The sequence below is a fragment of the Aulostomus chinensis genome, chromosome 21, assembly GCF_037954235.1.
Source record: "Aulostomus chinensis isolate RoL2024-O1b breed Wild chromosome 21, RoL_Achi_v1.0, whole genome shotgun sequence".
NCBI classification, from domain to species: Eukaryota; Metazoa; Chordata; class Actinopteri; order Syngnathiformes; family Aulostomidae; genus Aulostomus; species Aulostomus chinensis.
In genome coordinates, this window is record NC_141340.1 from 10,429,771 (window position 1) to 10,501,607 (window position 71,837).

Sequence of the window (71,837 nt, forward strand, 5' to 3'; positions counted from 1 at the left end):
CTGGTGACATACCTTAGGAGGGAAGCTAGAAAATCAAAAACTACCGTTCTGCTTTGCATTCTAAAAGAAAAAAAAAAGGATATCGGGAGTTAAGGAGTGGATACTAAGTTGTGCATCTCTCATAAGAAGCTCGGGGGGACTGTTGAGAAGCAGTTATTCCCCATCAAACCTGCAAAAACCCACTGCTTCACTAACTCCCTGAGGTACTTTGGTGTTTTGGCTCTCGCAAGCGTGTCCACTGGGTTAGAGCAAATGTGAAATGACTCATCGGCAATGAGGTTTTAGCACAGATTGTCAGCTTTAATACGAGGGTATTATGACCCATATCAGATGAAATGTTCAAGGACCACTGATAACCCTGTCTGAGAAAAACCCGTTTCCCAGACTTGCCGCAGCATTTTAAAGTTTTTATTTCTTCTTCATATATTTGTTTTCTATCAAGATTTCCTGTCAAGGTCTCGCAGGTTTCAAACGACAACATTATTACACCTCACCTCAGATCTATATTGACAATGCTTAAAGGTGAGTGCGAGGCACGGTGGTGTGTGTGTGTGTGTGTGTGTGTGTGTGTGTGTGTGTGTGTGTGTGTGTGTGTGAGTTTGAATGGAGGATACACAAAGGAGTTATGATCACGTTACAAAAAGTCTTCACGAGTTAAGAAAAATGTGTAGCAGCACCATCACCACAACCACCACAGATTTACAGCAGGAAATCCAATACCAACATTAGTTTGATGAGGACATTCGAGTATTTCTAAAATATATTTTGTGGGATTATAATCTTGTGGAAGGGTTTAAAGTAGATGGTTCAATTTAGTTTTAAAATGATTGTAAGGGCAATTTAAACTGCAAAACCTTACGTGACAATAAAAGTAACAACACGAATTTGAAAAGAAACTTCAAAAAAGCAGAAAAATTTTAAAAAAAACTAGGCGTTTATAGAAATATTAACAAGTATATTTGTGGATACTGTAGGAAATAAAACTGTTACATAATTTTTTTGTTACAGATGTAACTGTAAAAACTGCTGTGGGTTCAGATATCCAAATAAAAATGACTCAAGACTGACAACTTTCTGGTGTACTTCCCGCCTGCAGGGAGTTTGAAACTAAACTACATTATCTGGAAAACAACAATGAACAAAACTCTGAAAAATACATTATATATAAAAAAAAAACAAAACAAATATAGCAGCATCCTCTAAATCACTGATACACAGTAAGCACAATTATATAAAAATAAATGCTTCAAAATGTGTCCCCCCATCATTAACAAATAGCAAAACATCACCCCATTACCAGAGCACCAGTAAAAATGTGCCATACAATAAGAGAGCTATTCATTCTTAAGTGCCATAATAAAGTTATATCATATATAATCATACACAGCTATTTATTAAAAAGGCAAGACGATGGCACACAAATGTAATACTATTGACAAACATGTACAAAACCCAGCAAACCATTCAGATATTTACATTTTATGGAAAGGGAAAAAAAAAAACCCATCCCGCTCAAGATGACAAGTCTGCACGGGTTGGTCCAGACAGCTCCTCATCACGTACGTGTCAAGTGTTTTTGTTGCTGAGTTTACGCTGTCATGGTGATGACCTTTAACCCCCATTGCGTGTTGTAGTGAAGGTAGAAATGTTTCAGTCATTGAAGTTTGACAACAGGGTTTGATTACCACCTATTCACCAGCCCGAGTGAGGCCGCCTTGTGGGTCACTCAAATCACAGCGAACACCCGGAACGCTTTCCCTCCGGGAGGATTTTGAAGACTACAAAAAAGAGGGAGAGAGAAAAGGAGTGTGTCAGATTTAGAGCATGTGCCTGGCTTCTTTCTTTTTTCTTTGTTTTTTTGACGAGAGACGTCACTGACAGACGCACATACACAGATACACTTCTGGTTTGCAGTGAAATGTCCGCATCTGACAGTCTGATGACAGATAGGACATAAACAGAAAGAGATAAAGCATCATTTTGTGTGTGTGTGTGTGTGTGTGGGGGGGGGGGGGACTTCATATGTTAATCCAACAAAGACAGACATGTTGTGGAGTTAGAGGAGACAGATAAATGATGGGAACAGACGTCATCGCCGCAATGAGATAAAGGTAGTGGCAAGAGAAAAGAAATTATTGTGTTCACAATTCTGCAGGCAAAATTGGTGTCATTTAATGTCTCAAATAACTGCAACAGACTACACAGTACGAGGGTCCCTTTTATCAGCCTGGTACTCACCTTTCACCTTGATACTGTTGAAGACTGGTGGTACAGCACGCATTCAACATGCTCTTTAGTGAGTTATTTTTCTTTTTTAGTCACTAAGGGCACATGAATTTTGTCCACCATTTTAATGATCAGTATTTAAAGGATAGTTGCTCTGAGCTACCAAAGTCGACATTAATAGCTTGGCTCAAAAGTTTAATTACATGCCAAATTTAAAGCACACTGACCAAAAAGGTTTTAATTAAAAATAGAATATTCTTCAATATCAGCAAAAGAAGTAATGAACATTATTATTTTGTCCTCTAATTCAAAATGTCAAAGCTAGTCCGGTCTTTTGAGGTATGTAAGAATATTTTACACTCTGGTGGGGATATATTTAAACTGGGTGAGTTCTTTATTGCCTGGGTTAAGCTTCTTAACATTCCAACAGCCTCCTTACAAACCAGAGATGTCTCTCATTTCTTTGGCCGTGTGAGCAAAAGTGGCAAAAAAGAAACAGCATTGTCAACACTTCAAAGCGCACGTGGATATATTTGTATGCAGACGATGCAGCGCTCTTTTTTACAAACCTTCTGCTTCAGGTTCTTTCTGGTAAATTCAGTGATGAGCAGTGGATTAAGTAGCCATATTTCAAATATTGTATCCATATCAGGCTGTACAAGGGTACTGCTTATACGAATAACACCCCCACCACACTCATTCACACACACACACACGCACACACACACACACACACCCACGCACACAAACTCCCCCAACTTCTGTGTATCTTCTGGCACATTTGCACAGGATAAGTAAAGCCTGTATTCAAATGGAATTTACTGACATTATCCCCCCCGGATATGATGACAAGGCTCTGCGTACCATTCGCCAATTTGCACTGACAGGCGAAATTCAAGATTGGAGAAAGCAGTAACAAGCTCTTGTTCCACAAAAGAAAAAAAAGGATCTGCCTTAGTGACCAAAGTAGCAGTTCAGCCACAAAGCAGATCTGGAGGAAATTGATCTCTGTAGATGTGGAACACGCAGCGCAGCGGGCAGCTGCACAGAGTGAGGCCTTGTTACCGGCCTATTTTTCATAAGACTAATATTACTGTATATCATTATCATGATCTCTGAAAAGCGTTACACCTAGCATTGAAATCTGTCTTGCATCAAGATATCTTGATATGATTTCACCTGATCACATTTCCACATGCTACTATCATGTAAGCTCTGATCACTCTGTCCAGTTCTCATTGCCATTTCCAACTGATTGCTGCCATGCTATTAGTCATTGCTTCATAAATGGCTGCCATATGCATTGTCAAGCTTTTTAATGTCTGCTTTTATCAGACCAACTTGAAATCAGGCACTTGATCTTCTCCTCACTCCATTTTGTCTCTTGAATAACATCCAAAATTGAAAAGAGGGCTGCTTCAGGCGCTAACTTTAGCTTTGTCAGCTAACTAGTTAAAGGCTGGTTTTGGAACACGATAACAAACTTCCACCACCATAGTTGGGTGTGGATTGAAGATACGGGGGCATTTCCACTTGTGTTCAAATGTAGTTTGGTTGATCGGGGCTCCAAATTACCAAAATGGGCTTGGTAATTTGCAATGGAATTTTGACTTTACAAGCTACAAAATAGGAGATTCATGCAGGTAAATCGTTACAAACTGTAAAAATAAACTCCTCGGTCAATACTAGCCCTGTGTGAATAGGGCAAATACTTAGAAGTTTTTGTTTTGGGGAATATAAATTTCCTACCTTTGACAACACAAGATAAAGGTCTAAATCAAATATCTTTGCATAATCTGATTCATACATCCATTTCTCTACTATTTCTATCTTCACTTGAGAAACGATGCTGGTAGGATCCTTTCAGTGTTGCCCTTTTAGGCTTCAAACCAAAACCCCCCACCCAGACCTACATAGAGATGCACTTATCCTCTCTAATTGCCAAGAAATTAATTATTTTGGACTAGCAGCATGCTAATCACCCTCCCATGTGCACGACATGAGAGATGTAATGAACTCGCGGCATCTTGAAAAGATTAGGCCCACTCGGGAACGCACAGTGGAGAAACTTTTCTCTACCTGAGAGCCGTTGGGTTCTCACTCCTCCTCTCGATGTTGCAGTATATGAAGCTCTTTACTCTGGCACCAGGATTTAAGACCTCCTTCAAAAGAACTTATCATGCACACATACTGGGCCTCCATTGACATTAACTGTATTCACACCATACTTTTATCCTGATATCGCCAGAAAACGTTGCTTATTTTCTAGTGATAGTGGGTTGATTCACCTTGCTGTTATGAGAACAATTAAGACTGATTCATTGAGATATAGACTTAACAAACCGTAGAAAAAAGTTGTAGCAGCAGCGCAACAAGATAAATAAGCCTGTTCTCCCAAGAATTTTGTTTTTTAGATAACATGATAAGTAACGCGTATCTTGAGATAACATTTTAAAAGTGATAAAGCACGTCTGCTCTCAGCGTCATTGTCTTTCAACGGAAACAAATTTTTTCTTCACTTTTTTTATTGCTGTCATCTTATAATGTAAGGTACTACTTCTTTATTGACTGCTGTTAAAACTGGAAATGTGGGTTTTCATTGTTAATCTTGTGCCTCAAAATTGAAACTTTGATTAAAAAAACGTTCCTTAAACATCACATGACATGTAATATTACATGTCATCTGAGGGAATGTTATGCACAGGGGTCAGTTTAGTTACTGGTAGATTTACTCCCTCTTACCTTTCAGAGGAAATGCCATTTTGATATGAGGCAATATAGTGTTTCCGCTTGTCTACTGGCATCACATCGATGTAACCGCCGGCGTTGTTCCTGATGACTCCAGCATGGACTGCTGCCCGGCATATACTGGACTTCTGCAGGAGCATGCAAGAAGAAAAGTGGATTTAGTTCTTTCTACCAGCACTTTGGCTTCAACCCTTCTGGATGTGTAATCCAATTAAATTCAAGACTTACATCGGAGTATATTCTGGTGCCAATCACTCTGGATATGTTCGGGTTCTCGTCTAGACAGTTTCTCGGGCAGTATAATCTAAAAACAAAGGAGCAGATGAACACAGGTGAGGACATTTACATAAAATCAAAGACTTTGTCAAATGAAGGAAAGATGCGGGGACGCACCTTGGGCAGTGTCTTGCAGGCCTTTGGTAAGGACACAGCTGTGCAACTGTGGTGTCACATGTGATAGCTTTGACTGCAAGACAACAGTGGGACATTGTCAACAAGCTAACGGTGATGTCACCTCAAATGAAAACGGGTGCATACTGTGGACGTACCTGCTACTCTGGAGACTGTGAAGGAATTGGCGCTCTGATACTTTCTGTGCAGGAGACACATTTTTAAAATGGAATCACACACCTTTTTTTTTATTATTTTGAAAATTCAAGAGCATCAGAAGGAAGTTTCATTGTCTCACCCTACACTCTGGACTCCATTCTTGTTAGATTTGATAAAAAAGTCCTGTCTCCCTTGTCTTGTCACATCCATCCATCCTCCGTCGTTATCTATGACGCCTGCATGTAAACCAGCCCTGCAAATGCTGGATTGCTGCAAAATCATGTCATTGACCTTTATTGGCAAGTTTTTTGCTGACAATGTCATCCACAAATTGCGGATCAATGAAAACAGTCGATCGAGAGAATTTGAATTTCTCAACCAATACTCACCATTTCATAGTACACTGTCCCAACTATCTTTCCTGTGGCATCAAGACATCCAGCTGGACACTCATATCTGCGGGTCCACATAGAAAATTAATGATTTCTCGTCATATTGTCTTTCTAGTCTGTATTTAATCTGAACCGTACCTGTTACACGGCGTTCCTTTACACTGATCTCGAAGTTTGGTGTCGCACGTCACAAGCTGAGCTGAAAAAAAAAGAACATAAAAGCTGCTTTTGAATGCTGGTACAGGAACCGACATGCATCATTCTGCTGGGACTCCGTTTTCAAAAGCCAGAGTTGAGTGACAGTGATTGTTGTGACGCTTGAAGAACTACAGAGAAGAATTCCTGCAGAAAGGTTCAGGGTGGTCAGCAATACTAGAGGAAGTGTCTCAGCTTTCAAGCGCAGGCCCCTTGCGCTGCCGAAAGGAAGCCATTTAAAAACCACAGCGAGCCCCGCTCACCCCTCTCTGTCGGCCAAAAGCAAACACACTCGAGGGATCATGCTAAAATAGACCTCCCCTCCCTGCTTGTGATATTAAGTACACTTTCGAAACTGTCAGGGTTAGTCAGGCAGATGACAGATAAAGGCTACAGAACATCAAGGCAATTTAAGATAAATTGCAAGAAAAACATTTCCGGTCAAAGCCTTTTTTTTTTTTTGCTTTAGGTCTTGTTATCCATTATTGCACCAAACAAGAAGCCATTCACAACTTCTTTGTTTTATGGAGGGGTTTTTTAGCCAATTTTGAATGAAACCTGTAGATCTTGTCTGATACCGCCTCCCAACCCTTAAACCAGATCATACAGCCCCCTCATTTAGAGAAGAAACTAGATCCAGAATAAACAGTAAAAGTGGCAGCTTACACATCTGCTGTGTGTTGACCACTTCATTCTTTTGCAGGTCCTCTGTGGGGGACTTGGTGGGGGCTGCTGCCGGGAGACTGGGAGTCTCTGGCTTAGAGACCCGAGGCCAGAGCTTCTGTGGAGTACGGGGGGCCTCCGGCTCAATGAAGTTGTTTTCTTCTGTTTCCTCTGGAGGAGGGCTGGAATTGTCATCTTCAAGTAAAGTCACAGAAACAAAGCATAATGAGCAAATATTTTCTCAGCTTTTCATCTTCTGTCCTTTTGGTTTTGCACACATGCTCACACGCACGCGCGCACGCACACACACACACACACACACACACACACACACACACACAAACCTTTGTAACAGAGGTTGTCCTTGCAGCCTCCTCCATAACTGGGAGGACACGCGGAGCAGGGGGCCCCATGTTTGTAAGGTGAGTAGCCCAACCAGTTTCCCCTGTTAAGGTCACATAACAACCATGTCTTATTGAACTCACAACACATACTACTCGATATATATTTTTTCATCTTTGAAAGAAAACACTAACTCTGGGAAATCCACCTATTTGTTATCCTTCCCAGAGCCAGACAAGAAGATAGATTCCCTTCTCTCATCTGTGCATGTGGCAGGTAGCTCACAGAGACCAGCTAGTTAGCTTAGCACAGTGAACGGCCGTGAGTGGGAAATGTTAGCATCATTTTTTGGAAAAAGTCATCAGCTGCCTCTCAAAAAAAAGAGGAGTTTTTGTCTTTATCGACATGACTGGGATTCTGCATGGTATTCGTTGTGAAATAACTAAGGTATGCGAACGCTTCCCATCCACTACCATCCATTGCGCTAAGCTAACTAGCTGGTCTGCGTGTGTCTCACCTCACTACTGCATCCACAGAGGAGAGAAGGGTATCTACGTATCTTCCTATCTGGCTCCGGGAGGATTGAAAATAAGTTTATTTCCCAAAAAATGTCCATGTTTTTTAAACTCTTATGAGGAAATACAATACAAGAGTATGTTTAAGATGTTAGTCATCTTTCAAATCAAAGAACGTCACAAATAAATGTTCTTACTTTGGTGAGTAGTTGCAGACAAGATACACAGCTTTGGCCCAAATCTGTCCCCACACGTTCATGTTGTAACACATGTTGATGGCACAACCGATCCGACTGCTGGTAGCCCACACAAGCTATAAAACACAGATTATCAACAACACAGCTGCAATATTTGTCATGAAGTCTTTGTCATCACCAAAAGACGATAGACCTGGCTACCTGTGTGTAATGCGTGCAAACCGGGCCGGAGCACCTGAAGGGGCAGTAGGGGTTACACTCCTGAGGATAAGGGAAGGAGTAATCTTTGACTTCATCATACCAGGCCTGCACATGGAAGGTGGGGGGCCGATACCTGGAGGAAGTGAGTCAGAATATGCTTAAGGGTGATGTTCCAAACAGCGTTCAGGTTGTGTCACTATTGTTGTGGGAAATACAATCTGCAGGTAAAATACATGACATGTGGGTGAATCACAACCCGGGTGTGTATGTATCATTTAATCATTTATGAAATACATCATTCAATGGAGCGCTGGGCTACTGACAGGCTGTGTTGCACGCAGCTGATGACTCAGTATGCCTCTTCGGCATGAGTGTCTTGAGACGCACCTCCAGCTCAGCTCTTCCTCTGCATGCTCTTACAACTCTTATCATTGTTGCCAACTCTCTTCCGGACCCCGCTGAGGTCTTTTAGCCCAGATCAGAGCCATGCAGCCAAATTAAACTTATTCTTCTAAAATTCTTTCCATTTTAATTAATGTACTGCTTAAATTTTTTGTTTTCATTTTAAAAGAGCGTCAGTAGTAATCTCTGTCCTTAATAATACACCTGAACACCATATTGCACAACCGTTTGAGTTTGGACAATAAGGTCAGCAACGCCTGGAATTTGTTCTCAATGTTGAATGAACCACTGGCTAATGGATAAATCCAGGCTGCTGGGTGTGACAAACCATGGAAGGACACGCCTGACTGATAAGGCCCAGGCAGGAAGCAAACATGGGTGTCTGCTTTCCAAAAGTCTCTGCCCAGCATTGGATTGTACAAGTCCACCTAATGAGGTGACTGGTGAGTGGATATTGAATTATTACTCACCTCCCCCAGTGGGCTCCCAGATTCTGTCCGATCTGTGGCAATAAGCCTGCAGGGCCGTGCTCCCACAGACAAGTCTCAGCCCACTCCTCAGCAGTACGCTCCAACGTTGTGTCCCATTCCTAAAATTAAAAAAAAAAAAAAAAAAATCAGTGATTTATAAGATTAGATTTGATGTCAATAAACTGTAAATTCACTGCTTTTATTGCAACTTAGATGTAATAAGATATGATCATCGAGCAGCTCGTGGGCAAGCGGAGACGTTCACCGCTGTACAGTTATTTTCTCAGCTGTTAACAATGTGATGCGGGGTGTTATCTGAACACCAGTGTTACTTATCGTGTGCCATGACAAATAGGAACGGCAAAAACGCAGTGGGCTGTAAAGACATTTTATTGCTGCTCAGCTGACTTGGCCCAGATGGGTTTACCCAATAAGATTCAGTGATATTCAAAAAATGCAAAAGCTGTTTTTTTGCCTTAAGTAATACCTTCCATATGTCTCTGGTGAGATGTTGGCGCAAGCCTATACGTCTCTCTCTGAATTGCCCTCTCAGTCAGGTTTGACTCTGGGGTGATACGAAAGGATCATATTCCTTTTCTGGGTTTTTTTGAGAATGCAAAAAGTGTCCTTCCTCTCTGCTGACCTATATTCCACCATAAAAAAAAAAATCAACCCAAAAAAACTAAAATAAGACCAGCTGGAAGTCTTCTGAAGAATACGACAGAGAAGGTTCATTTAATTGCACACCTTCACTTTCACCTTCGGTGTGGGATGTAACAAGTTTCTAAGACAATTAGTTTACAGTGTGTGTGTGTGTGTGTGTGTATGTGTGTGTGTGTGCGTGTGGGCGCACGCGCCTCCGCATGTGCACAAACACCAGGGGAGGTGTCAGAAGTTTTCACATTTCACACGCAGAAGTTTGAGCATACCCTCACTGAAATCTCATCCAATAACTAAAATAACTCTCAAACATCCACCACCACCTCCTCCATCGTCCGTCACCCACTCTCAGTCCCACCAGAAATGCACGCGTGCACACACACACACACACACACACACACACACACACACACACACACACACACACACACACACACACACCTAACAACAGGATGTCTGGCAGCCCTGCAAATTAACTCTAAACAGTTTCTTCGGCTCTTTCTGGGAATTCGGTTAGTTGTTGAGTGGATGCATTTGTTTAAATTAACGACAGCGGGGTTTTATTGGCTGACTCTATTGCGTGGTGTGGTCTGTTGAATTTGGAGACAATACCTTATAGAAATAAATCACATTAGAGCGGAAAAAAATAAATAAACAATAGGATGTGTAGAGTGTGCTTTTCTCCCTCTCTCTCATCAGTATCATTGTAACACCCTCGCAGATTGAAGCTTGTTTTCTCTCTTGCACACTGAGGCCAAACGATGACTGACAGGAGCAGGGCTATGACAGAAAAGATCGTTTGTTTACCAGATACCATATCTCGCTTGAAAAATGACCTCTGTCGTCAGTGGGCTACAAATCAATGTCAGTACCCCTGTTGCAATGCCTGGCTGTCCCCTTTTGTTTGGTTCTGTAATAGCTGATGACGCTGAAATAGACATATTGGAAATATGTAAGCCTGGTCATTAGAAGTAGGGCAATAATGCTGAAGGAAGCTGTTCTATGACATTTTCCCCTTCAGTGTTCTCAACAAGGGACCTTCATGTACAAAAAACAATCAATATTTACATTGGTAAGGAGACTGAAACATTGAATTGAGTTGCGGTAACTGCCATATAATCTGCAAACTGCAGCACATAGAACATTCTGTACTTAAGCAGGGTCAACACTTTGTTTTAGACCATTAATAAGTGGTTATGGATCTGAAAGCATTTAGCTGTGCCCACAACTAACAGCAGAGGCCAAAAATGGTGATGAGCGAGGAACATTGTGTATAGAAAAGATATGATTTGCGATGTTGTGGAGGCATATCTTAACGGAACATGACAACTTTTTGGAAAATGTGTATATTATTAATCATTTTTAAAGCCAGACAAGCAAATAGATACCCATCTCTCCTCTCTGTGAGAGCTAGAGTGCTCCAGAAACCTAAGCTAGCTGCTAGTTAGCTTACCTGCAATGAACACTAGCAGGGGTAGAAACCTGTCTCAAAAGACACCAAATCACTTTTTTTTCCAAAAATAATCTTTGCCTGTGTTAATAAAACAAGGGCTCTGCTTAACGTTAAAGCAAGCTGTTGAAGAGATGCTGTTATTTCAATTAGCTATAGCTAGCGGTCATCACAGCTAAGCTAACTAGCAGTTAACAAGGATATCTAAGTCACTAATGCTCACAGAGAGGAGAGAATGGCATCCATCTGATAAAGAATATACACATATTCCAAAAAGGTGTCATATATTAATAAAACAAGAGTTATGCTTAAGATTTGCTGTGCAAAAAATGTTGAAAATAGTTAATATGCTGAAATTTTAATCAGATATAGCTAGCGTCCATTCAAGCTAAGCTAACTTGCAGTCTGCTGTCCTCTGGGAGTCTGGAGCTTTGAAACGCATACAAAGTGGACAGAACGGTATCCATCAGTTTGTGCGACGACTAAAGAGGATGGACGATATGCATTTTTGTACCCAAAAATTGGTGTTTTCCTTATAATGATAGATAATCATGTTTATTTTTACAGAGCATCCATCCAGTTTAAGCTCTTGTTCCTGTAATGTGGAAAGGAAGAGCTCAAAACTGGTTAGTCAAGGTTGATAATATTCATTAAATCTGGTTAAGAGGAAACCAAGACCCCAGTCATGCACCTCTAGATCCTGACTAAACTTCTGCTGGGGCCTGTAAAGAAAAACACCTCCTCTGCTAAAGTCTTTCAGCGCTGTGCACACGACATTGTTTATTTCGCTTAACACTTCATTTGCAGCTGGGCCTTTTTTGTCCCCTGGTCATCTGGTTGCATTCCAAAGTGGTATGGGGGTACTTCCTTAGCAAGTTTGGGTTTCCAGGGCCATGAGCAATTGTGCATGCAGAGAAATACTGGAAAGCAGGTAAAAAGATTTCTGGGAAGGTTGAGGGGAAAAAAAAAAAAAACAACAGAAGAGGACTGGATGTGTGGGAGAAAAGTAGTAAAGAATATTATTTACTAAATATAAAAATTCCATTTTGCAAATTGGAGGCAATTTATCAACAAAAATAAGCTATAAGCTACCAAAATAGCAGCTCCTTGAGAAAAGATCAATAATGGTGGTAGGTGCTTGTCATCATGGCAGCAGCTCAAAATCTGCTGCTTGACACCGGCAGTAAGCAGCTTAAAAAGGAGGCCTTTCCAAGTCTGGCTGGCTCAGAATGATCAATAGGGAAAAGCAGCTGCAGCAGGATTCACAGCAGAGAAGCGACAGAAAGACAGTGTGTCTGTAGAGGGGAGGGAAGTCTGAGATTCTGATATTTGATATAGATGTCTGCACCAAGAGGCACTGGACTCCCATAAGCACACATCTTGTCCCTAGATCGTATGAAATGAAGAAGCAGCCCAACATTGAAGGGTATTAATTTACTGGATGTTGTTTGGTTTTGGTTTACTCTTTTTTCAAAGCTTTAAGTTATGTCATTCACACTATCTTGATTTTTCCCAACTTTAGATGGTGCAGCTGTGGCGTTGTCAGCACTATAAATGGGACCATATTTCATAGAATGAAAACCATGGTGCGTTAAATAAAGACTTGAATAAGCAATCGCGATATTAAAGGTAGCAGAAAAATCTCCACTGAGGTAATAAACCGAGTGGAGTCGTCCTGTATTTGCAACCAGCGGAGACGCCCCCTGCTGGCTATTAAAAAGAATGCAGGGTCAGCATAGGCTTCACCCTTCGCGGTCACCTCACTTCTCTTCTTTGCTGAGTTATTGGATAGAATATGACCTGCGCAGCTCCAGCCAAGTGTCCATTTTGGTGAGAATACAGTGACATCAGTGCTATTTTTGGATCATGTTGTCCTTGTTGCTTCACTGGACACTGGCTGTGAACCGGAGCTCTCTGAGGAGTCATTCAGAAGGACCTGCACTTTAAAAACACGTCCGCCGACCTGCCATAACTGGCATAAATGGCCCCAATCGTTAAACGTTCTTACGCAAATTTGTTCATAAACACATTAAGATATTTTAAACCCTCAATTTAGTCTCACAGGAGAGAAATAAAAGCCTGCTGTTAACAACACTTTGCCCTTGACATTGATCCGTTATACCTTATAATATTGAAGTATTTGCAAGTCTCAGCTTCAGCCACTCCGGAAGAAGCTTTCCAAACTATCGGGGGAAAAAACCACGAGGTGATGTCATCCATAAAACACACTGAATCGCGGGAAACGTTACATTATAAAGACTAATGTTCAGAATTCAGCGTCTTCCGTCTCTTTTTTCTTGGGTCCTCCCAACATTTTAGAAACGCAGCACTGACTGACATTTAACTTCGCTGCCTAAATATCAAGTCAGAGGCGTGTCAACATTACCATAATGGAGCTTCTAGGAAAACGAGTCTTAACTTTAATTATGGTTTCACTGGGCTCACATTATCCTGCAATTCATTAAAACGACAAACCAAACCAACCCCCCCCCCCAAAAAAAAACGACCCCCCAAAAAAAACGACCAAAAAGATGTCTATGGAGTCTTATTCATCTACCAAGCAGCAACATCGCCGCTCCCCCAGACCTGAGCCGCGAAGCCAAGTTAAACATCAAGACAGGTGGGGCTCTTTTTCTCCCAAGATGCAATCTGTTTGTCTTGCAGCGCTTCAAACGCTGACACTTCTCCGTTCATACCTGCGGGTCAACGTTTGAGTGAGAACCGCTGTCCCCATTGAAGCTTTGTACATCGCTACAGAGTGTGAATGCTTATCCAGGGGATTTTTTTTTTTTTTTTGGTGTGTGTGTGTGTGTGGGGGGGGGGGGTGCTGGATAATGACAGAATGGGAACGGAGCCACAGGGATAAGGGCAGGGGACAGATAGAGAGAGAGAGAGAGAGAGAGAGAGAGAGAGAGAGAGAGAGAGAGAGAGAGAGAGAGAGAGAGGAAACATGAAGGGGGAGGGCAGGAGGGAGGAGTGGGATTTGAATTGATGTTATCTTGGAGTCTTTGTGATGATTGCCACGGAGGGTCAGCCGGGTTATGGTTTAATACAATGGGAGACAATAACAGAGCTGACGGACAAACGTGCAAGCGCACGAGGACTCATGCACGAGCGTGTCGGAGAGCAGAGGAGCCCGCCTAGGAAGTCTTCCAGTGCAGTGAAGCTGTGAGGTTTCTGAGAGGTGACAACCCAGACGGAGGGAAACTCACAGTAATACGGAGCCTCCTGCAAAATTATACACAGAAATCCATAGAACCCGGCTTCTCAGTCCACGTCTGCAGAATTAACAGTCTTTCAGCGTCACTGGTCTTCTTCTTTCTGCGCCCTCTCTTTTTATTTTCATTCACTCCTCCCTCACACGCTCGATTATTCAACCCTCTCATCTGCGTTTCAATTATTTTCACACCTGATTCTGTCTCTCCAGCAAATCTCCTTCATCATCTTTTATTTTCTATTCCTTGCCACCCCCCCCCCCCCATCTTTCTCTTAACCTCTCGTCCTCTTGTTGCATGCTTCTCCATATTTCACCCCTGGGTGCCCCTGAAGGTATAAAAAAAAAACAAAAACAGCCAACTGTAACAAGAGACAGTAGAAAGGAGCAGCACACTGCTGGCTCAGCGTTTCTTCACCAGAGTGTGCCTCAACCGGAGGCCTGCCAAGCAGAATGGTGCTTTCACACACGTACACACACACACACACACACACACACACACACACACACACACAGAGTCCTCAATCCAACCTCTCAATTATACAATTACACAGTCCAGCAGTTGCCCCCAGCAGGAACTGTTTATTTGCCTTTACCGTAGAATAATACTGCCTTTTGTTCTGTAGCTCTTTGCGGCTGATGAAAGGATGATAAAAAGTCATTACCTCCTGCACGCCGTATTGATTTTTTTAAGCCTCCGAATGCTGTTGGTGGCAACACACTATAGCGGTCAAGCAACACATGTAGCACATTTGCAAAAGTTCCAGATGGTTGAGTGCGGAGCACTTGACTTTCTGAAGGTGTGCGGTTTGTGTGTGTTCAGTTGGGGGTGAAACAGCTGGTAAAACAAGCCTTGGTGGCGTGCTCTGATTCTAATTGCACAGTGAAAAGTGATCTGGCACAGTATGCACACACACAAACACACACACACACGCACGCACGCACACGCACGCACGCACGCACACAACGCACACGAGGGATAAAGTCAAACAAATCTCTACGCAGGAGTTTGAAAAAATAAAAGGCAGTAGTAATGTGATCATTGGCAAGTTGGTGGAATTCAACTCTGGCGAAACAGACGGCGTCACATGGGTGAGGACTAACGGGGGTTCATGTGTGAAGGTGCTTAGATCCTGGCATGCTGCTTGTAAGGGAGCCAAGTGGGACAAGTGCCAGCTGGTCTGGTGACTGGGTCGAAGTATATGGTGCACAAGTGTACCACAATGCTCGGGGAGTTCAGATTGAGGTCAAGTAAACTTCATGAATCACCTACCATGTACTCCATATTGGAGGCGGGGGGGTACACCTGGCCTCGGAGTTTGTTGTGAAGGTCCAGGATGAGCTGAGCGTCGCTGTCCGTGATGGCTCTCTTACCCCTCTGCTTTGCCTGCCACCATTCACCATCCTCATCCAGGTACTTGTCCAGGATCTGCTGCCAGCCCGTGGAGTTGGGGAGCATCACCATGGAGATGGCTGCGTGGAGGAGAAGCAGCAGCAGCAGGGACACGCCCCTCAGCAGGGATACACATCTCATCCTCATAGGAGCTGATGATCCTCTCAGGTACAGTGGAATGGAGCGAGCTGGCGAAAGTAAAGAATTCTGTATTAAATTTGATTCATAACTTGGGTCAATATTGAACTTGGTGAGGACAGTTGCTCAAGAACTGCTGGCTCCTGCTGTGGGGGGGGGGGGGGTGCTGGAAGGATGTGATCCTTAGTTAAAGATGTAAAGCTACCAGTTTAACTTCTTTGAAGTTTTTTTTTTTCTTGAGTAAAAGTGGGCGAAAGCTGCAGAGCTGCGTCTCAAATCTCTAATAATAATGCAGAGACTGAACTCGAGCGCACGTGGACTTTCAGTTGTGGGATGCATGCTGTGTTGATGACAGGAAGAAACTTACGGGGGAAAAAAATAGTAATTCATCTCTAAACGGAGTGATTTAATGTTCACACTTGATCTACCTTAAATGAGCTGGAGTGGAGCCCCGCTGTTTGGTATCCTGACAGAAAATCTGGCTGTGACGAAACTTGATCCGCCGCTGCAAGAGGATCCGTTTTCAAAAGTGATGACGGCTGACAAAAATAAAGACAGTCTTCAGTCTGGTTGAAAAAGTGGATCCTTGTCCTTTCGGGATTTTTGCACCAAAGCCCGCAACAGCATCGCTTACCAACATTTTATCCTCAAGTTGACTGAGCTCAAGAGCGCTGCCCCTGGCCACGCCCCTCCGGAGGTTGGAAACAGCCCACTCGATTATGCCAAGACCTCAAAGGGTCGTGCGTGCTCTACAGTGGGCTTTAATAGCAGAAATGTTCAGAAACTTCTCAAATGCACAGAAAGTCTTTATCCCACTGAAGAAAAACACACACTGCTGTGCTTCATATTCATTTTGACCTTATTGCACTTCCTGGATTTCAAGTAATCTTCCAAATACGCCCTCATAGGAGCCTTGTATTCTCATTTATTTATTGTAGCAGAAGCATCTCTTTGACTGTTTGGCTGCTTCCCAAACAGCCGCAGACTAACTTTCTTCACAACTGCATTAATGTAAACCAGATAATGCTCCCCGCAGCCCCCCCCAGTCCACCACCCCCACCCTCACCTCCATTCTCTGGTGCCTTAACAGTTCGCAGGTGACTCCTGGGGGGGGGGTTTAAAACATAAACCAACTCTCTGTTAATTCCAAACCCTGAACTAGTCGTCAGTGTTTCCCCTCCTGCTTCAACACAGTGTTAATTCCATAATGGAAAGAGGCAGATTTTGTCTTTTTTTTGGTCATCTGGTCCTTTTCAGTAGGAGCGTGTGGCACGTGGAAACAGTAGCTAATCACCGCTTCAGTGTGTGTTTATGTATATACATTGTGTGTGTGTGTGTGTGTGTGTGTGTGCCCCCTATAGCAGCTCCCCCAGGGGGTAAACTCAATCCTCTTGTGTTTTACCTGCTCCGTGTAATAAACTGAAACATTTGACGAACACGCTTCTTTCATTTCTTCCTTCTTTCTTCGCGCCTTTTTTTCCTTTCTTCATTATCCTAAAGATTACTATCAATAAATACTGTAAAATTTATACTTTGTAGCAAATTCAAGATACAAAACGACCGCCAGAAGCTGCAGGATGTGAGTTTGGGGGGAGAAAGGGCAGGGACCCACCACCCAGGTTCTGAGGTGGGGGGTCACAAGGGGGGGGGGGGGGGCACCGCAGCTGAAACAGCAACTGTCTTGCTTTACTCTCAGGACCCTGATGAAAATATTCATTCGTCTGTTATAGAATTCAAAGTAAGAGGTAGGAAGAGGGGGGGGGGGGTGATGCATGCCTTAGCGACATGAATATCCAGTAAAAGCAAGTTTTACAGATAAGCAGTGACGTTTATTGCACTCTGGTTGAGGGTGAGACCATGAGAGTGTCACATCATGTCACTGAGCTCCACTATGAAGATGAGTTTGCATGGGTAAAGGCGATATTTACCGACTGCCATGATTTACAGCGTGGTAATCGAGGTCAGGGCATCAGTAGCAGAGCAGTCATTCTCTGATTAATGTTTATGACAATGGCTGCTTGTAAATCTGCACTATTTGTGCCAATGCTCGAGCAACATAAATGATTTCATGCTTTTTTCTTTCTTTTTTTTCTTGTTTCTTTTCGTTACTTCTTGTGCTTCTCGGAATATTGCACACCTTCCTCTTGTACCGCATCTTGTACCTTGATGTTTTTTGGTTGGTTTTTTTTTTTTGTCTCGTACACAAATACACACAGTCATTGTTTAGCCACAGGTCCAGATGCATCGTTTTTGGTTCCTCTTCTATTCGGCATGCGGGGCCTCATTGCAATGGGTGAGGGGGGAAAAAAAAGGCAAAAAAACAAAAAACAACAACCCGTGAACTCTGCAGAATGCATCAGACATGCCAGAAGCTGCATCAACACAACAGTAGCCTCTGGACGCAACACTCTTGAAGAACACGTCTGTTGGCCCGTTTTATCTGGCACGTTACTCCCTAATGGTTCTGCTTGAGCCGGATTGAGGTCAGAGTGTTGGAATGGGGCTGGGGGGGGGGGGGGGGTGAACCAGAGCAAAGAGCATCAAGGTTATTTGGCAGATGTTCCTCACCACTGCCTCTGTGACATTATCAGCAGAAGAAGGTGAACTCAGATGTCAGGTTGTTCAGTTTAGCTGAGGCGCCTCTACCCCCTTGTGGTGGGAAGCTGCCGGTGCATTTGCAGGTGTTATTACAAGATGTTTTAATGCACCACGGGTTTAATCCGCAATCACTTCTAATTAATTCAGAAAAAGAAAAGCGAGAGAGCCAAACCTCAGCCAAGGCCAGCGGCCCGCTCGTCTCTCACATGCAAATCCACAAGTAAAACCGCACAGAAAATAAGTAAAAGACGTCTTACAGTTAATGGTCCAACAAGAGCATTCAGAGGTTGCGTGGTCACAAATATTACTATCAGATGTAAGAGTTAATCAGCAAGTGCTGGACTGTGCCAGCAGGGGCGGCTCTTAGCAACACACTGATAACTGGAACCAAATGCTTGAGGCAGAGTAACGTAGACACGTCCAAGTAGAACCAGCGTGGCTCCAGATAAAAGACGCTTCCAGGGTCTTGTTGTGTAAATGGGAACGTAACTGTGCACATCTCGACATCAATCCGACTCGGTTAGGATGCAGAACATGTTGGTGCGGAGTAAGAATTCAGAGAGATGGAGATTCAGGTTCGAAAAACAATAATAGAAAGGAATAGAAAGGATGCATTAGTGCAAGAGTGCACGTCAAAAGGAAACAGCAGGAAGAGAAAGTAGAGAGAAAGGAGAGTATTCTGGAAAAACAATCTGTCAACACATTTTATCTTTAACTTGATTCAATAAAATAGATACCGACTGCGATGCTTCAAAGTCGGCGTGTGTGTGTGTGTGAACTCTGAAAGTGTCAAATGATATCACAAATTCTTTGTAAATTTTACTGTGAACTGACACACTGAATTAATAAAAGTCAGAGCAAGATTCTTGTCATATGTCCTGAGAAATTAATAAAGATATTGTTTTATCAAATAAAAATAACATGTCTTATAATATCAAGTAAATTGGGGATTAAAAAAAAATCACTGGATCCAACCCAAAAATTCTATCAGTAGTTTTTGGCAGTATCTTGCTGACAAACGGGATGCTCATGTGTAGTATAGCTATGTGTGTGCGTGTGTGTGTGTGTGTGTGTGTATGTGTGTGTGTGTATTTCCTACCTTCCTTGTTCTATCAACATTCAGACAATAATACATGATCTTTGAAATATCTGTAATTTACCAATCTAGAATAATTAGAATTACATGATGAGATGAGCTGCCTCCATCTTGAAGTATTTATCAGAAGTAGACTGAATTCCAGATGTCATCCTCCTGGTTTGTCTGGATTTATTATCAGAGAAAATTTAACAAGTCACATGTTGTTCACTCGACCACCAGATGTCAGTCTCCTTCAGTTTAACTTAACTTGACATGCAAGCGTCTCTTGGTGGACTTTGAGTTGAGGGGTTGAAGAAAGAGCCAAACATTTCTCGTGATAACATCTGTCTTTTTTTCTTTTTTTTTTTTACGCACTCGAGGCGCTGATCCATCTCATGGCTTTTTTGATTTTTTTTTTTTTTTTAACAGTTACATCCTCACTGCTAAGCTTTCAGCAAACTGATAATGTTGGGGATTTATTACCGGGGAATTGCGGCCGGCCAAATATGTTTTTCGTTTTCTCCCAAATTTGTACGAAGCTACGAATTACAGCGCTCTACCAGAAACTCTATCGCGTTGTTTTGTCGTGTGTTTTTGCTTGTCTGAGCTGAATGTTTATTGTATTTCTGCTTGTGGTGCAAATAAGCCGGGACACTTCCCAGTGAAAGCCAAATGCAGTCGTGGGTTTACTCTAACACAATATCATCTTCAAATAGTTGGATAAAAAGACACACACACACACACACACACACACACACACACACACACACACAAAACTATCATAGGTTTTCTTTTGATTTGATGCGTGGATTGGTTTCACTTTCTCTTTGACCTACTGTATCATTATGAGGAGAATTACCATAACAGAACTCAGGTAATAAAGTGTGTAGACCGTGATTGTTGTTGTGTTTTGGGGTAATACAATACGTCATGAGAGAGTCTCAAAGCTCTAATGAACTTGTTGACCATGGGTAAGAGATTGAAGGAGGAAAGCCCATCTGATTATGCAGCACTTTCCCAGCGCTGTGCTTCTGAGCGGACATTGATTTTGGCTCAAATCTCACAGCTGCAGGACGTCGCTTCGTCTGAAGTCCGTGCTGGGCCCCTGCGAGGAGGCTAATGTGGCCCGATCCAAGACAAAGACTACAGTAGGATATGGAGGGTAAACACAGAACATGGGCCCATCTTTGCCTCAAGTTTGTGTTCTCAGATTTGAACCAAAAACAAAAAAGAAAAGGGGGGGTCAAAGTCTAGAATCTCTCAGGATGTCTGCAGACTTATTCTTATGGCTGTTGTGGTGAAGCGTAGAGCAGAGGCATGTTGGGCCCAAAACATATGATTAGTTTTAATGTCATGTATGAGGTGAGTATAGACTATACAGCTTCATGACGTGACACTTATATCCTTTGTCATATAATGGAATATCTACCCTGAAGTATGCCAGAAATGCTTTATTTATACCTTAGTAGACCATATGAGGAGCTTACTTTGCCAAGGAAAAGTCACTAGACGAGAAAAGTGACCGTAACATAAGCCATCCAGCTCCAACTGAGACGGTGTTGTGTTTCATTGTGGCCGATCACACGCCTGCTTGCGTGTCGCTTGCGCACGAACTGCATGTATATTCAACCTCAGAGAAACGATTTTTCCCTACATGTTCCGGTGACACATCCCGAATAAACAACTTCACGGAACCTAAAATAGACACCAGAGACCCGGGGATGATTTTGTATACAGTTTGTGATTTTTTTATTTATTTTTTTAACACCTTGTCTGAAATAAGGGCAATACACTTCAGAAGAAGATGGACTTTGTAAAAAAAGAAAAAAAAAGAAAAGAAAAAAAAAACGTGCCTAGCAGTTAACTCGGCTGCCCCGTGAGATTTATGGCTGCAAAAAAGGGTTTTAACATGTACATGCCAACATCTGAGGAGATTCCAAAACATGCATCAAATGGCTGACATTAGTCTCAGGGAAGCACATGTGTCAACAGAGAGATATGAAGACGTGCGCTGTGCTTGAGTTTTCAAGCTGTAATAAAGATGTGTGGTGTAAATGTAACGCAGGTGAACTGTACAGCTACACTGAGATAGTCCTCTATGCAGCGCTGCGTGCATTCTGTTCAGAATGGTTTTTTTAGACCGATTTCATAATCTAATACAATCAGAATTTTTTTGTGTGTTGGCTTAAAAAGCGCTCTGAATAAGACGCAGTATGTTGAAAATGTTCAAACTTATAAGTAACTCCCAAAGAAGGTATTGTTTCGCTGCTGTTTTGAATTACGCAAATAAAAACACTTCCAAAAAAAAAAAAAAAAAAAAAAGGGCTAAATTTCACCAAACTTTGGGTCTTAGCATGAGCCAAGGAAGAAACCATTAAATTTAGGGGCAGATCAATTTAATTTGGTGAAACGAAATTGAACGCTTTTTCTTATACTGAGCAAGAGCCCTCCTGTTTACTTGTTATTTACTCAGCCAAGAAAAGAAATGTCATCATGATACAGGATCTCTGTTTCCATCTCAGTTGATACTCTGTGAATATTACGTAAACCACAGAGACAAAGACAACATGAAGCCAGTTGTGATTATTTCACAGTGGAAACAAAGGACACCAACGAGTCACAGCAGTTCACGTTGAAAAAAACGTTTTAAAACTTTTACTCGTTTTTATTGTTTTTTTTTTTTTTTTTTACCGACAACAACTTAAAACGTTGGGATCGCAGGGACAGTGAAATTCTAATGGGACTCAACACCTTGGTACAATTACGGTTACTGACATGTGTTTAAACAACAGTAATTATCATTTGTCGCATAACCAACACAAAATAAAAACACAAATAAAATCAATCCTACTTTGGTCGCGCTTTTCCATGGTGACGTGTAATTTTAAGACATTGCATACCGCCACCAAAGAATGCTGAGTAAAGAGATTGCGATCATTTCATGTTCTATGACATAACAATTAATGGGAAGTACTTCAGGATAATGTTTGAATTCATTTGTCCGTCGAATAATTTGTGATCTAATCAAACGCTGAAGCACTTTAGCTTCCTTCAGTTTAACATGTTTAGAGAAAGAGAGAGAGAAAAAAGTGAGTATTGTTACGTCTGCAATCAATTGTACACTCTTTTTTTCTTCCTTCAAGTTGAGCTCTGTCTCTGCTAATAGCAACCCCACTCTCATGTCCTGAGGGTGCAATGTTGCTGTCCCACTGATTTTGGTTCGTTTCGAAGACAAAGTGAGGCTTGCACCGGGCACACGCTGCATTTCTGATGGTTGAGCTGCAAGGGGAGCAAAATAAACATAGTTGTTTTCCTTCCAACAGGGACAGAAGAAAAAAGAAAATTTAGAAAGAAGCCCTAGCCCAATATCCTCCTCGAGGCGTGGATGAGCCAAGTTTTCAGCCATTCAGTGTCAGGGAGGGCAAAGAGGTTGCGGAGTACAGTGACAATTAAGAAAAAGGAGAGGAGGGTTTTTGTTTTTTTTCTGCAGCTGCACAGCAAACATCAACAAACCTCCAAACCATTACCACACTCTCTCCACCTTTTTTCAAGATTGTACTCACTTAAACTGTTGTACGAGCTCTTTCCCAGCACGTCCTCCACATACACACACGTGTAAAACAGCAAACACTTTTGGAAATGCCAGCTGCCTCATTTGTGTTACAAACATGAGTCACATCTTTCCTCGCTGTAAGGTGACTCTGGTTTACCAGGCTGGGTTCTGGGTAGCAGCATTGGGTGATTACATCCGCCAGCACTCTCCACCCCTCTCCAATTTTTTGCACGCTGTCATGTTCAAAGTCCCCCTTTGCTACGTGAGAAGTGTGAGCTACCTCACTAACTGGTAGCAAGCTAAACACAGTTTTGATGAAGATTTAGATCAGTCAGGTCAGCTCGGGTTCTTTCAGTAACTCGTGACTTGTAGGGATAAACAACTAATAAGTACTTAGTAATCTCGCAAAGACATTTGTTTCCAATGTTGGAAGTGCACAGCGGCTGAATCCTAGGCTTGACGATGATGATAGCTTACAAATAAGCAAACCAAAGCTCTTTTTTGTTGTTGTTGTTTTTCTACTGTAGCGGAACGATAACGGGTGCAGCCAAAACCACCTTATGTCCATTTACAAACTCTCAAGCTGCTTTAATCCACATCTTCTTTATCCAACCTTTTGCTGGTTAATCTACAACGCTTGAAGAGCTAAAAACCAGACAAACTAATGACACTGCGATTTGGTGCTGCAGTGAAGGAACGCGAGCAAGTTGGGCAGACCAAATCCGCCAGTTGGTCGCGCTCGCTACATTGGCTGAAGAAATCATTAAGAATTGCAATGGGCGAAAAAAACAAAACAAAACCATCATAGTGAGGACAATAAATCTATTTGTGAATAGTTGAAAGACAAAATACCCTTTTTGGTTGAAGTGCAGCCTCGCATTCTTCTTATTGGTGTTGGATGGTTCCTTGCACATTAATAAACCTGCACCACCAACCTCCACCAATAATCTCTCACCCTGCTGTGGTCCCACTGAACTTTCCATCTACTTTCCAAATAAATGTTTCAGCTCCTTCACACTCATATTAGAAGGAAGCATTGCACTTTTAGATGAGCTAATAGATGTGTCATCAGTTGGTGTTGTCATTGGCTGATGCCATAAGTCTGTTGTTGAAGGGGATTTATTACTGAATGTGTCTGATTGTATTTCTTTCTCCCACACAAATGACTAAGCAGAGTCTGAATGATATATTCGACATCCTCTCATATCGTTAAACACATGTATTCCTGGAAACAGTAAAAAAGATCAAGAAACAACTGCTTGGGGACAGTGCTTTTACTTCTTGCAAACTGCCTGACCATCACCTATTTCCAGTATCATAAAGGTTTACGTTCAAGTATGGTTATATGGAAGGTGGAGAGAGTAAGATACCCAATATTCCTCTCAGGGACTGTTCCCTGTCACTGGTTAAGGCAAGTGGATGACATCTCACCTGCGTGGTCTGGCCCTCTTGGACTGATGTCGTAAGGCTCAACATGGACGAAGAGAGATCTCAGAGAATCTCACCACTATGTTATCAGACAGCAACTAATTAAATCCTCCTCCATTTTAAGTAAGTCATGGAGGGGAGGAGGTTTTTTCCCTCAACAATCCCTAGAGACCAATGTCCTTCTAAGTCAGCATTAGAAAGTCAGAACAAAATACTTGGTTGCAACCTTGACAATGGCATTGGTCCCCAAGCACTCACTGGATGAATCATTTTCATGTCATGATATCATTGGAATCAAAGTGTAATTGGCACATTCAAAGTCCTGGATGTAGGCAAACCACCCTCCTGGGGGTGCACGCTACATCATGGAGCTCTAAATGTGCCCAGATGGACTGAAGGGAAGAGCGGGGAGCACAAACAAAATTTGAGTACAACCCCAGCTGTGCCTTTATTAAAACCAGAAAAAGATACAGAGAGGATAACAATAACATTGTGACTACATATGGTGATGCGCTGAAGCATCGCAAGGACTGGCCATGAAGCCACTGGAGGCAAGCCTTGTATGTAAGGGGTATGAAGGCACCTTAGGTTAGGTTGTGTGAGAGATGTGTGAAGTTCCTGTGTGGGGAACCCGGGAATGGGCGAAGTAAGGTGAAAACATTCGTGAGGAATGTGTGTGTGAATGCAAGGGTGCTGTCACTGCTGTACCAACGAGCCAAGCTCTCTGGCTTTTTGTAGGTTTTGTACCTTGTAGACCTGGATGAAGACTGGGGTGGGATGAGGGCCGTGCAGCTTGCTACAAATGGCAAGTTCCTTCCATGTGTGTCCTTGCTGTTGCCATGACTGAATACTTCAGCTTTCGAGGTGGCAAGTCAACAAGGCCTTCAAGTCCTCTACCCGAAGACTCCAAACCAGCTGGGACGTCTTCCCTCCTTAACCTTGAATCTGTCCCTAGAACTGATGGATAAGAGTCAAATGTCAACAACAGATTGTCTAACTAATCATTTCATCCTGTTCCTCATCCTGCTGATGTGCCTTTTAAATCTCCACCAATCATCTGTTTGGCTCTGTGTCCAGGCACAGAATTTTTTCCCATGCATACTAATGTGTTCCTCGAAAACTCGCAGCTGGTTGATTCCAGGGAATCTGTTAGTCTGGTCTGCAACCATGATGATGATGATGATGATGATGATCATCATCATCATAAAGGAGGAAGGTTTTCCAACCTGCAGCAAACATTTCAGTCTGCATTTGTTTCGCTAACAAATAAAACATTATTGCTTTGTTTGTTCATTTGTTTGCTCCACAGTTGAGCGTTGATTTTGGCTCGGGATCATTCCCGGCACTCTCAGCTTGAGAAAAGAACATCTGCCCAAACCATCAGATCATTAATGGCTTTACATCCAAAGTTGACCCTCTTCTGTTTGTCTTTTCCTCAAGCATCAACTAGTGTCTCCATCACCGTCTACAGAAAGTCCTCCAGCTGTAAAACGGACGGAAAATGTCATATTTTTTCAGATCATCTCCGCCTGTCTGCTTGCCCAGTCTTTGATTTAGCCTCTGTGTCTTGAAGTAACACACGTTCTCCCTCTTTCTCCTTTGAGCATTCCATTCTGCTCCGTCTCTCTCTCCCTCTCTCTTTCTCTCTGGCGAGGTCAATGGTTTCATTGGACAAACTCAAACAAGAGAGTCCCCTGAAACCATGTCTGTTCATTAGCGTAGACATGAACAGGCAACGCCACAGTCAACCTCGCCTTATTAGCATTCATTTTATGTTTTCTCTTCCTTTTCTCAGTCTTTGATATACAGGATGTAGGACTTTGCAATGGCGATGTTAAAAAGAGAAAACACAGAATCAAAGAGTGAGACTGATGTTTTGGGCAAAAGCCCTAATCAATATCAGACATGAGGATGAGCTCAGATATCTCAGACAATAGACAATGATACGCGCGAGGCCAAAGGCAAACATGGGTGCAATTGTATTAAAATAAAAGAAAGACACAATCAAAAAAAGACCATTTATTAAAAATACAAAACACAACAGCAAAAGCGCAGTTCATTGCATAAATGGCTTGTTGATTTAAATACAGTCAGTGCGGAAAATGTCCTTTTTATATATATATTTCCCACCAAATTTTGTATCAAGAGTAACTTTTTTTGGGCTCGTATATGTTTAATGTTTGCCAGTATTGGATTATACTGTGAAACTGCTCCTATTTGAACAGGAATTCTGACACATTTTAAAAAGGTTGAGGCATTTGCCCATCAATATTGTGCTAGTGCTTAATTCTTAGAAATCTACTGATTTCCTTTTGATTATTTTTCAACATTATAAAAGTTGACATGCAAATGAACCGTACCATTTAATTGTTTCACTATATGTACAATCCTTTTACAAAAAAGTACAAAATGAATATCAATTAAATATTTCCCCATATAAAAATGAATAACTTATTGAATATGTGAAGTTTAAGGAGAGTCAAGATATAATGATTATCTACACATACAAAAAAACAATTTCCTATTGTTTTGGAAATTTACAAACAATTAAGGTGCACTTGAGTGCATAGCTCCAAAACCCATCAGTGATCATAATGAAATATGAACAATGGATTTGTTCAATTTATGAATAAGTTGGTATGAAATATACCAATATACAGTATAACAAATATATTTATGTAACAGATAGCTGGGTCAGATTTGTTGCTTGTGCTCTCTATAGAAGAGATAGCAGATGAAATATGGATGAAACCAATGAAATATCTAAAAAACCTGACATGCCAGTGATGACACACATGCTTAGCAGTGCAGATTTATGCTGAAAATGCACTTTGCTAAAGGAACACGCCAAGAGTTTGACAAGAAGACAAATACTTTTCTCTCTTTTGCGCATCAGTTAAGGACCTAGGGACAGGCTAACCGCTAGTTAGCTTAGTGCAATGAATTGTAGTGGGTAGGAAGTGCTGGCAAACCTCCATCAAAAGTCATGAGATAGGTCAGATTCAGGATCTTGATCTGTCCAAAAGTAATAATCCTCATCCTCTAGCACAAAGTCTGCTTTGATTAGTTTTAACAGTCGTTCTTCTAATCATCTGCGAATATTTATTTTCTAATCATCAGCAAATACTTTATTTTGTTTCGTAGCTTTTTTCTTTCTTTCAATAAAGACGTTCCAAATATGTGTCTGATGCTAAAACTTCAATGCTTGAATTGTTATTTTAATAACAAATATCATTGAGAGAAAAGTATATGCTACAGAGCCAAACCACCACATTATGCTAAGCTAGCTAGTAGCCACATGGTATGTGTGGGTCTCAGCTCACTAATGTACACACAGAGGAGAGAATGGTATCTATCGTCTTGTCTGGCCCTGGGGAGGATGGCAAAAAATTTCCCAAAAAACTGACATGTACCTTTAATTTGACAACAGAGGTTTTATCTATGCTAGCATCAGACCTTGAAATGGAGATTTCTCAGTTTGACTGATGTTTATTCCTCATTCTTATGATGTCATATATGTTCAGTTTACAGTAAGTGCACTTTGGTCAAACTTTTTACCAATTCATGACAGGACACAAAATCACAACAGCCTGAGCGTGTAGGCTACCTACAGAAGCTGCTATGCTAACTGCGCCCTTGTAGTTTTTCCCTCTGAGGTTAAATGCTTTGATCTTTCTATGACAACATTTCTACAAAGAGCAGAGCACACAACATGGAGGTGTGATGCCCGTAGCACCATAGTGAGCATGTGTGAGCAGCTATGATGGTGTTGTGGCCCTAATTGCCACATTGTCAATGGTAAACTATAGTAAGAAGTATTTAGCACCTCATGTGAGTTGTGTTTAAGGACCCATTCTACACATAAATTACATTTCATCAATTAAAAATAGTCATGGTAATTAAAAAAAATTAATTTACAGTTTATTTACAAATAATCAACGCTAAATTGTCTGCTGCCTTCAAATGTATGTTTGTGTCTTTAAATAAGCCATATATACAAAATAGTGTGGTCCACGACTGTTGTGCAAATCCTTACGGCATTAAAAATAATGTCTCTGTGGTACTGTAGGTTGTCAGCTTATGCAGGGGAGAAAACCTGTGTTTATTTGAACCAGTGCAGGTAGTTTGTCTTCAGAGCAGGGAAGCACATGTTGTTGCTGCAAGAGCCGCCATAGCTGGGGGGGCAGGCGGAGCAAGGAACGCCTACTTTGTAGGGAGCCTCTCCGATCCAGTTGCCCCTGGAAGATAGAGAAATGAAAGGTGTGAATGGCTCCGCAGTAACCAAAGGCCAACATGTATAAACAGTTTCAAAAACATTATTGTCAGGATAAATCTGTCATATCTAAGATGATGCTCATCAATGGGTTTTCCCAGAAGCTGCATTTACAGCTCCATGTGTGCTCCCCCCATGTGATTACAGCTAGAGTATCGACCTTGGCGTGAGAGATGTTTTAGATTTCAGCATGTTTAGCATCACATTGTGTAATAAAGTATTTAAATTGGAAAAAACCCCAGCAAAATTACAGGTTGACACCATCCAGATTCGAGATGTTAACACCAGCTGGAGTTGGGAGTCATTAACAGAGAAGCCTTCGGCAGTCAGTGACCTCAGCAGAGGAGAAGGCCGGGTCATGCTTGTTTCTCAGCACACGCCACATTTCCAATCCAAAATATAGGTCACCTGTTTCCTGAGAATGTTCCTCTCAAATACGCTCCGCTGGGATTAAAGTACCTACATTACAAGTCCATCACAAGTCCAATTTGGCTTTTGTTCATGGAATTTATTTGATTCTTTGGCTTTGGTGTTGCCGTACCTGTTCACAAGCTTGTATTGGGATTATCTGAACCTCGCAGCGACGTGTGTGGCATTTCACAACTCAGCAGAGTGGACCGAGTTGTGATTAAGCCCGGCGTCACCAGGTTAATAGGTTCATTTGAATTAACAGACCCCCTTAAATCTAACAAGGCTTAAAAATGGATCCATATACTTACTTGGGTGAGTAGTTGCAAACTAAATACGTCGCCCGCTTCCACACTGAACCCCATACGTTCATATTGTGGCACGTGTGAACAGCACAGCCCACTTTGTTTGACGTCGCCCACACCATCTGCAAAATAAAACGTAAAACGCTGTCAGTTCACACCAGGGTCACAGGAACTCAGTGGAATTGCTTAAATACACAGAGGTTATTGTCCATCCACCTGTGTATAATGGGTACACATGGGTCCGTAGCATCGGAGAGGGCATCGAGGGTTGCAGTCACGGGGGTAAGGAAAAGAATAATCTTTGACCTCATCATACCATGGTTTCACCAGCTGAAGAATGGATCGATACCTGATGACAGAGGAGATACTCAGTTAGCTACAACCTTTGACCTAACTGAGCCACACCCATATACCAATATATCAAATGTGTCTTATTCACAAATGATGATGTTATGCAAGTTGAATGTATTTAAAGCGATACGTCACAGAAAATTTAGTCCTTCAAGGACTCACGAATTGGTACCTTGAGCTCATGATATATTTTTGTTACTACTCTGAGTCCAGAATGCAGGAAGAGCCAGTCACGTATATTTAGCTCGAAGCTAATGTCGCCCCATGGCTGCCAACTACAAACAACAGCAAATTTGTCCCAAAACATATGTTTACCAACTCAAAGACTTGGTGTTCAGTGATAGAGTAAAGAACCAAAGACTTGGTGTCCAGTGATAGAGTAAAGAACACACAGACGTATGCAGGCAAATTAATTTGGTGAATGTGCTAGCTGGTCGAACTCGGCGCTAACATGAACAAACGAAAAACTCGAATAAATCAAGTGAGTGTACATTTGGCTTGCCGGGAGTACGTTTGGATAAAGAAGATGAGGATTATGCTGAAAAGTTTGTGAACACATATTTTTGGACAGTTTTGCTGTTAGCCATCAGTCGCTGTTAGCCATCAGTCGCTGTTAGCTATCAGTCGCTGTTAGCTTCAAGCTAAATACACATGGCTAGCTCTTTCTGCATTCTGGAGTACCAAAGAAGTGATGCAGTGGTGGGAAACCCAAAGACACCGCAAGACCACTTTTCTGGGTGAAGTATCACTTTAAGCCACTTCCTAGGAGACAAAGTGGGAAGGTGATGAAGATGTAAGTTAGCAATACGCCATAGTTGTGTCGAGCCTGCCAAAATGCATCAAAGACATGTTTTGTATATCATTTTAAAAGAATGCACTGACATCAATAGTTTTTGTCACATCTAAAACATATCATACATTTTCTCAGTTTCTCAGACCACAATAAGAATAAAGGGTCAGGGTTCAGTACATAAATACATACTGTCTACACCGTCAAAACCACACACACGATTGAAAGGGACAGTCCCCCACAGACAAACCATCAGAGATGTCACCAAGACTATATCTAGAAGATACTTCAAAGCTTCGTATTTCACCGCAAAACATTTGTAACACATTTGCAGTGACCAGTTGTGAGGAGATTATAAACAGTGCGATTTTCTTTCCCGCGATGCTGGGCACTTACTTTGAAAAAGTGGAGAGCAAAGCTGTATGCATTTCCATGTATAGAGAACATGCATACTGTACATAAAAATGGATATAGGGCCCCATGTGAATTCTTGGAAAATATGTGTATTATGTTCTCTGCAGCAGCTTGGTCTAATTAGCCTTGAGCCTTTCAGATGTATCATAGCTCTGGCTTTAAACACATTTAAAGATGCATCTCGGCGCATGACTCATTTTCAACACTGCATCGATGAAAACTGGTTCCAGTGGAGAAGTTTTGTGAAACCTCAAGGGAGAGTAGATAAACCCGCTCATGATAAAGAAATACTGTTCTGTTGAAGTTTTGTTTTAGGTACATTTCTGAGCAAATGGGGTCATAAGTTTAGTGGGTCTTTCACTTGACCAGTCCCAAGAAACAGTTAGTTTAAGTTGTATTCCCTTAAGTCTTGTGTTGTTCCTCAATAAAATCTAAAAGTGTAGGAAAACATGACGGTGTTTCCAAATGGAAAGTCAAGACCCACTAAAGGGATGTGCATTAGTCCTCATGGGTCATTGCTGAAAACATAAGCTTTTGTTTATCTGAGGGGGTCACAGGAGCATTCCTCAAGCAGTCACTAGGTCACAGTGCAGAAACTTTTAGGAGAACAGAAAAAGGGGGCTGCAAAGGCAACGACCATGACTGCTGAGGCCGAGTTGTCCCTGAGAGGAGCAGCAGATGTTGAGGAGGGAGGGAGGGAGGGAGGGAGGGAAGGATGGAAGGGGGAGGGTGGGGGCGGGAGTCAAAGGTCGCTCACCGTCCTGTCCTGACGGAGAGGTTCTGACCCAGGAACCTGAGGAGGTGAGGCGGTCCGTGCTCCCACATACAGGCATGAGCCCAGTCCTCAGCTGTCTTCGCCAGAGTGTCATCCCACACCTAAAACACACAGCAGCGAGACATGGTGGGCACATGGAAGGTCATTACATAACCGATGTAAAATATAGACACAAGATCTTCTCCATTTAGCAGTAAGATGTGACACAAGAGTTCATAGCATGTGTTGCTATGGCAAAAGGCATCAAGTCATCTATGAAAGCTGTTACATAAGTTAGTTATCCTTCATGCAACACATGGATTCAGGAAACCTTCACCATGGCAACAGAACGCTGGACAGCAAAACCTGTCAACACTCATGCAAACACACTTTTTATTGGGGATGGATTTATAAGGGGGGGGGGGTACTCCTGCTCTGGTGGCTTCTTTCCTCTAGCAGTCCATACCCAAAGGGAATTAATAACCCACTCCATTTTTAACTGGCAGCCTCAGTTGCTGTCGTCAGCACCAGAGGTCCAAAGGCTAATTTAGGCACTTTACAATACACCGGTGACGTCAGTTTAAAAAAAAAAAAACCTCAACGTCATTTTGTAACTGACAACATATGCTGCACATAAACCGGGAACCATTTCACATTTTTGGCATGATTTTATTGAATGAGCGTACCACTGACTGACCACTCGGGTTCCCTCCCTCGGTGAGCAGGAGGAGGGGGGCGCGACTGGTAGGTTACATGACCCCTTCTTCCTTTTGGAAGTGACTACTTAGGTGGTCTATTGCAGGGGGCAATGTGCTGAACAGCTGAAGACATTTTCACAAATATATTACTCACTTCACTAACTTCCAAAACTCGATACAGGACAGATAAAAACTCACACTGCGGTATTGAGGCGTAATATCATGCACGAGGGTGAAAATTTATAAAAATTGAATGAAAACTTACCATGTATTCCATATTTGACGCCGGAGGAAACACCTTCCCTCTAACTTTGTTGTGGTAATCAAGAATGGCGAGCATGTCATTCTGACTAATATAACGCTTCCTCCTGCCTTTGGAAATAACCGTCGTGTCTGTTCCGTAGCTGCGCGCTGCGCCAAGATTGGTGAAGTTGGCGGCTGGCAGGGAGGTGGACGCAGTAGGAATATTCAATGCACTTGCTCCGCAAGATATGCACAGAAATAGGAAATCTACGGCAAATAACTGAGGTTTCATGTTTGGTATTTCAAAAAAAAAAAAAAAAAAACTGCAGACAAAGTATCTCCGGCGTCTTGGATGGATCTGGAAAAAAAGCAAAGAAAGAAGAAAAAAATCAAGATAAAGACTTGTGCTCTGTGCGCGTGACTGTGCCACAAGTGCTTTTCAATGATTCCACACACTTACCTTTCTCACGTCTGCCCTGCCAGCGATGTATCACCCCTAAAGCCCCGGTAATAGATTGGAGAGAGTATGAAGAGGGCTGCTGGCGAGCGAGGGGGGGGTTTTGCGCTTTGCAAACTTTGTGAGGGCTTTAGGAGCAGTGGGTCTTTGCGGGTTTATATAGCCTATTCAAGCGGACGATGGAGGAAGTGCGCCTGCCTCGGAGGTAGTGCGCAGCCCCTCCTTGTCACCTGAAACACAGCATCGTTTGGAGACGTTTTGGGGGTTTTTTTCTCCCCCCTTTTCTTTCTTTTTTTTTCCTAAAAACTCTGCTAACAAGTTCAACTCCAAATTTCATCATCTGCTAGTGGTTTGCACAGCTGCAGGAGGCGGGTATGAAAATTAATAAATGGATGCACTAAGCAGGAATGAGCAAGAGATTTTCAACCATTTATCATCGCGTGTTGATTCGATTCGTATTGAAATGGATGAAATAAATATTTAAAATGTTGCCCGTTTTTTTTCAAAAGATCGAGACAGTAAAGTAGCTGAACTTATGTGTTAAAAAAAAAATTAACAATCAAGTTGTCACACCAGTGCCATGAGTTGCTCTTCCATCCTCACACACACACACGCACACACACGCCCGCACACACACGCTAAGACATTATGAGTCACACACATAGCTGGTTCCATGCGTCCTATCAGTCTTTCTTGGTCGTATTCATTAAACTATAAAGATTACACTTGTTCAGTGTGTGGCTCCAGCTGTGTGGTTTTCCAGAGCAGATGTGGAGCCAAGTGAGAAAAAAAAAACCCCACTTCTGCAGATCATCATTTTCATTGGCAGCTGCTGAACAAATTAAAGCATGTGACGCAGGAACAATTTTCCTCCCACTCCTCTTTTTTTTTTTTTTTTTTTGCTTTCTTTCTCCTCATCTGTTGTAGACTTTTCCCCCCAAAAATCATCTTGGACCTGATGGACTTTTCAGGTGTTTGAACGGTGGATGGGATATATCACTCCATCCGTATATTTCAGCTCCCAGTCTGTCGCCACTGCTGCTGCTGCTCTTCCTCAGTATGTTTGGAGCATCAGTCATGACAGTTGAGTTTACTGCCTTGACCTGATCTCTTTTAGCACTCGGTGCCAGGACACTGAACAGAAATGGATGATTTTTTTATAGTCTGGTGATGTTGGCTTTATTTATTTATAATGTATTTATAGTACCACAGGGAATTGGATACTGTGGCCCATAACTGACAGGGCCCTTAATGCCGGTAACAATATTAAATCTGTAGATGCTCCGGTGCTCTCTTCACTTATAGCTGAACAGAAAAGCTGATACATATTGAGATTTAGTGGTATACTTTTCCAGATTATGGTGCCAGCATTGTAACACGATTGTAATTCAAATAACGCATCCGACTTGTCTAGTCACAACACTTCATTACAGATACAGAAAATACGCCGGACTCAAACACTTTCTTGTTCTTTTTGGCTTCGGAGTTCAAAAGAAGGGTTCATTTATAACGGGATCTCGTTCACGAGGTCATGATGTTGCGATATCACACGTGAAAAACCATCTTGGCGGGTTTTAAGCTATTTGGAACCAGAAATACAAGTGTTGTTAGTTAAAAAAACAACAACCAACCCGAAGAGGTTAGCATATGTGCTGCTATTGCATTTGCTATATCAGACCTGCAGAGTATTCCTTCCTTGAAAGAAAAGCAAGAAGGCCAATGAAAGATGTTTTCGCATTTCTACAATCTAGCTTTGGCTTCTACGTCAGATTGTTGATCTGTTTGGTTTAACGGTCGGTATCCAATCACCCACACTTTTCGAAACAATTTCTGTTGGTGACTTCTCTTGTGGCTCTGGTTAACAAACCATCTCGTCCTGCCTATCGGTCTCGTTCAAAGTCTGATTCACTTGATCCTGTTTCATTCACCGGTTGCCCTGCAATGCAGCACAGGCGCCCATCATGGTAGGAGAGGACACAGTAACCAACATCGAGCAGGCGTGTGCAGTTTTGAGTAGAATGGATCATCTGATCCATGTGGGTATGTTTGACAGGCTCATCCAGTACGACACAAAAAAAGCTTTGTTTAAAATGATTGGTTCGTTCAGTTGCGCCCAACACCCAATTTGTTTTTAAACTGAAAGCACCGTCACTTCTGACTGGTAAAAGTTGATTTGATCTGCATATATATCTGCATTTAACAAAAGACATGCCTATTTTAAAGTAGTTCCTACAGAATTATGTCCAGCGAGTTATATTTTCTTTAACCCATTCAATATTTCTTGAGCTGTGATGTGATTTTTTCCCCCCTCCTCTTATAATCACTGTACACCATCACATCTGCTTAGTATTTTGACTCATCCTCTCATATGGTATCAATATTCAGGCCACTCTTCGGCCAGCATGACCCGCCAGCCAAAGATTCTGATCGACATGGTGCTGAGATCCTTTCCCCTGGTTTATAGCCATATTATAATCCATATCATCAGATTAGCTGACGTACACCTGCTTCACAGCTTTTTCCTCCATCTCTGTTTATTTAGCCACAGGCTTCTCCACCAAGACTAAAGGGTAAAAAATTTAGCTTCATTGCATGAAACTACAAACAGGATAGAGCAGAATACTGTATTTCTACAGTAACTGCCTCCTAACCCCCCCCCTCCACACACACACACACACACACACACACACACACACACACACACACACACATACACACACCCACACACTCACATTTTCTTCACGTGCAGTCTCCTCAAGGCCCCAGATGATATTCCCTCAGTCTCCCAGAGCTGGCCCATGTTTTCACAGTGAACCCATTGACTTTGAAGAGGTTGCAGCATTATTATTACATTATCAGAGGAATAATTATTAATTAGGGCATTATTTGGGGTACATGCTGTTTGAGGGGCCCCTGGATGTGTTTTTCATAAGCATTCTTCATCAGACACAGCATTTATTTACCTACAACATATTGTTCCAAGTTTCCTGCTTCTCCCCCTCTGCAGAGGCCTCTCGAGGCCCAGTGTTGATGCCAGTGCAGCAGACAGAATGAGGTGCAGTAGTGAGCGAGAGGGAAGGCAGGAAAGAAGAATAGCCTGCAGACTGTACAGAGAGTTACACTGTTTAAATGTATCCAATCAGGGCAGAAAATTCCTAGTGAATAGATGGCTGGATTAGCATGTAAAAATTGTGCAATGAATATCCAAAGCGACCCATCAAGTCTTTTTAATAAAGTTATATAAAATATGTGTTATTGGATATAGTCTTTCGAGCAAAGGTCTGGAGCACAGCATACTAACCTAGACAATTCAATAAGTAACAAAATCTCCCGAGGATGACTCCTCGCTCTGTCTATTCTTCCAGCAATCAAAGCACGAGTCCAGCTCAGCTGTGTGCTCCACCCAAGGTTTTTGTTACTGCGCTGGCAGGAACCACTGTGCATGGGAAAGTCACTAAGAGAGATCTGCACCATTTGAATGGGTGCATGAAAAAGAGGCTTTAAAGACCTTGTGGTTATCATATTTTTTTCAATAGGTTGAGCCTTTATTATATGATTCAATGAATTGAATGGTTTAAAGATGTGTTTTAATGTTCTATTTGTGTATTTATAAGGACAGAACACATTCGTGAACATCAGAAGAAAATACAAGATGTAAACATGCCAGCATTAGCAATGACGCAACTTTTCTTTTTTTTTTCTCCCTTCCCATAGGTAACAGAAAAAAGGAGAAAAAAGAAAAAACAGCTCAAGCAACAACAAGTTTTCTTTTCTTCATTTTCTAGCTGAGAAATAGATGAGGGGACGACTGTCCTGGGCAGTAACCAGCAGCCAATTAGCCTAGCTTAGCACAATTCTACGAGAGACTATTCCCCTGGTTCTGTCGGTAAGCCTGCCAGAGTTAGCAAGGATGCAAATTTCCATCTTTTGTCCCAACGATAGAAAAAATAAAAAGGAAGAAAAGAAAATGCAACAAACAAGGTGATTTTTTTCCCCTTAGCTGAGTGATAGATGAGAGGACTTCTCTCCTGGGTGGCAACCAGCAGCCAATTAGCTTAGCTTAGCTCAGTTCTGCTGAGAGTTCTGCTGGTTGCTTTTTTTAACCTCACAATGATGAAAGGGTAGATTATTTTTACTTTTGAGCATTCCCAGAATAGCTATTTCAACCTGTTGGCTTACTTTGCGCTAAGCTAACCTAACATTGGGCTGATTCTATTTTCATTTACCTACACAGTCTTGTACAGTAACTGCAAGCCATAAATTGACTATATTATCTGCATAGGTCAGATTAGTTCTTTCATGGGGCACATTATGTTTAAACAATGTAAAGGGAAGGAATTTGAGAAATACACTGGCTTTGGAGAAGGCAATAGCATTGGTGCAGCTTATTGGCTGAGAAGTTGTGATGTCATGAATTGCTTTTTGTTGGCTGAGGGGTGAAAATAAATCGTGACATTTCATGAGTGGTTTACAATGGGAAAGAGCCCAGTCTCAAACTTCAAGCTGTCCAGGCTGCATTCTTCCACACACAGCTGTTAAACATTGTATCAGTGGATATACAGTTACATAGCAAATACTGTATGTTTCCCCCAGGCTGCTGAGATAAAATGGGGCAAAGCCTTGTTGACCGTGAAAAAAGAAAGGCAAAAAAAAAAAGGCAGTTGAGAAAGTTTCAACTCCGTGTCACCCACAGAAGTTCAGGGGAGGATTATTACTCCTCCCTTGTGCAAAGAGAAATAAGCACAATAATTAAGTCAATAAATATCGGAGGATTTGATCAAAGAGTGCCCTCGCTGAGCTTCAACTGAATTCAAAATTAAATTCCTGCTGTGTTATGACTGTATATACACACCAAGGTGCAAACACAATATCACTGATCTTGTTGTTGTTGTTGTTGTTGTTTTTGTAGTATCCAACTGGCTACAATGCCAGCAGGTAAATAGTACAGTGCTTCCTGCTGAAAGATCACCCAATATAACCCAAAGCCACATTGCCTTGTGTTTACCTCCACAAACATGACCGTAGAGAATCTCTTCCAGACGGGATGTTTTCCCCTGTTGTTGTCTAGATACAAGTCTGGCTGCTGCTCAGAGGAATCTAAGGTGACTCTGTATCCAACCTCAGCCGCAGGAAGGAAACAAACTGTAAAGACCATAGTGTAAACAGCCAATGACACCGAGGTGGTGGTGGTGGTGGGTCCCTCCTTCTGAGATTCAGCAGGATTTGTAGGATTTTTCTTTTTTGTTGTTGTTGTTTTGTTTTTTTGCAGAATTAACGGACGATTCCTCGAAGCACATGCAATGGAGAAAATAGTCGGTTTTAATGCAGGGGCTTGTAACGTGCTTCAAACAATCTTAACAAACACCATATCAGTAGAACATACACAATTAAAGACTCCTTTTCCCGTAATGTTCTTTACAGTGTGGGAAAAACCTGAGGGATTACAAGGGGGGCGGCGGGGGGGGGGGGGGGGGGTTGGAGTTGGAGGTTCTTCAGGAATAAGTCGCTTAGCTTGTGTATCTATTTTTGACATGTTACATTCCTTTGCCCCCACATATTCTCACCCATCTATAAGACATTTACAACCATCTTTGATGCTCGGGCCTTGTAAGACTGGACAGAGGCGGGCTTGTGGTTACACACAGACATTTCTCAGGTTCAGATGTCAGCTGAGAGAGAAACAGGCAAACATGAAAAATCCAGCAGAGCCTAAAGTTAGAGCTGAGATGTTTTATGATGTATCTTCATGACAGCAGGTAACAAAAACTATCACCTGGGACTCAGGAGTGAGCTGCCAAAAACAAAACGACCGAGTTAACCAAAAAAAAAAAAAAAAAAAAGACGGGAAAAAACTGCGATCCCTTTTACCGTAATGAGGAGAGATTATCTTTTGTAGTTTGGCTGCAGATGAAGATGCACTATTATAAAAGCAAACACGGTATAACATAGTGTTTGACATCTTTATTGTCCTATATAACAACTAATAAGTAGGAATTCAGTTCTAGTGGGGCACAGGTGGCTATTAAATAGTAAGACCAATGGGTCAACATTTTGGAAAGTACGCTTGATTTCTTACAGATCGTTAGAGGATCGTTACTGGTGTGTGCCAACTATGAAGCTAGTGAAAGAGACAGTTAGGTTAGCTTAGCCTAAAGATAAGATACAAGGGGGAAATAGGAAGTTCCTTTTTTGAACAAAAAAGGAGGAATAAAAGCATACCAGCAGCTCATTGGATCAACCATATAAAAATGTATTCGTTAAAGTCTCTGTATGTGGAGCAAAAATGAGCAAAGCTGAGCAGTTTCCCCATTTTTCTGTATCAGTGCTAAGCTAGCACAAGCTAGCTACCTCCTCCTAGCTCAATCTTACAGGGCCAAATTAGCCTAAAGTATTTCTCATCGGTAAGTCTCAAAGTATTTATGGCATCTAAATCTCACCAGACCTTAATTCTATGAATGTATCATGAAACACTTTTTTTTTTCCCACAAGCAAATTTCATTTCAAGAAGCTGCTGTTGGCAAATAATAAATAAATCAAGTTTTCTAAACTACAAAGTAGCATTAACTTGCTGCCCATAGAATTACGATGCTGAACCAGAGACTTCGTACCATGAAAGGATCCCCTTGACTTTTCTGTTGGCTTTGTTTCCGTGGTGCTGGCGACACATCTGTTAAAATGATGTGCCAGTCGTAATGTAGTAATACCATGTTAACAGGCTGTGGTTTCACGTTTATCTATGAGCTTTGGAGCTTACAGATATGAGGTAAGTACTCCTTTAAGATGCAATGCACAGGCACAGATTAAGCTTTCACTGACTGAGCTTTTCTCCTGGATGTGGATCTGACAGTATTTCTTTTAGTATAGGTGTATTTCTGGTGCCCAGCTACTGCCAGTTGGATGCTGAAGCAAAATGTTCGATAAAGTGTTTGCTGGTTGGCTGAATCAGGTTGTGGCTGGGTAGGCCTGAGGACAGTCTAGACAACAGATGAGCAATGAGCTGGGCCCTGGCAAACAGGACTTGTGGCTGGGACTCTCTTGGGTAGGGCAGGGCCTCTGGGACTCCTGTCCCTGACAGAAATTATACATGTGCTAGACTATTCTGAGGCTGAGACTTCTTTTTTGCATTTGTGATTGTAATCAGTTCTTGTATTGATGTTTCCTTGGCGTTATAACGGGGGAAACTGGGGACAGAAGACAGGGTCTACTTGAAAAACGACACATTTCTAACCTTGCACAGAAATTGAATGAAATGAAAGCAACCTGAATTTATGATTACTGTGACATTTTCACGATTATTCCATAAATTATCCCAGAGAGAAAGAAAAGCTTACCTAAATAGGTGGTGTAAGGTCTGATCCTTGCTTATTTTGCATTTGGTAAGAGCTTTTGCGAGGCTGGAAAACACAGATGAGGGTTGCAACTGCAGAAATTGCGTCCAGAGTGCAGCGGTGACATCTGGTGAACCGTACCATTCATCATTAAAGAATATGCAAATTGTTATGCTGGATTATTTTCATGTCAGCTTTTTTTTTTCCTTGATCCTATTAAAACCCGTTCTAGCTACCTGCCAAGAGACCAAGCAACCAGTACAATAACACAAATGATACCATTGTTACAATCTCGGTTGCTGTATGCATTGTTTAAGTGGCCGCAATTGTTACCAGGACAAGTATCCTACAGTTGTGAATATATTTAGCTTATTGGTAGAAGTTTGAAGCTCAATATTACTGTGAAAAGTAGAGGAAAATCAAGAATACAGGATTGTAAAAGCGACCTCTTAGTAATCTTAGATTGTTTTTTGTCTCTGTTTTTACAATTCTCCAGGGTTGTTCTTTTTTGCACTTGGTTTTGGCCTTGAAGGATGACAGAAATTTACTGTTGATCTCAAAGCTCAAAGAGTCCAAGAAAGTGTTCAGAAGGTTGAGAACTAAAAGAGATACAGCAGTCACTTCCAAGCATCTCACATTTGATTTGTGCGTAGGCAACCTATGGTGTTTAGACAGAGTTGTTTCATATGACCTCATTTGAGTTTCCCGTTGATTTTATGACGTGCAATGAGTAATAACCACGCTGTCCTTAGCAGGCCATGACGTCAGTGTTTTTGTTGGATTCTGCTTATCAGTAAAGCTTAAGTTTTCTTGGACTCCGGGTTCCATGAAAGCGGCAGATTTTTAGATGAAGTACAGTCTCTGTGGATCACTGGGAGTCCCTTTTTTGGCCTCTTGTCTTCGTCACTCCTGCAATAGACTTTGTGTTTCCCAGGTTCTATGATGTGCAGTTGATGGGACTGGGCAAAGAGTTTCATTCTTCATTGAATATTTCCCAGATAGTGAGCCAGAGCCTGAGGGTATCCTTGTCACAATCATTGATCGATGAGAGTTGCACTTAAGGTCAATTCATGGTTCCCAAAGGATAAACTTAAATGACTTTGGTGGACGTCTGGCGTGTCCTCAAATGCCACCAGAAGTTTTCAGTTCACACCAATTAAATCTCTAAATCCGTGGGAAAGATTTGTGTACAAGTAAGAACTGACATCGTAATTTGTTTGGGTTTGCCTCTGAATTTCACCTGAGCGCAATCGCTGTGCTCCAACATGGCCAAAAGGACCAAGCTGGGTGTTAAAGCACCCTCATGATGTCAGAGCCACCTTTTACACCTGCTATTGTAGTCTGGACCAAACTCATTCAAAACGTAGTTTTTTCCAATACTTTGGCACGTGACCAAATGCTTGGACATTCCAAACAGACTCTGTGACCTGGTTTCTGTTTCACTGTGAAGTTCATCTTTTGCAAAAAAATAAAAAAACAAGGAAAGGGGGCTGGCGACCTGTCCAGGGTGAACCCCGCCTCTCGCCCGTTGACGCTGGGATAGGCTCCAGCCCCCCCGCGACCCTTAATATGTAGGAATAAGCGGAAGATGACGATGGATGGATGGATGGAAAGGGGGATTAGATGCATTTCTATCGAGTAGCCGGAGAGGATCAACTACGCTCCTTTTGTCAGAAGATGGCGGTATAGGCAACGTACCCGAACGTGGCTGTAATAAAATGTAGAAATCGTAGGAGTTGCGTCAGAACGTCCATGGCAAATGTGCTTCCATGCTGAATTTGCACATGGGGTTACAGAAAGGTCTGACAGAAGAGCAAGTATAATGTACCTGCTCTACCAGAGCATACTGGCATAAGCTTTTATCTCACTTGTCTTCCATTCCAAGCTTTTGCCTCACTCTGTTTTTCTCCAAACAAGGTGACCCCACTTGTTTTTCTCTGCAGCTCTTTTTGTGAGGCTTGAACCCGCTGCAGCAGGTGGCGTTCCTTGTAAGAATTTACAGCTTGGTTGTTCTGGTTCAATGCAAACAAACCAAGTTTTATGGAGCAAATACTGTGGGGTCATGAGCCCTCTGGTTTGATTGTACTATGGAGGCGAAATTATTTAATCTATCCTGTGTTACCTACAGTGTGAGATGTTTTTCTGAGACAATCTAAACTTTGGTTTTCCACTGAGCTCTTGTTTGATGTGTGTGTGTGTGTGTGTGTGTGTGTGAGAGTGTGTGTGTGTATGTTTGTGTGCGTGCGCGTGTGTAATTCTTACTAAAATGTCATGATGAAGAAGTATGAAATCTTTCACTATTTGAGAGCAGAAGAGATAAGTTCTAATCACCTCATTCGTACACAGTATTATCTAATCCCCGGTTGCTTATTTACACACTTTGCAGATATGGACCAACATTTTTGATTCTGAGTCAAGTGTTTTAACAAGTAGAAGTTTGCCCTCATATTAACTCTATTTTGTTCGTGTCTGACCCCAGAGGGAAACATCTGTCTCTTGCTGCTAAGTGCGCCAATTTATGCTCACCAGTTAGTCACTATGTTTGTTTCAACACTGGCTGGTGCTGTGCTGGCAGTGTACAGTGGGTTTTTTGATAATGCAGGCATTTTTAAAATGTTGAGAGTGAACCAGAGAAGAAAAGTTGTGGGCCATAAACACAAAACGATGAGCTGAAAGATGCCATAAAGCTTCAGAAGGCTGAGAGGAGCTGCAGTGTATGTAATGATCATTGCATTTCATAAAATCCTTTTTGTTGTTGTTGTTGTTTGTTTGGATGTTTAGATTAGAAAGTTTGGTTTGTGACAGTAGCCAATAAAATGAACATTATACACAACCGAGAACATAAATAGCACAATAAAAACGCATACAATAGATGTCATCAAATATAATGAGAAAAAAAAGGTCATAAAACTTTTCAAATATCTTTTTCAAACCCAGCTTTATTAAAATCCAATTTGTTTATTGATAATGTAAATGTATTGATTAGTGCAGATTTATAAACAGGTCACAGTCTTCATTAAGGCTTTTCTTTCTTCTTTCCAGTTGCCGGGCAATTAAGTTTTTCTGTAGATTTAAAATAGTCAATAAGGTCTATCATATCATTGGCTAATTATCTACGCTGAAATTTAATGGCTATTCACAGCACTCAAATAAAACATAGCACAATTTGTGCCTCAGGATGGCCTTTGGGGGGAAAAAAACGTATATAACTGCCTAGCATCATGGTAGAGCAGAACCCAAATACAGAGAGTGGCAAGGAGGTAGGATGTATGGAGCCAAGACTCTAACAATCAAAAATAGTCCATGAAGAAGACGATGCTGGGTGAGCAACACAAAGGTAAGTGAGTAACAAGTAGGGTGACTAGAGATTCCAACAAGAACTTACTCAGACAACTAAATTGAAATACAAATTACTATTAGTGACACAAAAAGAAACAGGTGAGAGAACGTGAGGGCAGGGAAGGTGCTGATTGGTGAAGAGAGACAAAGAACAGGGTTGGGACTAATGGAGACTAATGAGCTGACAAGAAACAAAGGGGACGACTCAAAACAAGTGGAAAAAGACAAAGACAAAAGAGACGGGAAATGTAAAGCAAACAAAGACAAGGGAGAAGGTATGAAACAAAAATTATCATTGAAAAATTAAGTACAGTGGCATATAAAATTATTGGAGCTCAACCACCATTTATGGGCCTGTGTACATGTTTGTGGCGTTAGTGGCAGCTGTGTCTGGCTCCCTGTATTTCAATGATTCTATTTTGTTGAACATTTCTTTCGTTTAGCGTGTCCTAGTCAGCATTTAGCTTGTGCTAACTAGCAGTAAGCTTGTACTAGTCAGCGCTTAGCTTAGCGTTCAGTTTGTCTTGGATGATATTTAACTTGTGCTAACTGGCAGTTAGCTAGTGTCCTAGCTAGCGTTTGGCATGTGCCTGCCGGCAGCAGGTGATTGCGGGGCTGGCTTCAGGTTGTCAAGGGCAGGAGCAAGTGCTTCTGGTGCTGTTGAGTCCAGGAGGAGGGGTCCAATTTGAATTTACATCATGTTTATGAACCGTGCTATGGACTCTACCTGTAAAGAGTCTAAAACTAAATGTTAATGTGATCCAAACAAGACTGTGTCAACAACAAACTAAGGGACTCTGTAAGACAAGATGAGGAGGATTCAATCCAAGATGCTAAATATGACCTTTTTGTGACTTTTGAAGAAGATATGCTAACGCTGTCCAACCACTAGCTTTCATTAGTACAAGCTGTCACCCGGTTTCTGTGACTCCTAAAGCAGCACAGAGAAGAGAAGGGTATCTATCTTCTTGTCTGGCTACGGGGAGGATTCCAAAACAGCAGTACTTCCTAAAAAAAATTGGCATAGTCCCTCGCTTAACAACAGAGCAGGGATTGACGTAAGTCTACCATGAAATGAGGGTGTTGCATTGTCCCTTCCTTTTAAAAACTAATCCCTTTCACTTGTAATATTTGTCTAGATGTGTTCTCTCTGTCCTCCCATTTCTGCTGTTTAGGCTACACGAATATGAACCAGAGTACAATGTCATCAACATTTGTTACTTGGTCTAAACTCTCCAACAATGAGCTCTGTCAAACCTTATTTCACAAACTTACGTCATACCAGGAATGTTTTGTAATCCTATCCGTCTGAATTTGACCACATAGTAAACTTTCCTCTTGTTTTTTTAAACCCTATACCCATGGGGCGTAAATTCACGGGTGTGCGTCTTTTGCCAGTTTTCGACCTGCTCTGCATTAGCAAGTGTTTTGACTGTTCTGCAGAGTTTCCTGTGTGTCTCTTTCTGCTGGCTTTGGTCATTATGGTAATCCCTTCTGCCAAATAGTTTCACACTTTACACACTGTTGGTTAATTGAGTGGAAACCCAAACTCAAATTATCCTATGCATGAATGTGCTAGGATTATTAGATGGCATACGTCATCTACCACTGACACACAGTCTGCTGTGTATGCAAATGAGCACTCAAATTTGACTGTAGAAAGGCCAGTATATTAGACTTGCAGCAGATATTTTCATGTCCTTTTGTTGTACTTCTGATCATCCAAAGTTCGTCATATCAGATGAAAGCAAAGCCAGGTTACTAAGAAGACATCCAGAAGTCATCATAGTCTTTCAAGTAACTCTTGTATAACAAACCACTATAAATTAGCCCCGAGCCTGACCCGAGCACCGTACGTATTTATGGTTAAGGTAACATAAGTTCTGGCTTTGATGTGCTTGGCAGTAATAACCTTTTAACGTGTTATCGCCGTTAAAGGAAAGTCCCTACCTCGGATAGTTGTGCACCATTAAATGTCCTCAGTACGGGATGTTCTATGTATTCCAGGTGTTGTTTTGTGAACAAGTGGTTTTTAGTCTTACTGGCTCCCCACATGTCCCAAAGAGAGACGGGCCGTAGTAGATACACATCAGAGTATGTTTCACTTCTAGAGAAGAGCTTGCATGTAGTATGGATATTGAATTTTACGTCTTTTGTCAGCAAACAAATGAAATTACATGGATCAATACACTGATGATTGGAGAATAAAAACAACAGATGTGAATAACAGTGGTTCAAGTGACTCAGAGAGTTGTCCAATCAGATCTCAAAGAAATATGTGAAAAAGACAATAAATGGGACACATGAAATATCTGGCATTGTATAAACATTGTATGAGTATTTTTCAATGACAAGTTTTTGAAATAATATTCTCCATCAGTTTTATGCACTGTGCAGTCAAGCGATGCATACAGTATAGCGTGATTAGGCTATTTTGATGGGACTAATGCTACATCAATTTACTGAAGACAGTAAGTCTGCATCTGAAACAGTAGGTGGCGGTAAGCCCCCTTTTAAATGGGACTGGTTCTCCTTCTTCGTGACATAGTAAACATGTTCGGTAGAGGTAGTTAGAGTTCCCTGTAGAGTAAAGTTTTTGCCCTCATATGTCCAGAAAAGAGGTTGTTTTTTTTGTTTGTTTTGTGTTATGCCCTAGCACCTGCTCTAATGACACCTCCTGGACTGTTTCAGTTTATGGGCTAACCCCACCCCCCCTTTATGATGTTGCTATTTGGACACATCCATGACATCGCTAACAAGGCGGGTACATTAAACATCCATCCATCCACTGTCTTCCGCTTATTCCTACATTAAGGGTCGCGGGGGGGGGGGGGGGCTGGAGCCTATCCCAGTGTCAAGGGGCGAGAGGCAAGGTTCATCCTGGACAGGTCGCCAGTCCATCGCAGGGCCAACATACAGAGACAAACAACCATTCACACTCACAGTCACACCTACAGTCAATTTAGAGTATCAATCAGCCTCGTCCCCTCTTGATGTCTTTGGATGGTGGGAGGAAGCTGGAGTACCAGAGAGAACCCACGCAGGCACGGGGAGAACATGCAGCCTCACACAGAAAGATCCCGTGCCCGAGCCGGGACTCGAACCCAGAACCTTCTTGCTGTGAGGCGACAGTGCTGACCACTGCAGCACCGTGCAGCCCTACATTAAACATATAATCATTAAAATATTCTGACTCTTTGAACGTAAGAAGCTGTGGAAGCCAATTTATTTGTTGAAACCGGTTGCCTTCGTCTTCTGACGGAGGCCAGGTGGATTCAGTTGTTGCAGGACAGTGACTAGTGAGACAGTGTCTCCTGCAACCATGGCGGGAAGCACAGAACGCCAAGCATGTCTTTGTGTGTTAGTTTGGTCTTTGAAAAGAATGGGTTCAGTTGGATTGATGAGTTTATATATATTAAGTCTTTTGGTTAAATTAACACAATAAACATGTCAATACAGTTATGGTCTGGTTATGGCTGGAAAAAGTTCGGCAAACTTCCTCAGTTAGCTTTGTGTCACGAAACGCAGGACTTGAGCGGTACGAGAATACCTGTCTCCTTGTCGGTAGCTCAATTGGTGCTAACCACCACTCCAACCTATGCGTCTCATTGTTGAACCAGGAAATCTGTGTCCACTACAACAAAGGATCTTAATAGGCATCAATTACATCTTTTGAACGCCCATCATTTTAGCACATTCTGTGCTCCCGCCAACCTGCGCAGTGTTAAGAGGTCATGTATTTTCCAGAAGTCGCCCCGCTGCAGCTCCCCTCAGCTCTGATGTGCATGTTTTAGTTTTATTGCTCTCATCAACGTCATTCTGCAACAGGCAGCTGTTTCAAAGCTCTTATAAAAACCTACTGCAGCTACCTGTTCAGCACCGAACACATCTGAATTGTTGTTATAGTCTCTCTTCCCAACACTGAGCTGCTTGTTGTGACAGAAAATGCTTGTTATCAACCAGGAAATTTGTCTGGGTCTTGCAAGACCCTGGGCCAAAACAAATCCGACCAGCTGCTGCCTTCTGCTCTGGTTTGTTGAGCGGTGAGTGTATACGATGTATCCCAGCATCCCCAAGCCAGTGCACATTTCCTGTCCCTGTTTCCTGCTAAATATCAAAGTGCTATAGAGACTCATCAAGAGATACTGCTGCTGCACAAATGGTCAGCGTTCCCACAAGCTGCACATGGTTACAATTAGTGCAAGGTCTTTTCCTGTCTTATTGTCTGTTTGTATTGCCTTTAAGCAGATGAGCATAATCTCAGAATGTAAGAGTGATATTGAGGCCAAAAGAGGAATGAACATAGTGCAAACAGCAGATTCTTTGCTGTCTGGGATTGCAAGTGAAACCAAAGTATTTGTAGTCCTTGGAACAGAACTGCGAATGTATTGAAAAACCTACAGCTGTCGATTCAATAAGAGAAAATTCACAGTTGTACTGTAGGTTACTTTGGAAAGGCAGAGAATGTGAGGCCATGCTTATTTTTCCCCTGCTCTAAATCAACCTGTCTGTCATTTTATAAGCTGACATTTCTCCAAAAATGACAACAACAACAACAAAAAAAATAACCTCACGGTGATTTCGTTGACAGATGTGAAACAGTGATTTCCTTTCCTTCGAGCCAAAATATCCACAACTCACAGCTCATCAAGGGCCCGGTCGTTTTGCCCTCACGCAACCCGCTCATAAACACACATGCATCAATATAAAATATTACATGATTTTGCTCGGCTATTCATAATGAGAATTAAAGCCTCCGTATGTTTTATCTCATGTTTTATGTCTTCGGCAGGTAGTCATTAGCCACGAGACAAAAGTCTGAATAGTGCTCTTTGTTTGGAGTAACCTCTCAAATGTAATTTTGGGAAACTGATGCACACGGAGTCTTTAAAGGAACAACTTTTAGGAACTGCACTGACTGGTCGTCCTCCTCAGAGCCAGACAATAAGAGAAATACTTTAAATTCACGGGGTAGCTCGCTAGTTAGCTTAAAGCAATGAATGCCAGTGTATGGGAAGTGTTAGCGTACCCATACGAAAGTCAAAAACATTGCGATTTTCGTATCAGATAAGTTTGAACTGCTTTTCTGGGTGCAGTGATTTCACAGAGGATGTCAAAATGGTCATTGTAATTTTGGCCAACAAAACAAAAGATATTTCACAACTTGGACGCCTATTGCCACTCTTAATCATGGCCTACTTTTAGTTTCTGACCAGTATAGATCCTGATGGTGGTATGCAAACATTTCTCACCCACTACCATTTATTTTGCCAGGCTAACTGGCAGTTAGCTTGTCTCTGTTGGCCTCAGCTCCCGAAAGCATGCCACGAAGAGAGAAGAGTGTCACAATCCCGTCCAAAGAGAGCTTTAGTTTCATAGACATTACCTTTGTGTTTCCTGGTTTGTGGTTTGCGTTCCATTAATCTTGTCAGTTCCTGTTTTATTTTGTACTCAGTTTCTCCCTGTCATTTTGTTGTTTATACTTCCTGTTTTCATCTGTCACCTTGTGCCACCTCGTCTTCTCCTATCTTTCACCTGGTTCTGCCGGTATCGTTTGTTTGATTAGTTCAATCTGTTTCAGTTGTGTCGGATCGTTGTTGCTCGTCCTGGTTTCTCCTCCAGTTATCCCATAATTATATTGTGTTCTGTGGTTGTTTGGTTTTAGTTAACATTATTATTAAATACTATTTCTTCAAGTCCTACCCACTTGCCTCAGTTGCCTTCGTTTGAGTTTATCTGTCCCCACTAAAGAAACCCAAATGCAGGCTTTCTGTCTTAGTGCCTGGCTCGGGGAGGATTTCAAATATCCCCAACAAAGATGGAGTCTTCCTTGGAACAACTCTCTGGCACTCATAACCTTTTTAAATTTCATATGAAAGAAACTTCAATAATGCAGGAGCAGTTCAGGTTTAGCACAGGCTGTGCTGAGTTTAACTCAGGCCTTGTCAAATACATTTTGTGGATCCAGTAGTCTGACTCTGCTAGAGTGTTCCTACCACCTGTCCTGCATAGTGTACATCAGGGTAGTGAAGTTCAACTGAGGTCTGGTCTGGAGTTTTAGTGTTGTCTTTCCTCCATATTTCAAGTGTTCCTGAACCCTACAATCCTTAGCTTCCCACCCTGAGGTTGTGTGTCACACCACATATCATTGACCCATCGCCTTAACCGCCACCTCATGGCACCTTGGACTTGGCATGACGTGAAGAATGGCCCATGTTTGGACTTCATCGTTGCTCGAGCTTGATTACTTATAGACAAGTGTTCCATACCTCGACGGTGTCATGAATAGAACTGACTCCTCGCCAAACATCTCAGGTTCTACATCACTCACGAATTGCTTCCCGTCAGCTCAAGTCACGCCTCTTCCTCTACGTCAGCTGTGGTTACTGGATGTACCAGGGTTCAGCAGAGCAGCAGTGTCCTGCCCGAGGTATTTCTCAGCACTGTTGTAATGACAAACCTCTCTTTGCCCTCTGACCCACAGAACTAAGCCCCAGACACACAGTAGCAGAGTGATTCCAGATGCTAGGAAAGGCGTCACTGTTAGAGCGTCATCACCACAATTCTAATCGCATTCCAGTGTTGGCCAATACTGGTCAAACCATTGACTGGTGAAGTGTGGATTCCCATGATTCACTGCTTTGCCCCATGCTACTGGCCTCTGTAAAAGTTTCTATAAAAATGTGGTTTCTGTATTGGATTGTGACCTGTGTGATTGATGCAGACTTGCAGACAATCAAGTTCATTATCCAAAACAGTCCCAGGTGTTTCATGTAAAAGAGATTTTCCTTTTCCTTTCACAGCTTTTTTTTTTTTGTTGTTTCTGTGAAACTCATTCCAATCACTTCAGTGTGTGTTTAAGGGAGGATTTAAAAAAAAAAAAAAAGAACGCCCGCGCTATCAAATGACTTCTCACCCAGTTACGTTTACCTCGAGCCAGTAAAAGAGTCTGTGAACTTTCCTCAAACTTCTGTCCAGCAAATGTGGATAATGATATAAACAAGTCCATCAATAAGAAAAACAGGTGTCCTCTCAAATGCACGCCATTCAAATGTCAGGAGTCATTTCAGCTGCCATGATTACGGGCGGCATGAGAAGGAGGTGGTCCCAACCCTGGTGACCTTAAGAAGGGAGAGACGTTTCCAAAAAACGTATTAGTCACCATAAAACAGTCCCGACAGAGATCATTCATCTCCCGTGTGTGTGTGTGTGTGTGTGTGTCCATGTTTGGCAGTAGATGTTACTTGGAAAAAGTGGTCTTTTTGGACTAAGATGCTGCTGGTGTCAAATGTCGTGAGGATGCATATGCCCAACGAATTATGTAATATTAGCTACTCTCAGAATTCTACCTACAATGACATCACTTGGCAAAATCAAGCTTTTTTTTTTTTTTTTTTTGGGTGGCTTTCTTTAATGCATCGTCTCTGAGTCACCAACATTTCCATGAATCACACTCAAGCTGTATTACTTTTCACCTCCTTGAGCAAGCCAGACTGAAAATATGCTAGCGGTAAAGATTCAAGAACATGAACTCAAATTCAAAGATAAATGTGGCGCTTCGGAGTGTGTCAGCTCAGATCACGTGACCAAAAAATAAATAAATAAAAAAAAATTTTTTTTTTTAAACCTTTTGAAGATTCAGCCAGTGTGGCATGCGACTGTAATCCCCCTCTTAAATTCTAAAAGCAGATTGTGCCAGAGACAAATCAGGTTTAATGTCTTCATAATGTGTGAGAGTTCAAGCAGTGTGACAGTGGATCAGATGCGTATTACAGTATCGTACAAAACAGCATTAATGTATTACTTTAATACAAACTAGAATCATGTAAACTAATGTTTTCTATCTGTTTTCCTAAAGAGAGATTTATAAACTTAATTTTTATCCCATTCAGCATGTAATTTTATGCCTGTTGACATGCTAACGTTCGCTAATTAGCACCATCTAACTTTGATGGGCAGTTGTCTATATTTGGTCGTAACTCAAAGTTTTCAGGAAATTAAAAGGTCAGCAGATGATGATGATGTTTGTTGGGGGGGTGGGGGGTGGGGGTCACTGGGTTTCCTCTTGAGGGGAACACAAATATTTGCCTGCTAGTGGTGCTGAATGGACGTCAAAGTCAATAGAAGTCATCCCTCTAATAAATATGGATGTCTGTACCAAGTTGCATGGCAAGCACTCATGTAGTTGTTGAGGAATTTAACAAATAACATGTCAAAGCGAGGAAAAAGTACAGGGATAACCACAGAAATCTAACCTCATCTCATAGAAGTATGGGAAATGACCACAACGTGTTATGACGGTGCATCTTTTAGAATTGCAAGGTCCATAAAAAGTTAATTAGGATCCTTTCATGGTTGAGAGAAGAACATTTTGTCGTGGTGGATACACAACATCAGCGACATAACAATGTGTGGTGGTTAATGTCGTCGTATGGTTCTGAGCGCTTGAGTTTTATTCACTGACAAAAACTTCTTGGAGCAAATGTACTGTCGGAAAGTGGGGGTTTTATTAATGCCCGGTTACCTTCAGGCATTGCTTTGTTGAAAGTCATAAAACATAATGCTGTAAACTGGATATAAACAGTATTTGAACACCAGTCTATGGCTGTAAATTTTGGTTTAAAAACAGTAATAAACTAAATTGGAACTGAGTAGGACTCAAACACCCATGTTTCATTACAAAGTTGGGTGTTTGATGAGAACAATTACCACCCTAAATTTCTTCCCCTAAGTGGACTTTATGATGTTTTGACAACTACCGACCATCACGTGACGTTACATGCGAATTTTTGTTCTCACTCTGAAAAAACTTATCCCAATGATTTACATTGGTATTGTTCCTGTAGTACCGCCATGTACTTTCAACACGTTATTTGCAAAAACCCTGCGACAGATCAAGAGTGCAGCACACCAAAGAGCACCCGTTCATTGTGTATCCAGAGAGTCGCCATCTGAAATACCCTCATTCATCCTTCACATGACGCAAATCTAACAAAAATGTAGGAACCTTAATGAGTACATGGTGGGTTCGTATCCATTCAGGTGTTAACGTGCAAATCCTTTCAGGCAACATAAAAATCAATGTATTGACATGTGCTGTGTAAGTGCCATTAACCCATCGTACACAAGGTTACTCAATATGCAAAAATACACTGTAAAAATAGTAATACCACCGATGGAAAGGTACCTCAAAGCTGGGCTCAGGCAACAGGGAAGAAGGCCAACACTTCAACGTCTTCTGTGAAATTGCCCTTGAAGTGGTGGTCCGATAAACCCACGAACCTGAAGACCCACTCTGGCATCCCATAGAGCCAAACCCCTATATAATCCTCCATATAAATACAAAAATGAACCTCATTAAACTAAGTAACAACCCTGGCCCGAATGCTTATTATTCCAAATTAAATTAAAACCGTACTTATTTTTGTAATTTTTTTCTTTCCTTTTTAATTACCGGTAGTTGCATGTTTTATATTTTCCGACTGTTTTTTGGTTTTTTTGTTTTTTTCTTCAACCAGAAACCCTCCTCATATAAGTTGATCCTTTTAAATGTGGTACAAATTCTGGAAAGTACAGACACCGCAGTATATAAACACTGGCCAACCATACATAAATATCTCAATTTAGCATTCAGCCGCATCCAAGTGGCATCTAAGTGGGAATCCACTCTGTTTTACCTGGACGGGTTTGAGCTCCAGATTTGCCTGGAATCCCGTCCAGCTGGACACAGAGGCGGCTTTTACACTGAGCACCACACACCGAGCACCAGTGGGTGTGAAATGGGTTGTTTCATTGAATAATAAAGAATTTTTTTTTTTGCTTTTATAGATCAGGATTAATTAAGATGTCAAGTGTTGCTGTGTGAGATGTTATAATTTGGTGTTTGCTTTGTTTTTCCAGCGTATTATGGGTTTGGTTTCCTTTTATCTAGGGGTGTTTCAGTCATTTTTTTTTTTTTCAGGTTGTAATATTCTCATCTTGTGGAGTGGAAAAAAATAAATAAAATGAGAAAAAGGAAAATGACAAGTCTGCCACCTGACCTTAGTTTTTTTATATTACTGTCTTTTATTGAACTGTCAGGGACCATAACTTTTTTCCAAGTTGAATTGTGAGTTTAAAAGAAGTGTATGACATTTTGGAAAAAGAAAATTAACTTTTATATGTTGGAGGAAAAGATTGTATCTGTAAAAACCTGGATCCAGTCAAGATGGAAACGGAGAGCTGCTCACCTCCTTCCAATCATCAAACCACCACTTGTTTTGTTTTTTTTTCTGAGTCAAAAGAAAATACTCTGAAGCTTGAGTAAATTACATCTAAACTGGTAATCAGTTAACATGTATTTTTTGTCATCAGTCCAGTTATTTTAAGACCATAAATCAGACAAAGAAAGGAATTTTTCTTGGAAATTCAACGTTATCGTGCACTATAACCAATATCTTTCTCTGGATCTGTTTTATCTAAGCCTTGAGCTGTTGGTTCATCACTCCCCCAACATGTGCGGGTGTCAGTGAGGTGACCCGTGTCATCAAGAACAGGCTAAGGAAACACATTCCTGGAAGCCAACCATATGTAAAGGAAAAGCAGTGGGTGGCAGTGACGTAAAACACGCTCAAAGAACATGCTATTAAGACCCCCAAAACAACATTCCCTTCTCCCTTTTGCTTTCCTTCTCCGTGCCTTGCGGAGCGGACGTATCAGCAGAAACATAAAACATTTGCGAGGATCTATTATTCACAATTAAAACACGTTTGGGCCAGTTGATATGAGTGCTTTCCGCTGTTTGCTCACTAGATGTGTTGGCTCCTCCAATGTTTCTGCATGCGTTTCAGGGAAACGGCGCAAACTGAGAAGCCTGAGCAGGATGGACGTCACGGGTCTGCATGTGCTCACCTCAGCTGCTCACCGTCACGTTTCTTCCCAGTATTCAAGCAGTTCCACTGGTCTGCAATACAGATGCAGCTCATCATCCTGATTTAGCTTCGGTGCTTGTGTTATTTTTTTTTTCTCATTAGGAGAGAGAAAATGATGCTTTGCGTGATTGTTAATGAATTTAGTTATTTTATTGAAGCCAACTGTATCCATGGCTGAAGTTTTCCCATGTGATTCCCTGTGGATGAGACTTGCATAACTCTGGCAGTGTTATTACTAAGAGCCATTAGGGAGATGACGCAGCCTGGCACGAAGACTTGTGCAGTAAAATACATTTAACTCAGAGGAGGTCACACACACTGAAGATAATTAGGGCCAGGATTAAAAGAAATAATAAGAGAAGCAAGATTTTTTTTTTTTAAATTTTACATGTCCAGAATTACATCAAAGTTGTTGAATTTTTAGTCACATACTTTAAATTTGTATTTACTTGTAAGTTATTGAGCTTCGTGGTGTTTCTTGTGTTTCCTTGTTTGTGGTTTAGTTTGGAGTGGTCACTACCTGTTTTATTTTGAAAGCACTTCCCTCCTGTGTCTTTACACTTCCTTTCTTTGTCTGTTTCTCGCCTTTTTCTTTTTCGTCACTCACCTGTGTCTTGTCAGTTCGCTAGTCTTTGTCAATCACCTGTGTTTCTTTTACCAGATCAGCTCCTTCCTTAGTGAAGAGTCAAAATATCGTCTTAAGATTTGAGTCGAAATGCCCCCCCCCCCGAAAAGCGTTAGTCAAACTCGCAGCCAAACTGTCTGCGTCATAAAATAAAGCTGCACCTACACAATTACAAATGAAGACTTCATAATATATGTATATGTGTGTATAAATATATATGTGTGTGTGTGTGTGTGTGTATATGTATACTTGTATATTTCTATTCATCGTGTGTGTGTGTATTTGTGCGTATGTTTGGATTATAAAAGTATTGCAATTCAGGGCGTTTCCATGATGTCACTTATTCAGTGCCTTTACTACAACATTGAAGGTGACACGAGCTTCTCGTTGACCGTGTCTTAACATGGGGTGGCTGACCTTTTTAATGGTACTGTAACATGAACTTGAGAGCAAGTGAGGACATAGTTATATTTATACAGTAATAAGCCATTTAATAAGCCATTATGTTTGAGAGGGATGGAAATAAAACTATCCCGTAAACTACATCATCCACCCCTTAATCCAAATAATGGCTACCCACATTTTAGGCCAAACATAAATTTAATTGCCTGATATAAAATCCTTCCTGTACCTCATTTTACCCCGTGGATGTTCAGCTTTGCTTTCCTCACTAAGAACTTAAATCCCCTTCTTAGACAAAAATATACCGTCCAACTGTTTAGGTGTTTCCTTTTTGTTTATGCGGAACCTCTTTCGGTTAATGATGGGATTTATTTTGCTTTGGCTTGTGCCCCGGCCCACTGTTTTGGGTAGAGCCTGTGCTGTTGGTTAGTCTGACGTGTAGGTGAGCTGCAGGACCTGCGGTGGCTGGCAGGGACAACAGCGGTCACAGTCTACAGGCTGAGTCTAGTCTGGCTTTGCCGGGCAGAGAAGGGCAAGGCTGGGTCAAGCAGGGAATGAATCTGTCTGCGTGACTGGACTGAGAGAGTGGTAACATACTATCCTCATGTCTTTGCTCCTCCCCATCACTCAGAGCTGTCTCAATCCAGGTCATTGCAGGTTTAACGGAAATATATTTCAATTGGCTTCCTCAATCTACAGGACAATTGCTCCTTATTCATGGAGTGAGAAGAAACTTGGTTGAAAGGAGGATTTAGATCGCATTTAATGTTTTGTCCAAATGTGGCCCACACCAGAGCCAGAAGTGCCGAACGTGGCCCGATGTAACTGCTATCTGACAGTTCTTAGCAGTTGACACGGAGCTGGTTGCAGGTCTGAAGCTCGCTGTTTTTCACTGCAGGGACAGTGTGGTGTGGATCCAGTGAATAACGAAAGGCATTGCAGCCTGTAGGCGTTGCAGAGTGATGATTAGGTGCTTCATGACAACAATTATGACTCGGACCAACTGCAGATGAGCATATAATATCTATAAATTCACATACGACAGAAATTAGCCACTATTTTCAACACAAACCACACATCATTCAGCGTTAATCAAGGTACTGCTGTAATCTAACATTACAGGCGACAGGCCGATCGACTGAAGCTACATGAGGTTTTTAGGCGCTCTTGTCTTCATTAGATATCCAAGTATGTAAATAATAAAGCTGTTAAGCAGAACTCAACATACTAATTTCTGACTCTGAGCTCAAATACCTAAAAATAGTCACTTCATAAAACAGATTACGGGACGGGCGAAGAGCTTTTTTTTTATTTTTTAGAACTGTTCATTTGTTTCAGCCTCTTCTTCCGTTTTCGTCTGTAATGAAGTGATTGTGTAGAGAAAGGAATGATGGATGGCAAGAATGAACGACAGAATGTTTGTGTTTGGTCACATCTGACCTTAATCCTGTTACTTTTGAGAAGTGGGGAACGTGAGCGTGCACATTCCTACTTGAACACACACATTCCAGCGTTGCTCAAACGCATGTTGTTGAAGGACTATACAAATTCTCTCTGCATGTACAATCTTAGGTATTACGTGAGAATGAGAGTCAGTTTCAATGATTGTTTAGCTCCAGCTGGTGAAAATATTTAGACGGCAGTAGTGTATTATTTTCTGAGACGTCTGACTCACAAGACTGAAACACTGCATTGCTGGTTTGAGTGTAATTCCATATCAGTGCAAATGTTTGTTAGTACTGTACTGCCATCCAAAAATGGTGCCCTCACACCAAACCTCCAAAAGAATAAAGCTCCTGATGTGGCCTTCTAACTCTCTCAGTGAACGTCAGGAAAACATGGCGAGCTCATCTCACTAACAAGAGGAATGGATAGGAAAAGATAAGATTCACTGGCTGTATTTAGCAGCAGTACAATAGAGTATAAACATATATGGTATATGGGCATATAGCAAGCTAGACTACTCCAGAGCGCGCGTGTGTGTGTGTGTGTGTGTGTGTGTGTGTGTGTCTGGTCTACTAGCTCCACGTCAGTCAGAAAACTGCAGTGCTTTATGCTCTCGACCATCTTGTTGCACTGAGATCATTTGTTTGCACAGCGTAGCTCATAGCTAGGATTGCAGTGCAGCAGGACATAGACACAAACGCTCCCGGTTGCTGATTGGTTGGAATCATGTCATGTGTCTCAATGCGGACTCCCTGTTTGTTTCACATTTACATTGCCAGGGGATATTCCCTGAACTTCATGTAAAAGTAATGGATTACATAAACAGCAACCATCTATTTAACTTATTCTAAATAAGTATATTTAGATCAAGGTGTTTACATGAGTTGGTTATAGAATATTCAAGTCATATTCTTTTCTTTTTTTTTCCACACTTCAGAGCAAAGTCCAAACAAGGCTGAAGATGCACGTCCTATTACATCTATTCATTCTCCATCCAGTCTCCTAGCTGATTTGACCTGTAAAGTTCCTACTGAGGTACATTTGTAATGTTTTATCACGCTAAACACTGAATTTATATCACCCACAGGTGGCTAGAGCTGCATCGTAAAGCATTCAGACAAGAGTATGTGTCCCAAAATACTGCAAAAACTCCAGTAGGACTTCATAGTGCCATGGAGATGTAGAAATGTCCTCAGCGCACTTCAGTAGAGTGTGGCAGGGTTGCCATATTTTTGTGGGCCCATCATTCTCAAAATGGGGTTCATGTACCCCTTGGTATGCACAGTTATATTTGAGAGTACACCAAAAAAAACTCACCTCCAAATCTCTGAAAATAAACCAGTGTATTGTTTTTCCCACTCACATTCTGCAAAAACCCACTTTTCCCACTTCTTTTGATTAGCTCTGGCAAATTTTGGTAACCACTGTTGGAGGCCAAACCGGAATTTAACCTCGGCATGACTCCCATCATCCAGAAGTAAACTCGATTTCAACTTCGAATTCTACATTACTGCTAAATACAGAATATGTGTTAAGTCTTTTTTTGTTTTGTTTTGTTTTTTAGTGGAATGGCAGGTGGACCCAAATGCAGCAGATGAGCAGGTATGTGGATATGTGTCCAGCCCCACACACACACACACACACACACACAAGGTTTGACTGTAACTCAAACCCTGATTTTCAGCTTCTCTCAAAGCCTTAAAACCCCCACCACTCCCACAGTCCCACCCTCCCCATCCGTCTCCTAGGGGTCTTCAGCTTGTTGTATCCCATGATGGGAGTGAACCGTAGGTGGCACTCGGCTCGGCTCGTTTTCCCTGGACTAATTCAGGAGAGATTTATTTTGAGAAAATAAAAAACGAACTATAAAGAATGTAGGGTTATGAGAATGTTTCACACTCTCAGATGAATGGGTCAGATAAAGGCACTTTGTATGGGATGATTGTGTTATTGGCTGTGCTGGATAAGGTATGCCCCATCTACAGTAATCACACCCGGGGGACTCATTCATTCTATGTCGGTGAGAAGCCACAGTTTCACAATACGGATTTTTAAAGACTCTCTCTATGTGACATTTTACACATGATGTGGGCCAAATAAACAGTCAAGATGCAGCCTGAAGAAATGACGTGCCAAATCTGGCCCAAGAGTATGATTTTGAAGGTATGGCGAAACGTAAGTGGATAGGATTTGGCTCTCATGTGTTTTGCCATATATTCAAAATAGAGCCCTTGGGCCATATTTGGCCTGTGGGCCTTAGCTTAGCTGCTTATTAGCCAACATCCATGCCAAGAGACATTTATTATCAGGGTTTGTCCTCCTTTGCTTTAATGCAAACAATTTAATGTGACCAGTATCAATCTTTTCACTCACTTTCATGCAAGAGTTTACTTCACACATTCATAGACACGCTTACATTAATATAAACATAATTCACGTATGTATAAAAGTAGAAACAGCCCTTATATCTCACACAACTGGCTGTAATGACAGTTGGTAACATCGTAAGCATGAGAGGATGAAATCATGATTTTTCAAGTCAGGTTTTAGCTTACAGCCATTGCAAATTGTTGGCAACGCTGTTTTGGTGATTCAAGCCTGGACTTTGTTGGCTCTCAATGACACAACCGATCTGGTTGAGGGATCGTATCAGATAATATTTGCCTGCTCGGTGGCAAATAAGAAGACATCCACTGTTCTCAGCGGTAAATGTTTATCTGTTGATGTAGTGAAAGTTGTTAAGTTATATTAGATTAGTACAATTGGATTTGTACTTCAGTTTGAGGACTAGCAGAAAAGAGTCCTGGTCTTTTTTTTGTCTTTTTTTTAAAATTTTCATCTTGTCCATGGACAAACTGGAGACTAAATAACAGCCAAAACAAAATACATACATATCAGAGCTGATTTTCAAACTGAAGACTGACCATTCAATGTGAAGCAAATATATTATAATAGATTCAGTGGCCCGACCCTGTCACCAATACCTAGCATGCTAATAGCAAGGCATGCTAGCTGTCCCTGCGAGCGGGCTCGCATATTTCCAAATACAGCTGCACAAAATTGTCAAATAGGATTTATCTCCATGAAATAGCACTGACATCATCGCCTGGAAAAAAAAGTCCATACACATTTGTAGAATAACAATGTTGACAGGTTCATGTTGATGATAAATGAATAAGACACAGCACAGGTAAAGATACTCTGCTTTGCATTTTGTATGAACGCGGCGTATAGTTGAGTGGCTCACAAAATTCTCCGAGAGATTGAAGGCTGTGTTAGCACGAGTTAACAGTTTTACCACAAAGTCATTACTAGCATATCCCTTCCACTCACAGAGTTAGCACTTCATTTATGTGCCATAGTCCTGATATTCACAACCCTAAGCGGTTGTGAGAAAAAGTCTCTCCACTTGGCTAGTGCTAATGGGTTCAGGCTACTCAGGGAAAACAGACCTCTAATCCTCCATGGATACGGCCATGTCAATAAAACCCTCTGCCATTTAATACCTCTCTTTCTACCGGTGAAATACGGCCACGATACACAGCCAAACTAGAAACTTTTAAAAGCCTATTTTATTTTGAGATGAGACAGCATTTCTAGTTTATTTTTTCTTTACAAGTCAACAGAATTGAAATTGGCTTCTAACTAACAAACACAGAAAAGTTGTGTTTGGGCCTCTTTGTTTCTTCAAGGAATCGGCCATTACTGTGCAATTTTCCTCGTCTATTTCCCACAGATTCATTAGCTTTAAATAAGCCCATTGTTGTAATTGCAGAATAAGATGGCAAGCTTAGCGCTAACCTTTAGCATTACACATTCGCTGAGTCATTATGATTATGCCATTTATTATTTTGCCACCATATTCAAGATCCATTACACTTGGAGAGATTTAGTGATGATTTGTTATCCCTATTGATTTATGTCTCCCTTGTTCTTGGACACACAGACACATATTGTTTATTCATGTTCTTTCCATAACACTATGTCTTTTTGGGCATGTCTGCTGGAATACAGAAGGCTCCAGAAGAGAAAGTATTTAAAATAAGACAGCAGTAAAGAGAAAGCCAGGTTTCCGGGGAAGCAGTTTTGAAAGTGATGCAGTTGTCTCACTTTTCATTTACTTCACAATCTTTCAAAATACTGCACACCTCCTGTTGATCCGTGATCTACCCCTCTATGAAGCAGACCCAACATACGTTTCCATGTTTTCGGAATATTTCAACGGCTCTGAGCCAAGGCCACCAAACATTATCAATAATAAGGATATACAGTAAAATATGAGCTCCTGTGGTTGCTTTTGAATGCTGTGTGGCTCGGTGGATTGTTCATTTTCGAAACAAGTGTTTCTCATTATGTTGAGTATTGTGCTTGGCAGGGAGGCCTTGAAAATCCTGCCAATGTAAAATCTGCTTTCCAGTGCCTGCTGAGAATACCATATATAGTTTCACCTGTTATCCTGCTCAAGTCACTGAGATAATCCACACAGTCAGCATGTTGTCTTTGATTTTCAAGGTATGTTGTGGCAGAGTGCCTGTGAGTCAATAAGTTGGGCAGTGTGCTGATAGGGAAATAAAACAGAGCCTCGCGAGTACAACTGGCGCTTTGATGTGCGCGTCTGCTCTTATCTCCGTCTTTACCCTGCCACACCTTATTGCCTTGTTGTTGCAACAGTGTTTGAATCCAAATCTAATTAACATGTTTAAGAGTGTCCATAATCCCCTGAGCTTCTTGGTGTGTCCCGTGGGATCCGTAAAAACCTTTTTAACCAAAATTTCTACCGTCTGACGTGGAAGTTTTTAGGGTGTGAAGTTCTGTTCCCAGAATTTACCTTTGTAGCTCCTCCAAAGATTCCTTATTCCTGGGGATGGGGAAAGTTTCTGTGCTGGAGAAAGAGGTTCATGCATCGTTGTAAGGACTTCAGGTTCTACTATTTGAAGAGCATGGAAGAGCCATGCATGGAAAAAGCCCATAGTTATCAAAGAAATTACTTGCAGTTAGTCCACAAATCACATTTTTTACCCGTATACATTAAAAAGTCATCATTCTCAGTAATCCGGCCATTTGCTTGAGGTTGGTTTTGAAATGTACTTACGCCCCAATAACATAAAATACTCTGCTTACCATCCCAATCTAGGTCAGGGGTCGTCAACCTGTCGAGCTTGAGTAACTGATCACTCTTTCAATGGTACAAGTTCAGTTTGGTCGAATGCACCTCAGAGATACATTTCTTTCCATCATCAGCCACGACCGAGACAACCATTCTGCTGCCCTTTATCGGTGGTCCGGTCTAGTCGGAAAACTTAGACGCCGTCGTGTCTGGGTGTGTAACATTATCCAGAGGCAGCAGTAAAGACCCAGTCCGGTGCGTTTCATAGCCGTTTTCAAGAGCTGCTTCTGAGAGACTTCCTACTTAATTGCAAAGTAACTACATCAAGATGATGATGTATGAATTGTCAGGTCTTCCCACAAGACGATAAGCAAACAACTTATTAAAATGGCTGATTTCTGAATGGAAGGTAGGAGTTCATCTGCTTCAGAAAGTTTGGCGTATCTCTCAGGTTTTTGCTGTGTTAGCTTAAGTAAATTGTTCCAGCTTGAAGTTTGGAGATATAGAATTTCTTAATGAATATGAATAGATCTGGCCTTTCTCATCATGGATGATTTTGCGTTAGAAAGGTTGGTCAAGGCTGAGAATCAACGTACCTATTTGCTTTTCAGGTCCCCACCTGCTTTTAAATCCTTCGGCGTTCTCTTACTTCCTATCATACCGATTATTTTTCATTTTGGCTTTTACGTACTTTGTAATTATGTGTATATTCGTAATAACGACAATCATAATAATAATAATAATAATATGCTGCTCCTTGTGGAGCTTCTCCCCTGGCAGCCATCTTGAAAATAACATGTTGGTTTGTAACAGAGATGTGGAATTTGTGACACACTAATGGAAGTCTTCCAGCTTTGACCCATGTCTGTATATGGAATGTCTCTTTGAAGATATGTTGGCATGTCAAGAACTACCGTCAGGTCTTTGTTAGCTGACCTCCTCGATCACAATCACAACAAGAATCAAAACACATATGGAACGCGGCAGACGTTTATGCTGAAATCTTGTCACAGAAAATTCACCGTCAAGAAATCCCTTTTTCCATTCACCGCAGATTTTTTTCATGTATTTTAGGACTGATTGCTTGATGGAACATCGGTTGCTGTCCTCGGCTGAGTTTAATCCATTTTTTTTGCTTATGTTTCATTTTAAACCTACGTAGCCAGACCGTAGTGACACTTCATAACATAAGAATATTGCCATTTTGTCCGTGTTGCCACCGCGTAATTCAGTTCATTTTGTGTCTCTGAGATTGGGGTTAATGATAATATGATAATAACCCAGTTCTCTTTCCTAAACATATACTTATCAGCCTTTAGGACTCCATAATACACCAAATGAATGAGCACACTCTTTTTACTTCTGCCAAGGAAGTCATATTTTCGGTGGCAACTGTTGGCAGAATTAGGCTAAAACCATGAGGCCAAACTCTGAAAAGGTGTGGCATTGGCCAAGGAAGAACTCTTTGAATTTTGGGGCAGATCAGTCAAAGTAAGTGAAAAATAGCTTTTGTCTTTGTTAGGTTTGGCTGAGTTCATCTCGGTGGTGATAGGCTCTCTACGAGTGACCTCCAGTTCCCCAAATGTTTTCTTCTGTTTGACCCTGAACTTCTCCAACTTCCACTGAGGTTACTTTTCACCCAAGTACCCAGAATATGTTAAAATGCATTTATTCTACCAAATAGCTCTTCTTTCTTTACTTATTTCCTCTGACATTTCCTCAGAGTGGCTCCGGGGAAACGGAAATAAATCTTATTTTTGCAAGGAGAGTGCAAGTAAGACCACACCACAGCTCCCTGGGGGTGGGGTGGGGTGGGGGTGGGGGGGTGGGGTTGTCGTTTTCCACCCCAAAGTGCAAAACTCATTACGATTGTGTGTCGACTACCAAACCATCTACATGCTGAGAGGTTGCTGCTCGACAGGTGCGGCTGACCTGATGCTTCTCTATAACATGAACTCTACCTAGTAGCACCATCGTCTTACATTGTCCTCTGTCGCTGTCTCAGCTGACGGTGTGTTATGTTACACCTTTGATTCCCGATGGAGGAGGATCAGGCCCTGTTGCCAGGGTGGGTCATGCTAGAGGAAGTGTTTTCAGTTCAGTATTTACATCAGGATATATGTCCACAGGGCCACCCCCGTACCATCCGACCCCTCCAACAATTTGTTCAGTTTGGAGCGACCTTCGCTAACCTTCAGGGAAACGTAAAGTCAGTTGAGCGGCACCATTTATCTGTGTCAAATTGATGTGTGAACGTAGGAACGCGTACGTTTTTTTGAAGTCTGTGGTCCTTGATAGTTCTTGTTTATTCTAATTTATCAATTTTGAGGTTCATGTGTGCAATCGTACAATCTGTAATCAGTTTAAATGTACCTGTGACAGGAGGAGCCGAAGGTTTCGTCACCTTTCATCAACGTGGTAACATTTGCACGACAATAACAGAAAAATTCATTAACATAATAAAAGCCGGGTGGTGTGTTTGACTTCTGGCCGTCTGAACAGAGATTTATAATACAGCAGGTTCACTCTTTCACGCCGTTTGGTATCATCTCTCCTGCACAGGCGTGTTTATGTAGGCCGATGTTAAATATTTGAAGAGCACATGCACTTGGGGTGGGGGGGTGGGGGTTAAGGGGGGGGGGGGTGAATGGTGGCACGGGATTTCATCATAAAGCTGTGAGGGGCGAGCCAGCGGGGGGTCATTTTAACAGTAGTGTCAACATCATGAGATCCCACCTCTGTCGACTCAGCAAACAGTAAAATGGCAGACGCTCTGAAAGGAGGTGACGGCTGCTGCTTTCTGGAAAAGCCTGGTGGGTTTCTCAGAAGACCTTTTGATGGTGCCAAGCTCTGGTTGACTCTGAGTGGTGTGTCTAAAGTAACCAGGAGAGAGAAAGAGGGGGAGAGGGAGAGAGAGTTAGATATTTATAAGAGGATTTGAGCGTGATGTAACGTCAACGCTGATTGGAAGAAAGTGACAAAGCTGCTGTTGACATTGTACAAAAGCTAAACAGCTGCTGCTTCATTCATCTTGCCTCATTCCTGTGTCTACAGTAACATTATGTAATGACACTGTAGACACAGGAACGAATGAAGCGCATATTTCTCTCCAATATCTATTTAGTGCGATTTTTTTTTTTTTTGGACGGTTCTTCCGTTTACAGATGTGATGGAAAATGGATCACAAAAAACATTGTTCCTCTTTCCTCTTTTTTTTTTTTTTTTTTTTTTTTACTCTCTGGTTTATATCTTTACTTTCGCTTCCATCCAACACCCATTCACCCCTTCTAATCTTTCCACCATCTCACCCCTGAATCGACCCAAAGCTCCTCCGACTGCAAAGACGTGTCTGTGGAAGTTTCCATGCTCCCGTTCGCCCACTTGCCCTTGAGTAAGAGCCACATCAAGTATGGCGGGCCTCTGCTGCTCTCAGCTACTGCTCTGTGGCTTTCTGTTTGCCCAGCCTGCCTGTCTGTGGACATCCAAACCCAAGCTCGCACATTTTATCGCACCCACCGACAACTTGCCGACGCTCACTGTCCTGCATGAGATGTCTTATTCATCTCAAAGACGCGATCCTCGCCTAGTTTCTATCTACTACAAACACAAATTCTCTCACTCGCTCACTCACTCGCTCACTCACTCGCTCACTCTCTCTCTCACACACACACACACACACACACACACACACTTTCTCTCTGCTTTCTGTTTGAATGTCTGCTGGGGGTTTCCATGCAAGCTTTTCCCAAACAGACAGCCACCTGCACCACCCCACCCTGACCCTCTGACGCAGACACCCCCAACTGGCAAGAGTGAGAGAGAGAGATAGAGGGGGGGGGCAGAGAGACAGAGACAGACAGATACAGAGTAAGAGTGACGCAGCTGATTTTGTTTATTTGAATGGCAGAAAAGAGACTAACGCCAGGAGGGTGTAATGACACTGTAAATGGGAATATAAATAATCTCTTGGTAGCAGAGTGGTGACTCGGCACTACTGTGACATCATGTAGGAAGGGCGCCAGCTTAAACAGTCTCGTTATTCATGAAGTAAAAATAGAAATACCAAGATAAAATAGTACTCCGGTTAAAGTTTCCATTCAAAATTCTTCTTTGATAGAGAAGTATTTGATATTGACTTTACTTGTTTTTGTATTCCAGTGCATTCAATCCTTGAACCATGAACTTCTAAAAGTCACGTTCAAGTCCCACATTTTCCTACAGTTTCAAACTACATCACCCTCATCGCGTTTGGTCATGTTCTCTATGTATCATCTTCCTCTCTCCCTCTCTCTCTCACACACTGCATTCAGATAATTGAAGTAAACAGTACTTTGAAATGGCAGTGATATAGAAGCCAAAGGATTGAAAGTAGCAAAAAATATAAATCCTCAAATAAACTACAGATTCTTTGACATGGTACTTAAGAACAGTATTGTGGTAAAAGTACTTTCTACCACTCAATGGGCAGCTCTTTCAGCTCAGACCCTCATCAGCATCATTATACTTCCACACATTGTTGACCAAAGACAAGTAACCTACCCCAGCTTCTTCTTCTTCCACTGTTTTTGGTGGCGTAAATTCGAAGATTCGGCCATTACGCTTCTCTTCCTCTCGATTCCACACAAAATTATTTATGGGAACGGCATCAAAAAACAGATATGGAAGCAATTCCTCCAGAACAAGTAGCCCACAAGGGGGAGGGCTATCAACCGGAACCAGAGACCAGATGAACAGGATACTGCATGAGGTACCAAATGGATCTTAGCCTAATAAATGACATCTACCTTTAAACGACAAACCAGCCAGATGTGCAACATCATCGACAACAACAAAAAAGCAAAAAGGTCTAAACCTGCTTAGTCTTTTCTTTAAAAGTAAGAACGTCACAAACGTCCTCCAGAAGCAGCAAACAGCAGACCTTTCCCTCAAGCGTAGCCAGTCAGAACATGTATAAATACTGCTTCTCCTTGAAGCTCCACTCATCCACCACTTGATATTTTAATCCTTAAAAAAATAAAATAAAAGGTGACATCTGCTATAGCTACAGGTTTCTCCATCTGTTTTTTTGGCCTCAATAGATCCAAGTTTGAGTTATCACCCCCACATCAAATTCCAAATCATCTCTCTATTTTGGCTTGAACGGGTTATTTTCCTACATCATATTTAATAAAGTTGGAATTTAGTTAATATTCAAATATTTGGCGGATAAATAGAACTGATGATGATTAATGGTTCAAATTTCACAAGGAAACGTTTCTCCAATTATTCTCACAGTAAAACGGGTTTCATCGAAAGGTCTGATATCCATATTTTAGCAAGTATTTATGAAAAATACTGGAAGCTCGCCCGCTGAATGTGCTGTACAGATGTGCAGGACTGTAAAGTGATGTGGTAACTCAGTATGATAAACTTATAGTTCTTTCTCATGCTACGGGATATATTCACAACTCAGACAAATCCGTGTGTGGGTAGCCTTTTAAGTGACATTTAAGAGCTCTAACGTGTAGCAGTCCACACAAATAATCCATTCATAGAACCCTCAGAGGTCTGAAAGAAGGGGTTTTACCTCCAAATATACTTTTAGAAAAGCAGGACCCCTTCTTTGTTTTACATGGGTGAATGTTACTCTCCCCTACACAGCAGAGGTGAGTCCTGTCTAAGGAAACACTGCCCTCTAGTGGGGATAAATAACACAAATCATTTAGGAATAATACATTTTTAAGATCTCACTTTATGGCAGGAACATTTTGCTTCATGTAACGATGTCAGGTTTACAGTCCGTGATGATTCTTGCTCCTAGGAAAAAGTTCAAAGCGCAACGATTAAAATTTAAATTCAACTTAAAATGGGTTTTTTTTTGGTAAATATTATGAAATCTTGGAGTTGCTAACGCAGGAGAGACAAGACCATTTGTTACCTATTTCTGTTGCTTTTGATATGCTTAACGCTGTATTTTGACCATTGACCCTTACTGTAAGAAAATGATGTCATTTCTGTTGCCATTCATATCATTTTCCACCTCTTGTTGTAATCATCACTTGTGGCATACCCCCTTTTCTCTCTCCCTCTGTCTTTTGTTCTCTCTCTCTCACTCACTCACTCACTCACTCACACACACACACACACACGATGCTTAAACAGCTCAGCTCACATGCGGCTTCAACACGTGTGAGGCACGTCTCTGACAGCTACACTACCCAGCTCTGTGCGGACACTTGACAAATGAAGGCCAGACAAGGCTGCGAGCTCCAGCGTGTGTCTGCTTTATGTGCAGCTGTGCTCGCGTGAGGAGGAGTCTAGAAAAATCAAAGCTGTGCATATGTTAAATGTCAGCGTTGGCTTGAAACTCCTGGCTGCGGTAAACAAATTACCGTAGACTCTTGATTTAAATCCAGGTCCTGTGAAATATGATTAGATTGGTCTTTGGATGTTTGCTTGAAAATGTTCTAAAAGCCAAGTGTGATACTTGAGATTTTAATAAATGCTGCAGAGTTGTGATTTTTTTAAATTATTATTATTATTATTCTCATTTACGTTTGATTGACAGGAGGACTCAGGAGAAGGGTTTGGAAGCAGTTTATTTCTGACAGATGTTGGGGAATAGAGAGTTAAGGTGTTATGGTGAGGAGGCGTCTACAGAGCAAATTAGAGATCCAATGTAGAATGTTAAACGCTGACAGACACACGAGAGATTATGCGTTTGCTTTTATTTCCTAACATGCAAAAACTGACAATCACTCAAAACATATCACATCAGACTCTAATACATGAAAATTACAAGCACCATTCTGGGTCTTTTGCATGTCATGGCCCAGGATCATTTTAATTTGAATCATATGACGACTGAGCTCCTTGTCAGCGCAGCATTTTCTATTAATTTCAACACAGTATAAAAAGCTACTTGCAATTGTTTTGCAATATGTTTCAACTTTGTGTTGTAACTCTGACGTGCATTTTGAAATTGAGGAATGGTGCGTTCATGTGCTTTTATAAGAATTGTAAAAACAAGTTCCGCTGGAAGATTTTTTTTCTGTCACTTTTAATGCAAGAGGCAACAAAAATTACAAATGCTGATTAAATCCACTAGCACCCACTCCAAGAACAAACCACATGTTCATGTATCTGACCTTCCACCGACTCTTTCCTCTCGATCCTTTGGTGTGTGATGCGACAGTCACATGGCTAAAAGTGCTTTTTGTGCAACCAGAAACACACAGAACACAAATGACACACTGCTTAGGAAATTAAGGTATGCTTCAGTTACACGTTATTGTATTTTAATTTATATGCTAGGATGTAGGCCACATTCTCTTTAAATTTCAGTTCCATTTCCAGCTTCCGCAGCTGGACACAGTCAACCTCTTCTTCATGTAAAGAAAGGCGAGGTATGTAGCTCCTCCCAAAATGCCTATCAACAGAGTGGTACCAATTATGACCGGTGCATTTTTCCTGGCTACACGGAACGCCACAGGAAGCACAGCTGATATCAGGATGTTGTTGACGTGGCCCAGAACTCTCCTGAAGGCCGGGCGCTCCAACACTCGCTCATAGTAGGTTTCCAGGTTGACACGGTTACCGTTGCCCCAGTAGCGACGGGAGAGACCAAGGAACTTGAGGCGGTGTAAGGTGACAGCCAGAGAGACGTCAGCCATACTGAAGAAGTCCCCACACAGCCAGGATGGACTGCCCTCCTCTGGGAATGGAAGAGAAGGAGACACGGAGGATGAATGGATCTGATTACAGTTTTAAACATGGTTGTGCGTTGTTGGTACCTGGCGTTTCCTCCACCCTCCTCTGTAGCTCCGTCTCCACCTGGTCCATCACGCTCTCCAACTCATCCAGAAGCTTCTTCAAGTACTTCATGTTGTCATGGTCAAACAATTTAGACTGCAGGGATATTGAACAACTCGATTGTTGAAGGAGAGGCATGCCATCCTACGCATGAAGAGATCTGATAGCAGGAGTGCTAAACTAGTACTGATCAGTTAGAGGAAACTAGTCACTATTCAGAGACTTGTGGCAAAAACAATTCTAAAAAATGGCAGAAACAAGCGAAGTCATGTTGCGTCTTCAGGGAGGAGTAACCCATGGAAACAACCAACAACAAACTCTCACAAGATGATACATTTTGGAAGGATAAGTAACATAAACGGACAGGGTGTACATCAGTTCAGGCACTATAAGTGTAACCAAGGCCAGACTGTGCAAGCATCACCGGTGGCTAGGCTAATAACGCTAGCTCTGTCAGAGAAAGTAGCGGAATCCCCCCTGGAGCAGGCGGCTCTACGGTCTGGGTGAAGAGCGAGGTCATTAAAACCATTCATCCATATCTGAGCAAATGAGGTGCTAGAGAGACATATTTCTGTCTAACCCAGGAGGTAGCACCCCCACACACGACCCCGCCCCTCAGCCTTACTTTGCCTCTGATTGGCTGGGAGTTGGTTGCTAGTTTTGGAAGGCGAAGGGTGATCCTCGGAAGAGGAAAGCACAAAACGCGTAAGTTTTGTCTCGAGTTGATGCTTTTGAAGCAGATTATATGTCAAGAAAAAAAAATCTTTTTTTTTCTTGCCATCTTAATGATAGGAAATAATTAAGCCACCATTTCTGTGTTAGATCTCCATAGTACAGCTTGGATCTAAAAATCAGCTTGTTTTTGTTCTTCGCCAACACCAATCACTCACTTTTAAGCGCCTCTGTTTTGCGATGTAAGCATCTTTCAGCTCCGGGTTCTCCTCCGCCAGTTTCTTCAGCTCTGATTCCGTGTTCACTATCTGTGCTGTTAAAATAAACAAACAAACAAACAAAAAAATACCACAGAAAAATTGCAGAATAGATGCAGCACATCAGAGACAAATGAGAACACTGTGACTTTCCCTACCACACGAACATAGGTGCACCTGTCATGAAGTAATCCCTAACAATTTCTTTTCTTCGCTGCTGCTGTCTTACTTCGTATGCTTGTGGCGGCATAAGCGGGAATGTGGGAGTCCACGGTGATCTCGGGGTGGAGGATGCAGCCGTGGGTGTAGGCGTCCATCTGAAGTGAGTCCAGCAGCTCCCTGTAGTGCTGCACTCTGTGATAGTAAGTACTTCCTTCATCAGGTATCAGTTTGGGGGTGCCGTCTACACACAAATACGCCAAGAAAAACTTAGAGTGAATAATTTCAAAATAAAACATGAAGACTTCAAATCAAGTTTGTTCTGGGGAGAATGGAAATGTATAGAAAAGGAAAAGCTCTTTTTTTTTTTTATTCAACATTTTCACTTTTACGATATCTGAAGATAGCTTACCAGATTTTCTCTCCACTTAAGCCAACAGGATTAGGACCCTTATAACAAGTCTATAATGGATGGGTGTATACCCAGGAGGAAAACAAACAAACAAAACACAAAAGAAATGAAATGAAAGATTGAAAAGTCAACAAATGAGTTGCACAAAATGTTAACCCCCCCCCCCCCAAAAAAAGGACAGAAAAACAGAAATACCAAATGAAGAACAAAGTACTAAGGGTCTAAGGACAGAGGATGACAAAACTCATGACAGCGAGTGAAACTTGGTTTGTGTCTGGTATAAA

At 41.7% G+C, this 71,837-nt stretch overlaps 3 protein-coding genes and 1 long non-coding RNA gene across 4 annotated transcripts in view; 1 reads left to right on the plus strand and 3 right to left on the minus strand.

Annotated features, from left to right (window-relative positions):
- Window positions 1-283: 283 nt before the first annotated feature.
- Window positions 284-16,373, minus strand: LOC147241644 (cysteine-rich secretory protein LCCL domain-containing 1-like). Its single transcript, XM_086191059.1, has 15 exons — window positions 16,184-16,373; window positions 15,498-15,805; window positions 8,901-9,019; window positions 8,029-8,161; window positions 7,828-7,943; window positions 7,118-7,218; window positions 6,777-6,968; window positions 6,054-6,114; window positions 5,913-5,979; window positions 5,663-5,793; window positions 5,523-5,566; window positions 5,368-5,440; window positions 5,203-5,278; window positions 4,969-5,102; window positions 284-1,778 (listed from the first exon to the last, which is right to left on the minus strand). The coding sequence occupies exons 2-15, from the start codon at window positions 15,762-15,764 to the stop codon at window positions 1,727-1,729; spliced, it is 1,566 nt and encodes a 521-aa protein (XP_086047185.1). The 5' UTR covers window positions 15,765-15,805; window positions 16,184-16,373; the 3' UTR covers window positions 284-1,726.
- Window positions 16,374-26,487: 10,114 nt separating this feature from the next.
- pi15a (peptidase inhibitor 15a) lies at window positions 26,488-33,200 on the minus strand. Its single transcript, XM_086191424.1, has 5 exons — window positions 32,671-33,200; window positions 31,711-31,829; window positions 29,615-29,747; window positions 29,405-29,520; window positions 26,488-28,650 (listed from the first exon to the last, which is right to left on the minus strand). The coding sequence occupies exons 1-5, from the start codon at window positions 32,938-32,940 to the stop codon at window positions 28,515-28,517; spliced, it is 774 nt and encodes a 257-aa protein (XP_086047550.1). The 5' UTR covers window positions 32,941-33,200; the 3' UTR covers window positions 26,488-28,514.
- Window positions 33,201-43,678: 10,478 nt separating this feature from the next.
- Window positions 43,679-71,837, plus strand: part of LOC147241646 (uncharacterized) — a 28,262-nt gene continuing 103 nt past the window's right edge. Inside the window, exons 1-2 of the long non-coding RNA XR_015110872.1 lie at window positions 43,679-43,770; window positions 58,720-58,757. This is a non-coding gene — a long non-coding RNA (uncharacterized LOC147241646). The remainder of the gene's footprint in view (window positions 43,771-58,719; window positions 58,758-71,837) is intronic.
- Window positions 68,833-71,837, minus strand: part of gdap1 (ganglioside induced differentiation associated protein 1) — a 4,349-nt gene continuing 1,344 nt past the window's right edge. The window contains exons 3-6 of the mRNA XM_086191287.1: window positions 71,212-71,385; window positions 70,944-71,038; window positions 70,035-70,149; window positions 68,833-69,955 (exon numbers count right to left, since the gene is read on the minus strand). Coding sequence (XP_086047413.1) covers window positions 69,582-69,955; window positions 70,035-70,149; window positions 70,944-71,038; window positions 71,212-71,385 — 758 coding nt within the window. The 3' untranslated portion in view covers window positions 68,833-69,581. The remainder of the gene's footprint in view (window positions 69,956-70,034; window positions 70,150-70,943; window positions 71,039-71,211; window positions 71,386-71,837) is intronic.

Coding starts and splice junctions, on each gene's coding strand:
- LOC147241644 (XM_086191059.1), bottom strand. CDS start 15,764: ATGAGGATGAGATGTGTATCCCTGCTGAGGGGCGTGTCCCTGCTGCTG. Junction 6,115..6,776: donor GGTCAACACACAGCAGATGT/GTAAGCTGCCAC, acceptor TTTTTTTTTCAG/CTCAGCTTGTGACGTGCGAC. Junction 5,441..5,522: donor CACAGTCTCCAGAGTAGCAG/GTACGTCCACAG, acceptor GTTGTCTTGCAG/TCAAAGCTATCACATGTGAC.
- pi15a (XM_086191424.1), bottom strand. CDS start 32,940: ATGAAACCTCAGTTATTTGCCGTAGATTTCCTATTTCTGTGCATATCT. Junction 29,748..31,710: donor CTCTCCGTCAGGACAGGACG/GTGAGCGACCTT, acceptor CTCTGTCATCAG/GTATCGATCCATTCTTCAGC. Junction 29,521..29,614: donor TGTGTACCCATTATACACAG/GTGGATGGACAA, acceptor TTTATTTTGCAG/ATGGTGTGGGCGACGTCAAA.